The sequence below is a fragment of the Triticum urartu genome, chromosome 7A (genome assembly GCF_056163025.1).
Source record: "Triticum urartu cultivar PI428250 chromosome 7A, HENAU_Tu73, whole genome shotgun sequence".
NCBI lineage: Eukaryota > Viridiplantae > Streptophyta > Magnoliopsida > Poales > Poaceae > Triticum > Triticum urartu.
This window is the reverse complement of record NC_141879.1, coordinates 349,373,434-349,445,522: the sequence shown is the minus strand read 5'-3', so window position 1 is coordinate 349,445,522 and position 72,089 is coordinate 349,373,434. Positions and strand designations below refer to the sequence as shown.

Sequence of the window (72,089 nt, the reverse complement as noted above, 5' to 3'; positions counted from 1 at the left end):
ATTTCAATGATACCTTTTATTTTACTATCATCAGTAAAAGTGTGCGGGTGTCTGTAAAACGTGATGGAAGCGTCTCAACCCCCAACAGGGAGCCCACGTTGTGTTATATTGATCGAGCGAGAGAGAGCCTCTCAAGAGATACAGGAGGGTTCGGTTGGCAAACAACCGTACAGAGATCTTACAGAGAGAAATAGAGATAAGAAGTTAAAACAGAAAATACTATCTCTATGGTGCAAGACAATTCCTTGGCGCCTGCTACATCTCTACAATATCTCATGATTAACACCCTCCCTTAATCTGAACTTTGTAAGTTTAGATTACATTTAAACTCTTCAAAGGGTCGTGTAGCTAGTGCCTTTGTGAAGCCATCCGCAATTTGGTCCTTGAAGTGAACAAACCGAATATCCAATTCTTTATTTGCAACTCGTTCCCTCACAAAATGATAATCAATCTCAATATGCTTGGTACGAGCATGAAAGACATGATTAGCTGACAAATATGTAGCACCAAGGTTGTCACACCAAAGACATGGTGTTTGAGTGTGATATATTCCAAGTTCCTTGAGCATGGACTTTACCCAGATAATTCTGCTGTTGCATTTGCCAGTGCCTTGTATTCTGCCTCAGTACTGGATCTAGAAACTGTGGCATGTTTCTTTGCACACCAGGAGATCAAGTTAGGACCAAAGAAAACTGCAAAACCACCAGTTGACCTTCTGTCATCTAAGCAACCTGCCCAGCCAGAATCAGAAAAAGCACTAACAAGTGTAGATGATGACTTGCTGAAAGTTAACCAAACACTCAATGTGTGTCTCACATATCTCAATATGCGTTTTGCGGCAGTCCAATGAGCAGTGGTTGGTGCATGAAGGTATTGACAAACTTTATTTACTGCAAAGGAAATATCAGGCCTGGTGAGAGTCAAGTACTGAAGTGCACCTACCAAACTTCTGTACTTAGTACCATCCTCTTGATTCAAGAGTTCTCCTTCAGCAAGTGAGAGCTTCTCTGAACTGGACAAGGGTGTTGGAGAGGGTTTACAACCCTGTAAGACAACTCTGCTCAAAAGGTCAGTGGCATATTTTTCCTGAGAGAGATGAAGGCCACCTTCTCTATTTCTCTTAACCTCAATACCAAGAAAGAAATGCAAGTCACCTAGATCCTTGAGAGCAAATTCTGAGTTCAAATCTGATCAAGAGAGCTTTGACTGCTTCATTTGACGAGCTTGTGACAATGATATCATCAACATAGATAGGTACAAAAATTGAAGTATTTGACTTATTGTAAATGAACAGAGATTTATCAGATTTTGAAGGAGTGAAGCCAAGTTGTTGCAACTTCGCACTTAGGCGAGAATACCATGCTCTGGGAGCTTGTTTCAGTCCATAAAGAGATCTGTCAAGCCTGCATATGTGAGACAGTTTGTTTTTATCTACAAACCCAGGAGGTTGCTTCATATATACTTCCTCTTCCAGAACACCATGAAGGAACGCATTCTGCACATCTAGCTGTCTGAGACTCCATCCTCTGGACACAGCAATAGATAGAACAAGACGAATAGTAGCAGCCTTAACAACAGGACTGAAAGTGTCTTCATAATCTATGCCATACCTCTGTTTGAAACCTTTAGCCACAAGCCTGGCTTTATATCAATCTATCGTACCATCAGACCTTCTTTTTATCCTGAAAACCCACTTGCAATCAATCACATTTTTACCTTGCTGTGAGGGAACTAAATGCCACGTGTTATTTCTCTGAAGAGCCTGATACTCATCCTCCATAGCTTGCTTCCAATTTGGACCAGCGAGGGCCTCCTGATATGTACGGGGTTCTCCCGTGGAAGCAGCCAAACCATATTTAATTTTGTAATTTGTAGGCTGAATAACACCTGCTCGAAGACATGTGTATGGTGGTGTAGCAGCGCATGGCTGCGCAGAAGATCCGAGCCCTGCTGCGGAAGAATCAGCGGCAGCAGCTTCCTCGGACGAAGCTGCGGATCCCAAAGAAACATCGCCCACACCCGCCGGATCCTCTGTGGCCGAGGACATCACAGAGGATTCGAGAGACGGCGCAGATGGTCTGGGCGCTGCAGGCGAAGCCGACTCGGATCGGGTGCCCACACGTGACAGGGACGGGGCCCGCCGGGTGTAAACCGGTGGCTCGGGCGGGAAGCGCGTGGTCGACGGGGCCCGTAGGACCGGTTGGTGGAGCGCACCCGCAGGATCGGTGCCAGCCGAGGAGCGACACGTGGCCGGTGACGGTTGGTGCGGAGCAGACGTCGCCATGCGCCCAGTGGCTGGCGGGCGAGTGGCGTGGGTCGGAGGAGGGCGCCGGACTAGACGACACCTGTTGGGAAGTGGATCCCGAAGCAGATCCTGCCAGCTTTGACGCGGTCAGGGGCGCGGATCCCGAAGGCGATCGCGGCAGCTCTAGCGTGACAGCTACCGGTGCAACACCGTTTTTGTCCCAAATTGCACCATTATGACCACCATTTTCAGCGGTGTTTGCACCTGTATCATCAGACTCAAAAGGCGGATTAGAAGCATTAGTCAATATTTGGATCATTACAATCATCACTACCCACATGATCAACTCCAGAGAGATGAGAAGGAAGGAGAAGAATCTCCTTGCGAAGGAGAGCACCGGCATTGGGATGAAGTTTGGAAAAAGGAAACTGAGTTTCAACGAACACAACATCACGAGAGATATACACACGGCCAGAGGAAACATCAAGGCACTTAACACCCTTGTGTTGTGCACTGTAACCAAGGAAGACACATTGTTGAGATCGAAACATAAGCTTGCGAGAATTGTAAGGATGAAGTTTTGACCAACAAGCACAACCAAAAACACGAAGTGTAGTATAATCAGGTATGACCTGTAGAAGGCGTTCAGTGGGAGTTTCATTGGCTATGGTGCGACTAGGCCACATATTGATAAGATGAGCGGCCGTAAGAAACGCTTTGTCCCAAAATTTTAAAGGCATGGAAGCTGAAGCTAGAACCTAGAAGGGCAAGACCTACTTCAACAATGTGACGATGTGTTCCTCTCTGCAGAACCGTTTTGTTGATGAGCATGGAGGCAAGACACGTGATGAGAATACCTATCTTTTGAAAAAAAGAATTTAGCTTCTCATATTCACCACCCCAGTCGGATTGCGGCAATGATTTTGCTATCAAACTTACGTTCAACAAGAGCTTGAAAGTTATGAAAGACTTGGAACACTCCAGAACGTGTTTTAAGAAGGTATATCCACGTGTACTTGCTATAATCATCAACAAAACTTACATAATAAGAATGCCCACCAACAGAAGTGGGCGCTGGACCCCAAACATTAGAAAAAATAAGTTGCAATGGTTTGGTAGACACACTAGTAGAAATAGGATATGCCAATTGATGACTTTTTGCTCTTTGGCATGAATCACAAATAGTTTCTGAATTTCCCTCACCAACAACTACGAGTTTATTTTTGCTAAGAATTTGATGAACGGTAGCAAACAAGGGATGGCCTAAACAGTTGTGCCACCTTTCAGCAGAAAGCTTGATGGCACCAGACTTGTTTATTGAGTTGACAATACTGAGGAAGCAATGCATAGAGCCCTTGCACACATGTGCCCCTATGGAGAACTTTCTTCGTGACCTGATCCTTGATCAAAAGGAAAAAGGGGTGAAACTCAAGAAAGACATTATTATCAAGGGCAATACGATGAACGGAAAGAAGTGTTTTTGAAGCATTAGGAACATGCAAGATTCCGTTAAGAACTAGACTTTTATGTGGGGTTTCAATAATTGATTGACCAATATGACTAATCTCCATACCTGCACCATTGGCTGCGGTGTAGATCTGATCATGGCCACGGTATTTCTCATGCAGTCACCTTCTTGAGTTCGCCGGTGATATGATTTGTAGCGCCCATGTCTCAATACCAATTGGTATCGACACCATAAGAAGCATCAGCTGTAGCTGCGGTTTTTTTTCTTTTGGGAATTGTCATCGGCATAACGCCAATCACAGTCTTTGGCAAGGTGGTTAGTTTTTTTACAAATTTGGCACCTGCCTTCGTACCCCTGAAAGTTATTGCACCCCCTGGTGTTGTTGTAGGAGGGGTGCCTAGGGTTGTAGCTGCCGCCAGAGTTACCCTGGGGATGGCAGCCGCCGCCACCCCCATTGTGATGACCACCACCACTGTTGTGGTGATAGCCGCCACCGTGACCACCATTGGGGCCGCCGCCACCAGAGTAGCCACCATTAGGGTTGTTGTAGCTGCCACCAGATCGTGATCCGCCGCCACCGCCTCCCTTCTACTGGCCGCGAAAGCCCTTGGGAGTTCCTTGGCGGCCGCCGCGGGAAGCTGCGTTTCCTGAAGATTTGAAGCTGGAGCACCTGTCCCGTGGAACATCTCGACTCTCTGATCGAAGTTGGCCACCATGGAGAACAAGATCTCGACGGTGATCGGCTCGGTGCGGATGTCCAAGGCAGAGATGATGGGTTGATACTCCATATCAAGCCCAGCCACGATGAAGGAAACGAGCTCATCCTCCCGGATTGGCTTGCCCGCCGCCGTGAGTTTGTCGGAGGGAGCACGCATGGCGCCAAAGTATGCTGCTGCCGACTGGTTGCCCTTCTGTGCGTTGGTGAGGGAGGCACGGATGTTGTTGACGCGTGAGAGGGAGACGGCTGAGAACATGGTGCTCAACATCGTCCAGATGGCATGCGAGGTTTCCATCGATGCGACTTGAACGAGCACCTCTTTGGAGAGATTGCGAAGGAGGTACACGACGATTTGCTGATCCTGGACGAGCCATGGGGCATAGGCAGGGCTCGGGATCACCTGGTCCTTGCCCTCTTTATCTTTTGTGGTGATGGTTTTGGGAGGCTCCTCTAGGATTTGATCTATATAGCCATACAAGCCAGCGCCCATTATCTGGGATCCCGCTTGAGCTCACCAGAGAACATAGTTCGTCCGGGAGAGTGGCTCGGAGGTGTTGTAGTTGAGGCCGGAGGTGATGGGGGCGGCAGAGGTTGACATGGCGGAAGGTGGGTGGAGGGAGATCGAAGGAGGCTAGCTAGATGTGATGGAAGGGCCCGCTCTGTATACCATGTTGAATTCATGCTCCAGCCAACTCATCCAAAAGTCCGAACTGATGGAGGGAGACGGGCAATATATTTCAACAAGACGCTTCCATCACGTTTTACATGGTATCAGAGCCAAGAGGTCTTGAGTTCAAGACCGTGCCAATGCAGTATTAGAAACAAATATACTGCGGCCTACATAAAACCCATGTCTAAGGACTAAATAAGCCTAGACGTGAGGGGGGTGTTGAAATATATTGCCCGTCTCCCTCCATCAGTTCAGACTTTTGGATGAGTTGGCCGGAGCATAAATTCAATAGTGCCACGTTTTCTGTGCATGATAATGGCTTGTTTTTTCTCCCCCTAATAATAGGCAAGTTATCTTGTTATCAATTGTCATGCATCTTGCTCTTACTGTCGCCTATGCTTCCAGGTTGCAATAATAAAGTTCACAGGATATAAGTTGCTAAACAATATCTCAGACAGTGGGAAGGCTTTTCTTATCATTTTAGTGTCAGATATCCTTCTAGGGTAAGTTCTATCAATTCATTTCTGAAATGTGTCTGTATTTGTCTTTTAGTGTCATGATATATTTATCTCTAGTTCTCTGAATTTTCCATTTAGAACAATGCATTTATAGTTACAAGTGATCCTAGAAATAGAACTGAGTAAACATCATGTTGACTTTAGCTTTAGTGTTCTTGTTATTTCTCTCGGTGATGAAGTAAATTGTTCATTTAAAAAAAATAGAAGTGACCGAAGTGCGCATAAGATTTTTTTCGTTCTTTCCTGCCTTCTATGAGACGTTTATAGCTTATTTTGTGTCAGACTCTTAATAAACCAATGAGTTAGGATATTTAATCTTCTTTACAATCTGGTTAGGAAATATTGAATTTTACATACCTTTTAGTTTCATCTAACTGCAGAACTAGGTTATTTTGTGCCTTAGAAGCTGATTAACACAGAGGTATCTGAACTGCTGTGAGAAAAACGGGAACCCTACCTGTACGAGTTTGTATTTATGCTTCATGTGACATATTTCCACATTTAACAGCTAACATGTAGTTCTGTAAGTCTTCTTATGTTCTGTTATTTTTATCATGTGCATGTAAACGAGGGCTACTATTATTTTGTTTTACCATCTGTCCTTGTTTAATTACCGCCTGTGATCTTGTCGACTATATGAACAGCATCTAGCTGCAATATCACAGGTACCATTCAGAGGCAGGTTGGCATTCATTAGTGGAAATTATTCTTGACCACTATGGACTGGAAACCGATCAAGCTGCAGTCACCTTTTTCGTTTGTCTGGTTCCAGTTGCCCTGGACGTATTTATAAAGTTTTGGGTAGGTCTACTCTCTACCTTAAAGTCAAGCTACAAGGGACATGCCACTATATTTAATAACATAAAGAAAACCATATTTGCTGTTAGAACTCATAATAATTTTGATAGTTCTTTTCATAATAAAACTTGTACGAGATGTTTGAACCAATATGCTTCAGACTTTCCTTCATTCCACATTTCAGCAACTCCGACACTAACACATCAAATTGCATTAAATTTAATATTCTTGTTAAGCTCCAACATTTAGTAGCTACATCTTTTGGATGATGCAATGCAACTTCATTTTCCTGAAACTACTCTGTACAAGTGTCACTAACAATTCACATTGTAATGTACAAGTACCAATGGCTCACAAGTCATAATTAGGAGTACCTGTTCGCTGGATTAGATCGGCATACTTAGTTTAGTTTCCATATTTTGCAGGTGTACAAATACCTTCCAAGATTATCACCTAGTGTGGGAAACATCTTGGATGAAATAAGGCGTCACTAGGAATTCTTTCCATCAGGAATTTTAGTTCCTTCCTTTAGGAAATTGCTAGTAGAATTTCACAATCCAGGTATGTATTGACTTGCATGTACTGTTGGCTCCTACTTGTGTTGCTGCCAATGTTTGATAAATAGTGAAAAAATTACCTGTGACTGATATGGTTATTCATTCACCCTTCAAATATATTTTTTGGTGAAAGCCCTTAAATTATATTGAAGCTGGTTTCTGCAGTATGCCGTTACCAATTATTCTGATGAGAAAATTAATAATAGCTGGTAAATTGCAAGTGTAATTTAACGCAACTCTTTGTGATGGTGTATTCAAGCTATTTATACTATTTCTTGATTCTTGTTCAGGTGATTGAAACTTCAAATGTTCCAATCTTTTTATAAATGAAGTAAAAATGCCTAAATTCCAAACAATTGTAAACAAGTCTAATACGTGGCAAATAGTAGGGGTGGCCCGATCTTAATGAATTGGAAGTGAATTTGAGAAAGAACACGAGATGTATGCCAGCCCAAAGATCTCATCCTCTGACATACATTCACTTGAACACAAGAATACCAAACCAACTCTTTATTCCTGATGTTACAATAATAGGGAGGTGGCTGAAAAGGCGGACTTAGTACATCAGCATCTATCACCAGTCTCAACTATATGACATGCTTACGCTCAGCTACACCGTTTTGCTGATGTGTATGAGGACAAGACACACGATGCGTAATTCCAAGCTTATTAAAGAATGCATTGAGGTTGTGGTACTCACCCCCCCAATCAGATTGCACATGAATGATTTTGTGACTGAGCAGACGCTTAACATGCACTTGGAATTGCAAGGAAACATTAAACCCATCAGACTTGCGCTTGAGAAGATAAAGCCAAGTGAACCGACTGTAAGCATCAATAAAACTGACATAGTAATTATGACCACTAACAGAGGTTTGGGCATGGCTCCATACATCCGAAAACACAAGTTCAAGCGGTTTGTTGACTATACGACCCGACTTAGAAAAAGGAAGCTGATGACTCTTGCCTTGCTGACAGGCATCGCAAATTGTAGCAGCATTTTTATTGGACACAACTGGAAGCTGATGACATGGCTGACAATGGGAGTGGCAGGATGACCAAGGCACACATGCCAATGCGACGAAGACACACGAACACCGCTGAAAGCACAAGGAGACGGTGGCATGCATAAAGACCATGGTGTAGTCAACCTCTAAGAAGTACGTTCCTCGTGTCCCGGTCCTCAACAAAAACATGAAACGGGTGAAACTCAGCAAAAACATCATTATCACGAGTAAGTTTAGGAACTGACAACAAACTACGTGAAACAGAGGGAACTCGAAGGACATTAGGAGACATAATTGTTTGGATCGACGAGTAAGAAGGGATGCCTGACCAATATGTGAGATGTGCATACCTTCTCCATTAGCAGTGCAAACCTGATCATGTCCATGGTACAGCTCCTGTGTAGAGAGCTTGCCCATCTCACTCGTCAGGTGATTGGTAGCTCTTGTATCCATGTACCATGACGCATCAACTGGATAGGAAGGAGTATGTCTGCTCATGACTCGCCAGAGCAGCCTGCTTCTCATTACCCTTGCCATTGGTTCTGATTCCCCAAAAAATCCTGCTTGAAGCGAAAATGGCAATGGGAAGCAAGGTGGCCATCAAGACCACATAGCTGGCAGGGGACTTGAGCACCACATGAAGGACAACAGGCACGGACTTTGCCGTTCGCGGAAGTAGTGGAGTTCTGCGGGTTGGATGCGGTCGGCAGAGGTTTGCCACCAGTTGGTGGCTTGTAGGGCTTGCCCTTGCCACGCGCTGCAGCGTTGGCGGAAAGGAAACTCGGCGTAGTGCTGCGAGCCTGGATGCGCTGTTCTGTGGCAAGAAGATGCGCGTACAACTCATGTGGATGGATGGGATGTCATGACTATTGATATTCTCGACCAAATTATCATAATCGTCACCCAGTCTATTAAGCACATAAGAGGTGAACTCCTCCGAACCAAGAGCCTTGCGAATGGAGGCAAGTGTGTCAGCCATACCCGTCACCTTGTTGAAGTAGTCAGTGACGGTGAGGTCATTAAGCTTTACCTCCCCAAGCGCAGTGCGAATAGCATGAGCACGCGCCTGGGACTGCGAAGCAAAACTGATATGAAGGGTTGTTCACGCGTCCCGAGACGTAGCGGCGAAGATGACCAGTGACGAGACTCCCTCCGTGAGAGAGGACTGGATAGCAGAGAGGATTGCTTGATCCCGGGCCACCCAAGCATGATACGCTGGATGATACGGCGAAGGGCACAACCCATCAACATAACCCTCCAAAGAGCGACTGCGAAGAAGCGGCAGTACTTGAGCATGCCACGACAGGTAGTTATCCGTCGTGAGCTTCATCGGGATGAGGTGCGCAAAGTAAAACAGCGCAGGAGGCACAACATGATTCGAAGGCGGCGGTGGCGTGTAAAACCCCGGGGGCGAGGTAACACCCGGCAGCACGAAAGAAGCCACCAACTCCGTCAATGGACCACCATAGGGCGCATCGTATGAAGAAGGCGCGCCATGAGGAGGCGCGGGTGCCGTGGCCGTCAGGTAGGCCGCGTACGCCGACGGGGCAGAGGCGTACGGCGGGTAGGCCACGTACGCCGACGGGGCAGAGGCGCCGTGGGCTGGTGACGGTGCTGGAGGGCCGTAGGGCGCCAGTGGCGCGTCTAGAAACCCTAGCCAATGGTTGGCCGCGGGAGCCGCGTAGGCCAGCGGTGGTCCCGAGGCGTAGCCAGTAGGCGGGAACGGAGCCGCGGCGTCGTAGGAGATCGGCGACAGCGGGCCATGCAGGGGAGCGGCGGCAGCGGCCGTGGAGGCGCCAGCCACGGAGCCCAGCGGGCGAGACGACAAAAACGGAGTGGCGACGGCCTGAGCGGCGGCGACCGGGACAGAGCGGAAGACATTGATCGTAAACCTAAACTGATACCATGTAAAGCTTAGGGTTGTGGGAAACTGCTCAGACACCCTAGACAGAAAGCAGGGAGGATAACAGAAAGCAGGGAGGATAACATAGCGTCCTCATAGTTGTGTCATTTCTGCCATTTGTTGCCAAGTTGCAGGCCAATATTGACATAGAAATTAATTAGCGGAGTTAAATAGAACTGCTAGCGATCAGTGGCCCTTATTTGTGAATAGAAGGCATGTCCAAATAAATCTCATATAGATCAGAAATAACCCCATACAAATTTAGAAAACCCAACCAAACGTCAGCATATAATATATTAAAGTACAGTGGAAGTACCATGGAGAGTGGCATCATTAGCACGACACCCAAACGCTGAATACCAACACATCTATCATCATCTATATACGTTCCCTACCTACCAAGATAATACATCATTTCCTTCAAATAAGTTCTAGCTGAACTTGAATATATTTCATTTGCAGTGCACAATGATTGCCGAGCAAAAAAAAATAATCAGAGTTTCAGGTTCAGATCCTTTGAGTACCTTCAGTCAACCTTCTTAAGCTTTGTAGCCACAAATGAACAGATTTTTAAAGAAAACCGTTCTTGTATCAAACTTGATTTTCTTTCAGGTCTGTCTAGAGTTATTGCACATCTAAGTGACTCAATCAAACTAAAAAGGAAAAGAAAAGGACAACCGAAAATCTTGCATGAATCTTCGCATAAAATCAATGATATAGGACTTAGATGTGCAATACTTAGGGCACATCTAGATGTGCTTTAGCAAAACTGTTTTATTTAAGGTGTGCTAAAGAACACTTGTCGATGTCCAGCATAACCTATGCCAGGTCCGCCCAAGACCCTAGATAGGCATTAGGTCGAACATATGATCACCAGTACAGAGAAAACGTAGAAACTCCATTTAGATGACCAGTGCTCGAAACATAGATTCAACCTGAAAAAATGGATAGCAATACCTTCACCTGAGCAATAGCATCAGCAAGGAAAGTAATATGTAATTCCAGAGAGGTAAACACATATATGTCCTCTCAAAATCCATATTCCAGTGAACTGTCATTGTCTTACTCTCCTTCCTGTAGTATTTATAACTCTTTTGAAGGAAAGCTTCACTAAACAATTGACAAACTTGCGTACCATTCAAGAGAAAAAGCTAGACATGTTTTTCTTATTTATTCATTGGGTGTAATTCAGCATCACAGAATCTCACCATCTTAGGAGAAAAGATAAAATTTGTGCAATGGAGTTTTAATATCAGAATCTATCTTAGATGTTGCAAGTCAAAATTAAAAGCACTAACATGGATGATTTATCCCCCGTCACCTTAGTGAGGCCAGAAGCGGTCACTGGGTTAGAAAAGCATGGGGCTTCATCGTTGTTTTGTCTCTAAGCAACAAAATAGTGTGACAACAAAGTTGGTATAGATACATTTGTTAGAGTTATAATATAAGTGATGTACCCCTTTGTATTTATCCCGTTATATGAGGGGTTTCCTGCATATGTTCCACACCTGTACATGTATATATATATCGGCCTATGGCCTCATGGGAATACAAGTTGCATATTCCTAACATGGTATTAGAGCTAGGTCAATTTTTTGCACGCTGCAACTCGTGCATTTGATCTGTCTGTTCGATCGAAGCTATTCGCTCGATCTCCTCTCCGTCCCGATCGGGAGTTCTCCCAGCCGCCCGCAGGAGCCCTGCTCTCCTCTCCCGCCGGCCGCTCGCAGGGCTGCCCAGGAGCGCTCGCACGGGTTACTGCTGCCGGCCCGTCCCGATCCATCCCGCTCGTCTCAAGCCGCCGGGAGTCCTCCAAGCCGCCTCCAAGCCGCTCATCCCGCCGGTGCCCAGGGAGCTTGGCTGCCGGCTCGTCCAGATCGGGAGTTACCCAGTCGCCCATCCCGCTCGTCTCAGCCGCCCTTCCCGCGGGCGCCCAGGGAGCTCGTCTCAGCCGCCCGTCCCTGCTCCAGCCGCCCATCCCTGCCCCAGCCGCGGGTTCCCTCTCCAGCCGGCTTCCGAAGCTCCTGTAGCCCGCGCCTGATCCCGATCTGGTTGTTCTCGTCGGATCCTAAAAAAAAAGTCTGCTGCATCGGGTTTTGTTGCTGTTCCTCGCTGTCCGGTGATCTTTGATGGTACTAACTACACCGAGTTCACTGGCTTCATGCGCATTCACATGCGTGGCATTCGTCTTTGGGGTGTTCTTTCTGGCGAGGTCTGATGTCCGCCACATCCAGTTCCTCCGGTGGCTCCTACTCCGCCCACTCCATCGGTTCTTCCCACGGATGCTAATCAGTCCGCCAAGGATGCGGCTAAGGTTGCTGATGAGGCTGCTGATCGTGCTTATGATGAGAGGGTTTTGACTTATGAGGAGGCTCTTCAGTTGTATCATGGTGCTCTGTCTGCTTACACCCAGTGGCTTGATGATGATGCTCGTGCTGCAGCTGTTCTCACTGCTAGTGTTCTGCCTCAGTTTGCTTCTGAATTTCTGGGTCTTTCTACTGTCTTTGAGATGTGGACCCGTCTTCGTGAGCGCTATCAGCCCTCTGGTGATGCCTTATACCTCTCTGTGATCCGTCAGGAGCATGCTCTTCAGCAGGGTGACTCTACTGTTGATGACTTCTATGCCCAGAGTTCTGCTATCTGGCGTCAGCTTGATTCTCTCTGTAGTGCTGGATGTCGTACCTGCCCCTGTTGCCAGGCTGTCCAGGCCAATTTGGAGTTTCATCGCGTCTATGAGTTCTTGTCTCGGCTCCGTAAGGAGTTTGAGCCCCGGCGTGCTCAGTTGTTTGCTCGTGGCCGTATTTCTCTCATGGAGGCGCTTTCTGAGATTCGTGCGGAGGAGACTCGCTTACGTGGTGCTGGTTTGCTGGAGGTTCCTTCTGTGCTTGCTACTCGTGCTCCTACGCCACCTGCTCCATCGACCACTTCTCGCTCGAGTGCTCCACCGCTCTTGCCCACTCCTTCTGGAGGCTCAGGTCGCCCCCGTCCACACTGCGCCTATTGCAACAATGATGGTCATCTTGAGTCTCAGTGCTACACGAAGAAGAAACACCTGCGCAAGGCTCGATCATCATCTTCAGGGACTTCGTCGTCTACCTCGACAGCTTCAGCCATTGCTTTGACTGAGCAGGATATTCTGAGACTTAAGCGTCTGCTCGCGGCTTCAGGGTCTTCCTCGACGGGTGCTGCCGGTTCTGTGACTGATGCTTCCCGCACTGAGCACTCACCCTCTACACAGTCAGGTACATCCCCATGGGTTCTGGACTCTGGAGCTTCTTTTCATATGTCTTCTCATTCTTCCACTTTGTCCTCTCTTCGATCACTCGATTCTCCTATTCATGTCCTCACTGCTGATGGTACTCCCCTTTCTGTTGCTAGTAGAGGCAATCTTACTACTCCTTCTTATTCTGTTCCTGATGTTGCTCATGTTCCTTGCCTTACCATGAATTTATTTTCTGCTGGACAACTTACGGATTCTGGTTGTCGCGTCATCCTTGACGTTGACTCTTGTTCTGTCCAGGACCGTCACACGCACACTCTGGTTGGGGCTGGCCCTCGCCGCCGTGATTCTCAGGGTCTTTGGGAGTTGGACTGGCTTCATGTTCCTTCTGCTGCCACCACCATCGCCAGTTCTCCCGCTTCTGTTGCCTCCGTCACTGGTTCCTTCCAGCAGTGGCATCATCGACTTGGTCATCTGTGTGGTTCTCGGTTGTCTTCTTTAGTTCGTCGAGGCCTTCTGGGGTCTGTCTCAGGAGATGTCTCTTTAGAGTGTCAGGGTTGTCGTCTTGGCAAGCAGATTCAGTTACCATATTCACATAGTGAGTCCGTGTCTAAGCGTCCTTTCGATTTAGTCCATTCTGATGTATGGGGTCCGGCCCCTTTCGCTTCGAAAGGTGGTCATAAATACTATATTATTTTTATAGATGATTTCTCTCGTTACACATGGCTTTATTTCATGACTTCTCGTTCTGAGGTGTTGTCTATTTATAAGCGTTTTGCTGCCATGGTTCATACTCAGTTCTCTTCACCCATTCGTGTTTTGCGTGCTGACTCTGCTGGCGAGTATATCTCTAAGATGTTGCGTGGTGTTCTTGCTGAGCACGGGACTCTCTCTCAATTCTCTTGTCCTAGTGCTCATGCTCAGAATGGTGTGGCTGAGCGAAAGCATCGACATCTTCTTGAGACGGCTCGTGCATTGATGATTGCTGCCTCTCTCCCGCCTCATTTTTGGGCTGAGGCCGTCTCCACATCCACCTATCTTATCAATATAAAGCCTTCCGCTGCTCTACAGGGTGGTGTTCCTTTCGAGCGATTTTTTGATCGTTCTCCCGATTATTCGATGCTTCGCTCGTTTGGTTGTGTTTGCTATGTTCTTCTTGCCCCTCGCGAACGCACCAAACTGACCGCTCAGTCTGTTGAGTGTGTCTTCTTAGGCTACAGTGATGAGCATAAGGGGTATCGTTGTTGGGATCCTATTGGTCGTCGGATGCGTATCTCTCGAGATGTGACTTTTGAAGAGTCTCGTCCCTTCTATCCACGCCCATCTTCCTCGACTTTTTCAGTGCAGGATATCTCTTTCCTCACTTTTCCTGACTCACTTCTCACCCCTGCCGACACTGTACCTCTCCGTTCCACTTCCTCTCCTTCTCCACATCTAGTTGACTTGCAGCCACCATCCTCCCCGGTCTCCTCGCCTAGCATGTCACCGGGTTCTCCACCCTCATCTCCGGTGACTCCCTCCCCGGTCTCCTCTCCCAGTCTGTCACCGGATTCTACACCTTCATCTCCGGTGACTTCTTCGTCACCACCCCCTGATTCTACCTTGCTGATTCCTCCTTCTATTATTCCATCTCTTCCTCAGCATTACACTCGTCGTCCACGACCAGTTGATGCCTCTATGGATGGGTCGTCATCTTCCTCTCAGCCTACTTATGGCTTGCGTTCTCGTCCTCGTCTGCCTGTTGATCGCTTTGGCTTTCCCACCGCTGGTGCTGCTGTTCTTGAGCCAACTTCTTATCGTCAGGCTGTTGTTCATCCTGAATGGCAGTTTGCGATGGCAGAGGAGATTGCTGCTCTTGAACGCACTGGTACTTGGGATCTTGTTTCTCTTCCTCCCGGAGTCCGTCCGATCACTTGTAAGTGGGTCTACAAGGTTAAGACTCGCTCCGATGGTTCTCTTGAGCGTCACAAAGCTCGTCTTGTGGCTCGTTGTTTTCAGCAGGAGCATGGTCGTGATTATGACGAGACTTTTGCTCCTGTGGCTCATATGACCACTGTTCGTACCCTTCTTGCTGTTGCCTCTGCACGCCACTGGTCTATATCTCAGCTTGATGTTAAGAATGCCTTTCTTAATGGTGAGCTGCGTGAGGAGGTGTACATGTAGCCACCACCTGGGTATTCTGTTCCTGATGGCAATGGTATGTTGTCTTCGTCGCTCTCTCTATGGCCTTAAGCAAGCCCCCCGCGCCTGGTTTGAGCGCTTTGCCTCTGTGATCACTGCTGCTGGTTTTTTAGCAAGTGCTCATGATCCCGCATTGTTTATTCACCTTTCTCCTCGTGGTCGGACACTTCTTCTTCTTTATGTTGATGACATGATCATCACGGGGGATGACCCCGAGTATATTGCCTTTGTAAAGGCCCGTCTTAGTGAGCAGTTTCTTATGTCTGATCTTGGACCTCTTCGCTACTTTCTTGGGATTGAAGTCTCTTCTACCTCTGATGGCTTTTTTATATCCCAGGAAAAGTATATCCAGGATCTTCTTGCTCGTGCTGCTCTTACTGACGAGCGCGTTGTTGAGACTCCTATGGAGCTCAATGTTCACCTCTGTGCTACTGATGGTGATCCTCTCCCTGATTCGACGCGTTATCGTCATCTTGTTGGCAGTCTTGTCTATCTAGCTGTCACTCGTCCGGACATATCTTATCCGGTTCATATTCTGAGTCAGTTTGTCTCTGCCCCCACCTCGGTTCACTATAGTCATCTCCTTCGTGTTCTTCGATATCTTCGAGGCACTATCTCTCACCGTCTATTCTTTCCTCGCTCCAGTTCTTTACAGCTCCAGGCCTATTCGGATGCTACGTGGGCTAGTGATCCTTCCGATCGCCGTTCACTTTCTGCTTACTGTGTTTTTCTTGGTGGTTCTCTCATTGCCTGGAAGACGAAGAAACAGCTTGCAGTTTCCCGTTCGAGTGCCGAGGCTGAGTTGCGAGCAATGGCTCTTTTGACGGCAGAGGTGACTTGGTTACGGTGGTTACTTCAGGATTTTGGTGTTTCTGTCACTACACCGACTCTGCTTCTATCTGACAGTACAGGTGCTATCAGCATTGCACGCGATCCTGTGAAGCATGAGCTCACCAAGCATATTGGTGTTGATGCTTTCTATGTGCGTGCTGCTGTGCAGGATCAGGTTATTGCTCTTCAGTATGTGCCTTCCGAGTTACAGTTGGCGGATTTCCTGACGAAAGCTCAGCCTAGAGCACAACATGGCTTTTATCTCTCCAAACTCAGTGTTGTTCATCCACCATGAGTTTGAGGGGGGGGGGGGGGGGGTGTTAGAGTTATAATATAAGTCATGTACCCCTTTGTATTTATCCCGTTATATGAGGGGTTTCCTGCATATGTTCCACACCTGTACATGTATATATATATCGGCCTATGGCCTCATGGGAATACAAGTTGCATATTCCTAACAACATTTACCAGCTTGGCACTTAGAAACAGTGTTTACATATACTACGACAATGTGAACTGCAGATTGAAGGTGCCATGGCCTAAATTTAAAATAATAGCACCATGGTGTGATAATCTTATGGTGCTGAATAGTTTTAAATAGCGCGCTAAGCCTCTTAGCGGCGGACCTCTCCTAAGTGCTACAGCGTGCTATTTAAAATGTTTGCTCATGTGTTTGAATCAACGTCCCTTAGCACAAGACCTCCTGTAAACGCTGTAGCGGGCTATTTAAAACCATGCCCGCCTGAACACAAATGTCGAGTAAGAACGAACGCCCATTTTAGTTACATTGATACAGATGATCCATTAGCGATTCCAAATAGGCTGCCCAGCAAAATATGACCCCCACCGTAGAGCACACAAACCAATGAAGGAAGATGCTTGCATGTCATCCAATATTCTGATCTAGCAATGATCTGTACCCTCCCATTTATCATCATTTATTCACAGTACCTCCAAAAGAGCAAGAAAAAAAAAGTAGTGACCATGGTAAAGAATTTACCAGCATCAAAAGCTTGTGCTCCCGATTATAATGGATATGTTACACTTATATATCCTGCGAACTGTAAAGCCATGATATACTAATTAGCTAATTCTAATGGTCCGTAACAATATGTAAAAATTTGCCAGGAAACTGAATTATGAGGAAATGCATAAATGAATGGGCCGCACTAGGCGTCGGTCGGTGGATCTTTTAAAAAGATCCGCCACCTCAGCAGCCGTCAGATCCGGCACAATCCAACGACCTGGTCCTTCTTCACCATTGCAACAAAGGTTGTGTTTCAAATTTTTTTTTTGCAGCAGAGCTCGTGTTGCGGAAAAACATTTGCAATAGAGATTGTGTTGCAAAAAATAAATCTGCCTTCACTTTTTTTTTGCAACATAGATGATGTTGCGAAAATGACTTCTACAACATGTATGTTGTTGCAGAATTTTTTGTAATAAAAAAATGTCGCAGCTTCCGCTGGTGACATTGCATTTTTTTCGTTTTCACTTTTTTGCAACATGGAAGTTGTTGCGAAAGAAATTCTTGCAACACAGATATTGTTGCAGAAAACCTTTTGGTTTCTTCGCCAGCCACACACGCCACACGTGTCACACAGAACATCTAGAAAATAGTATTAGACGAACCCATACAAGACACGTGTCGCAAGAAGAAGACGGCGGACGCTCGCTGCGATCCGCCGGCTGAAACCTAACGTTTCCCTAAATGAATGTTATGGTTCTAGTGATGTGCAGGAACGCTGCCTCCTCCTTTCATTGAATTATGTGAGGGTAAAACACGGGTCTTCCTCCCCCGCCGGCGAACAAAACGATGAGCCATGCCATCACGCTTTCCTCTTTTCTTTTCTCTCCTCCTCCTTCATTTTCTAACCACCAGTGCAACCGTACATGAGGCATCACACGGCCATCGAAGTCATCTGCACCCGCCGCCGCCGCCCCAGATCCGGTCGCCTCCGCCTATTCCTAGCAGCGAAAGAAGCGCCGGCGTCCTCCACGAGCTCCTTCGTGTCGCCTCGCCGTCGCCACCATCGCCTTCCATTGACCCGGCCGCTTTAATATGATGATGGACAGTACAAGGGAAAAACAATCTCGCGAGAGGTGTTCTTGAGCTGGTGCGATGAACTGCTAGGGTGAGTTCATCGCCTCTCTCTCTCTGCTAGGGTTCTACCAGATCTCTCGATATTCTTGGGGTGTCCAGATGTCTCTACTCTGTGGTGGGTAGCTTTATTTATAGAGGCCCTGGGCCTCTCCCCAAATAATGAGCGGGAAGGGCGCCAACAATTGGCCATTTTGAAGGGGAACATCTAGTACAAGTTATCCTGACCAAGGTGGTCTTCGGCTGCCAAAAGCACTGGCGATGACGCCGTCTTGGGCTCCACGGTGACCTCCGTCCTGCCATCCGGCTGGTCTTGGTCTCGTTGCACCAGAATGGTAACGTTTGCCTGATGCCTTGGCCTGTGCTTGCCCCCTTTGCACCAAAGGGGAAACAAAGACACTGTGCAGGCCGGCGCCCGCCTGGCGCCCGCCTGGTCTCGATCGTCAATGCTTGCGTCATGGGTTCCTCGCGAGGTACCCCTGCCTTGATCTCTCCGCCTCCTCGCGAGCCTGCCTGATGAGGCTGCCTCTGAGGAAGCTTCCTGTCGTCCGCCTCACGAGGCTTGGCCCCTCGCAAGGGTCTTTGAGTTTGAGTTGATGAAGATGGGCCGCGCTGGGTCCCCGCTTGAGCCACGCCGCAGGCCGCAGGCAGGCAAGTCTGGGAACCTCCGTTCCCAGAACGCTGACAGACTCCGCGCTTAATGCGAAGCTAGATGGAGGAGTGCCGGGCGACGAGCCGCTCTCAAGGACGGCAGCTGGCCCCCCTGATTGTAGCGCCTGCAGTTCTTTTAGATGATTCATGTTGAGGCTTCTTGTTCATGTGTTTGAGTTTAGAAGTGGCAGGAGGCAGGATATGATGTATAGAAGGACATCATTTGCGTGATTTCAGGATCGAGATCATTGCCTTCCGTGATTGTAGGGGACGCGGGATCGCAGAGACTCCTCTCGTGGTGGAGTATGGTCAGTCATTGAAAAACGCTAAGCGCACATCATAGAGGTATTAAATAAATAATGACGGTTAGATTTAGTCTTATGGGCTAATTGTGTGGTGTTGATTGGTTTGTGAGGTGTTGTGGGACTAATTACGGGGTGCATATAAAAAAGTTCTTGTTTAATTGTTTAATAGTAGTGGAGATGGAGATTGTAGGGGACGCGGGATCGCAGAGACTCTTCTCATGGTGAAGTATGGTCAGTCATTGGAAAACGCTAAGCGCACATCATAGAGGTATTACATAAATAATGACGGTTAGATTTAGTCTTATGGGCTAATTGTGTGGTGTTGATTGGTTTGTAAGATGTTATGGGACTAATTATGGCGTGTACATAAAAAAATTCATGTTTGATTGTTTAATAGTAGTGGAAAGGAGAAGATGGAGAAAAACATAATTTAACCAGAAAGCCAGGATCAGTGTAAGTAAAGATCACCATGAATGTGTACCGATGAGGTGCCACTACTCCGGGACTGTGCATATTGATAAATGATCATCAAGAACAGCGTCTGAATCAGGTGCCGTCATTCTGGTATTGGGACAGTATTTAACTGGAAGTCCGGGATCAACATATGGTACTCCCTCCGTCCCATAATATAAGAATGTTTTTGACACTTATTTAGTGTCAAAAACGAGTGTCAAAAACATTCTTATATTATAAGACAGAGGGAGTAACTGGCAAGCCAGATTCTACGTATATAACCATTGAAACGGGAATCGTGAGGTTAACCACAGAATCAGTGGGAGCAACGTATCATAAATTCATAAGTGTAACCACCGAGACGCGTCGTGTGACCCTCAGAATTAGTGGGATCAACCGAAGAATTATAACTACACAAGATTGGACCCACACCATCACTAACTCAGATCAGTGAGATGTAATTCCATCCGGTAGGATTAACATCCGTCAAATCTCTAATTCATGTATAGCCAACTGTGTCCCTCTCTGAACAAGAAGCAAACGTAGCGGCAGACGGGCAGAGCCACTTTTCGGTATTACTTAAAGTTGAATCTTTTACTTTCAGGTCTTGTTTACAACATCCAGTTTGGCTTAGATCGAAAAGTGTGACCTTATCCCGGCTCCGTCCATTCCATGAGCACGGCTATTCGAATAGTTTTAACTTCCCAGAGGTCATACACTATACCTATGCAACGAAACATCTCAACAAAGATATCTCACCAAGCTCATACTTTCTACCAGAATGCCGATAAAGTCTTGGCACTTACCCTGAAAGACAAGACTCGGTCCTTTCCACTTTCCACTTTGCAAAAGTGGTTGTCAAATATCCCTTGGATCGTATTTTTATTAGAGTTACTGTAATAACCATTCCTAACAGAAGTTACCAACATCGTATTTTCATAGATCAAGTCTAAAGTCTCATCCATGGATCATGCTTCACTCACAAAAGTAAAGCATCAAATCCATCATATTTCAAAAGCATCCACATGCCCACAGTACTTAATATCAAGCCATCAAATGAAACACTTCTGTTTTATCATAACAAGTTCTCCAAAACTTCTATTTCAGAAGTGTAACCATGTGCTGCAAGCCTCAGCCATATTTTAGATTTTTCAAATAAACCATTTGAAGGCATTTTCCTTTAAACCAAAATTCATATCAAAATGAAATGACCATCACATGGCCTTTCAAGCATAAGTTAGAAAGTGGGTAGCCTTGCTCACCACCACCAAGCTCAAAGCCCCCTAAAAATAATTATAATGAATTTTCTTTAATAAGCATAAACCTTAAAATAGACAGACCAAAAATATACTTTCTAGAAAAAATACAACAAGCATATCAGTGCGTGAAGAATTCAAATACAAACCATCCCCAAAAACAATCAATTCATTTGGACTTAAAATGAGCATTCTAGAGCCGGTCAAAGTTTCGTCAGGTTTATTGGATTTAAATTAAACAGAAAACAGACTGGAGTGGGAGTGATGTCCATGGCGTAAATCAAGAGTATGCCACCTTTGAACCGGTAAGCGTGGGCGGTTTGTGTGTTATGTGAGACTGACAGTGGACACTACTTAAATTAAACCGAAGGGGTATCCTAAACAGAACAAACCGACAACGGAGCTCACCGGCGCGGCGATAGCCAGAGCTGGAGGAAGCGGCGGTGCTCGGGGGTGGTGCAGATTGGTCGGGGGCATCGAGCACTTCTGGTCCGTGGGCTACACGGCGGCCGGAGTTGCAGGAACGCTCGTCTTCTTCAACTCCGGCGGCGGCACAAGGACTCCTCGTCCACGAGCTCTGTGTAGGAGAGCGCGCACGGAAGCGGGCATTAAGCTCCAGGCACAGGGTACGACTTCAGCTCTCGCTTTTTCGACCGGGGAAGGAGGGAGGGAGCTACCAGAGTTGAGAGTCGCGGCGGCTCGGAGCTCGAATGGCTGGTATCGCAGAGCTTCTCCTGGTGCAGAGCCTCAATTAGGAGATAGGAGCGAAGCCGGGTGCTCTAAGGTCTAAGCTGAGGGGGAGGGGCTCTTTTTATAGCTGACCAGGTGGTCGCCGTGACTGGCCGCTCGGGTTGTGCCATTGATGGTGGCTGAGCTCGCCTGGCTGCAATGGTGGCTACGAGAGTGTTGAAAGGATCGAGATGGACCTAGGGGGGGGGGTTGAATAGATACAATTACAAACTTTAATTACTACTCATCAATTTTAGGCAATTATGCGGAATAATAAAATGAGCCTAACAATTGCAAAGGTGATTTTAGAGCTAGCAATATACTCAACAACAATTAGAAGGACAAACAACCACTATAGATATAAAAAATAAAGACAAGGAGACAAGTAAACCACAAGGAGTTAAGATTAGGGATAACCGAAACTCTGGAGACGAGGATGTATCCCGATGTTCACTTTCTTGGAGGGGTGGGTGTTACCATGAAGGCACACCTACACCAGGAAGGTTCACCCTATTCTCCTTGAGATATCACCACGAAGGTGATTCTCAACCACTATTGATAGACCTTGAGGCGGCTTCCAAACCTTCACAAACTTTCTGGGGGTAATCATAATGAACGATTCCTCTCTATAGAACTCCTACCACCTAGGGAGTATCCAACCTCCAAGAGTAACAACACCAGGGAGAAATGCTCAAGACTTGCTCAATTCACGTTTTGCTTTGGACAAAAGAGGAAGAGGAAGTGGACCTATCACTTAGTGGAATTTCTCAAGAACTCTCACAAATCTCTTCGGGATCTAAGATTGGGTGTGGAAGAGAGTGAGAGGGAGCACTAGTGTTCTTGGGGATGAATTAGAGTGTAGTGGTCAACCCTCTACCGGAGTGGTAGAGGGGTATATATAGCTCCTCAAGAAAGGAGCCGTTTGAGCTGCGGTTTTAAGTGCCCAGACGTCCGGATAGGAACCCAGATGATCTGGCTTGGTATCAGGACAGTCCGGTTAGGTCAACTGCTGGACAGTTGAGCTAATGTAGCCAACCCGTGGTGCTCTCTGTGTGATTGTCCAGGCAAATCATCCCGGGAAGCCCAGACGCCCGGGAGGAAACCCGGAACATCCGGCAGTGCAAACTGCTGATGGTAGATCACAGGCTGGCCCGACATCCAGGAAAGAGTCCGGAACATCCGGGCCAGCACAGACTAAACATGCTCTTTGGATAGGCATTTGGGCAGAGCATTCGGGGAAGGGCCGGATGATCCGGGCAATTGCCGGACGACCCGTCTCCATCAAGCACCTTATGGGGCGTCCAAAGAGTTTCAGCCCCAACTTTGCACGGGGTGTCCATAGATTAGTCATTGGCCCTATGTGCACGGCCCTTGTACCATGTGTGCACGGGGTATGCAGCCAATGGACACATCCTGAAGAAGAGTTTGGCCTTTTTGTGGTGGATGAAATTGGGAGGGCTGGCGTATGTGTTTTGCATGTTCCCACACTTTTCATCTGAGCATCTCGACCCTCTTAATAGTGCGGTGATCCTATGACTCAATAAACTAAAACAAAACTTTGAGTCGTCGGAGAACCACGTTTTGTCTTTTCTTTTTGAAGTGGGGATTCAACCATCTCCTTTAAAATAACCTCACAGGGACCAATGGCCTAAGATAAACTTAGTAGTCGTCATTAGTCCCACTAACCATATTGTCATTACACCAAAAACATCATTTAGGGACAAATGCACTTTCACCTCTGCTCTGGCTTATTTCTCTTATCATTTACACTGTGATTTCATTTTTGTGTTGGTCTAGGGACAAATACATTATGTGATAGCAAAGGCTTGTTAGAAGTAACCTTGCCTAGCTTAATCACTTCCTAGATTCAATAAATCCTAGGTCTCTGTGACGCCCCCGATTCAATCGTACACTAATCATACACGCAAATATGTATGATCAAGATCAGGGACTCACGGGAAGATATCACAACACAACTCTACAAATAAAATAAGTCATACAAGCATCATATTACAAGCCAGGGGCCTCGAGGGCTCGAATACAAGCGCTCAATCATAGACGAGTCAGCGGAAGCAACAATATCTGAGTACAGACATAAGTTAAACAAGTTTGCCTTAAGAAGGTTAGCACAAACTGGGATACAGATCGAAAGAGGCGTAGGCCTCCTGCCCGGGATCCTCCTAAACTACTCCTGGTCGCCGTCAGCGGGCTGCACGTAGTAGTAGGCACCTCCCGAGTAGTAGTAGTCGTCATCGACGGTGGCGTCTGGCTCCTGGGCTCCATCGTCTGGTCGTAGCAATCAGGTATAGAAAAGGGGAAAAGGAGGAGAAAAGCAACCGTGAGTACTCATCCAAAGTACTCGCAAGCAAGGGGCTACACTACATATGTATGCATTGGTATCAAATGGAATAAGGGTATCATATGTGGACTGAACTGTAGAATGCCGGAATAAGAGGGAGATAGCTAGTCCTTTAGAAGACTACGCTTCTGGTAACCTCCATATTGCAGCAGGAGAATATAGTAGATGGTAAGTTTACCAAGTAACATCGCATAACATAATCCTAACCGATGATCCTCCCCTCGTCACCCTGTGAGAGAGCGATCACCGGTTGTATCTGTCACTTGGAAGGGTCTGTTTTATTAAGTATCCGGTTCTAGTTGTCATAAGGTCAAGGTACAACTCCAAGTCGTCCTGTTACCGAAGATCACGGCTATTTGAATAGATTAACTTCCCTGCAGGGGTGCACCACATAACTCAACACGCTCGATCCCATTTGGCCGGACACACTTTCCTGGGTCATGCCCGGCCTCGAAAGATCAACACGTCGCAGCCCTACCTAGGCACAACAGAGAGGTCAGCACGCCGGTCTAAATCCTATGGCGCAGGGGTCTGGGCCCATCGCCCATTGCACACCTGCACATTGCGAGGGCGGCCGGAAGCAGAACTAGCCCCCTTAATACAAGAGCAGGCTTACGTTCCAATCCGGCACGCGCCGCTCAGTCGCTGACGTCACGAAGGCTTCGGCTAATACCACGACGTCGAGTGCCCATAACTGTCCCCGCGTAGATGTTTAGTGCGTATAGGCCAGTAGCCAGACTCAGATCAAATACCAAGATCTCGTTAAGCGTGTTATTCTGAAATAACCATGGACGCCGACCAGGGCCAGACCCACCTCTCTCCTAGGTGGTCTCAACCTGCGGTGTCGCTCCACCACAAAGTAACCATCGGGGGCCTTCGGGAACTCAGGCCCACCTCTACCGGGATGGAGCCACCTGCCCCTTCAGCCCCCAACATCGGAATCACTCGCGGGTACTCCTACGAGCTGACCCGACTTTAATCACTACAAGTATCATATATTATGTATAAGTATATACCCGTGACCACCTCCCAAGTGATCACGGCCCGATAGTATAGCATGGCAGACAGACAAGAATGTAGGGCCACTGATGGTAACTAGCATCCTATACTAAGCATCTAGGATTGCAGGTAAGGTATCAACAGCTGGAGCAACAATGACAGGCTATGCATCAGAATAGGATTAACGGGAAGCAGTAACATGCTACACTACTCTAATACAAGTGTAGGATCGAAAGTATGTCTAGAGGGGGGGGGTGATTAGACTACTTGACCAAATAAAAACTTAACCTTTTCTCAATTTTAGTTCTTGGCAGATTTTAGCTATTGTAGGACAAGTCAAGCAATCATCACACAATTCAAGCAAACATGCAAAGAGTATATTGGCAGTGGAAAGTAAAGCATGCAACTTGCAAGAATGTAAAGGGAAGGGTTTGGAAAATTCAAACGCAATTGGAGACACGGATGTTTTTCCTGTGGTTCGGATATGTGGTGCTATCCTACATCCACGTTGATGGAGACTTCAACCCACGAAGGGTAACGGTCGCGCGAGTCCACGGAGGGCTCCATCCACGAAGGGTCCACGAAGTAGCAACCTTGTCTATCCCACCATGGCCATCGCCCACGAAGGACTTGCCTCACTAGCGGTAGATCTTCACGAAGTAGGCGATCTCCTTACCCTTACAAACTCCTTGGTTCAACTCCACAATCTTGTCGGAAGCTCCCAAGTGACACCTAGCCAATCTAGGAGACACCACTCTCCAAGAAGTAACAAATGGTGTGTTGATGATGAACTCCTTACTCTTGTGCTTCAAATGATAGTCTCCCCAACACTCAACTCTCTCTCATAGGATTTGGATTTTGTGGAAAGAAGATTTGAGTGGAAAGCAACCTGGGGAAGGCTAGAGATCAAGATTCATATGGTAGGAATGGAATATCTTGGTCTCAACACATGAGTAGGTGGTTCTCTCTCAGAACATATGAGTTGGAATTGTGTATGTGTTCTGATGGCTCTCTCCACGAATGAAGAGGAGGTGGAGGGGTATATATAGCCTCCACACAAAATCCAACCGTTACACACAGTTTTCCAATTTCGGTGGGACCGAATCAACAAACTCGGTCAGACCGAAAAGGTAAACCTAGTGACCGTTAGAGATTTTCAGTGGGACTGACATGCAACTCGGTAGGACCGATATGGTTAGGGTTTGGGCATAACATAATCTCGGTGAGACCGATTACACAAACTCGGTAAGACCGAGTTTGGTAATAAGCTAACCAGAGAGTTGGTCAGGCAAACTCGGTGGGACCGATTTGCTCTTTCGGTGAGACCGAAAAGTTACAAAAGGGAAACAAAGAGTTTACATTGCAATCTCGGTGGGACCGATTCGCTCTTTCGGTGAGACCGAAAAGTTACGAAAGGGAAACAGAGAGTTTGCAATCCCATCTCGGTGAGACCAAGATCCCTATCGGTAGAACCGAATTGCTAGGGTTTGGCAGTGGCTTATGACAAGTGAAACTCGGTGGCGCTGGGTAGAAAGAATCGGTAGGACCGAGTTTGGCTTAGGGTTTAGGTCATATGTGGATATGGGAAAGTAGTTGAGGATTTTGGAGCATATCACTAAGCACATGAAGCAAAAGGCTCATTAAGCAACACCTCATCCCTCCTTGATAGTATTGGCTTTTCCTAAAAACTCAATGTGATCTTGGATCACTAAAATATAAAATGAAGAGTCTTGAGCTTTTGAGCTTGAGCCAATTGTCCTTAGCATTTTGAGGGTTCCACTTTCACATCCATGCCATGCCAATCATTGAGATTTCCTGAAATAGTCATCTTGGAATAGCATTAGCTCAATGAGCTATATGTTGTTATGAATTACCAAAACCACCTAGGGATAGTTGCACTTTCGATCTCCCCCTTTTTGGTAATTGATGACAACATATAGATCAAAGTTTCGACAAATGATAATAAGCATGAAATATATCGTCGCTTTGAGAAGTATGTGACAAGTAAGAGCTCCCCCTAATTTTGTGCATATTTAAAATTTGCTTTGGACTGCAAATGCACAAGAAGTTAGAGTCATGGGTTACTCTTCCATGTCACATACATCTTGGTGGAGCGCTTAAAATGATAAGAATGAAATACATGCATTCATCACCAAGAATAGTGAATGATCACATAAGATAGATAAGATGATAATATTAAGCAAACATTAAGTGTAGCTTATGATCAAACACATGATCATCAATGTCTCACGAGCAATGCCATAGTATCTCACACAAAAGCAAACAAAGTTCGAAAAAAACACCAAATAAAACAAGAGAGAATAAAAGCAACACTAAAAGCAACACTCTCTCTCGAAGCCTATGATCTATACATTTTCTCCCCCTTTGGCAACAAGTTACCAAAAAGTTCCTAGAAAATGCATAGTGCTAAGTCAACACTCAGGCTTGATCTTCAGGTGGTGGTGGAGTCCGGAGCACTCCAAGGACGAAGCCTTCTGTAGACGTGGTCGGAGTCGAGGCTGAAGTGGACGCTGGAGCTGGTGGAACTGAGGCTGTAGCTGGTGCAGACGTGGTGGCTCTGGGGTCAGCAACTGGCACTGCAGACGACCTCGGACCTCGTGGCACTCTGGCAAAGGCATCAGTTGTAGTCTTGCCTCTCCTCTCCTGCATGTCATCATCTGAGGAACTTGAGGGACTAGTGCCCTCACTCATCTGCACTTGCTGCTCTGACAAGTTCTGGCTATCACTTTTGGTCTGACATGATGCAAACTCTGACTGCTGACCCTGTGAATAGGTTATAGATGAGATAGAGTGGATAAGCATCACAAAATGCAGAGATTTTTGCAAAAGAATAATTCAAAAACATAGTTTTAGTTTCCCACTGAAAGCATCTCGGATCTACCGATTTCTAAACTCAGTGATACCGAAGCAGTTTTGGCACCTAAACTAGTGAACTCGGTCAGACCGAGTCACAGTTCGGTGGCACCGAGACTGCTAGGGTTTCACAGAGTTCCAAAATCGGTCACACCGATAAGTAATTCTCGGTCAGACCGAGTCTCACTTGTGCAATGGCATAAGCCAAATCGGTGGGACCGAGTTTTTCAACTCGGTGGGTTCGAGATGGTTTCGGCGGAAACCTAACCCTAAAATTTTCGAATTAAACCTAATCTACGAGTTCATTGACTGGATAGAAGTTTAACAAACGTGGCAAGAATCATGATGATCACAATGTGCTATGAATCGGATTGAGGAATAGCACAAAGATCGAGTCCATACCCTAGTTCGGCGGAGACTCGCTACGGCGGCAACAGCGGGGTTGAATTTCCGTTGACGGCGACGGAGACCAGCGACTGGAGGCGGCTGGCGGCGAGGAGACGATCCGGAGACCAAGTTGGCAGAGTAGGCTATCGCGCGGGCGAAGGGGTTCGGAGAAATTTCCAAATTTTTGCCCGTGACTATATATAGCCCGACCCTGTCGGTGTGACCGAGTGGAACAACTCGGTGGCACCGAGATGCAAAACTGTATACAGTTGTTGCAACTCGGTGTGACCGAATGGTTCAAATCGGTTGCACCGAGATCGAAAACCTAGATCAACTTAATGATCTCGGTAGGACTGAAAGTAGGATATCGGTCAGACCGAGAATCATAAAGAGGTTTTGGAAGTTTAAGTCTATGACGAATCGGGGGCTCCGAGTGCTCCTCACACCGAGTGGTTCGAATCTGACTTGATCAAATTTTGTGATGTAGCATGAATAGAGTTTGAGACGAGAAAAGCATAGATAGCTAGAGGAGGTTCTTAGGCATTCTTGTCCATCCACTTGGCAAAAGGAAATAAAATCAAACAATCAAAACAACAAGTGGATGTCCTCGAATGAGTAAAATATGCAACCAGCATGCTCACACAATAAGATGGCAAATGAAATATGTGACAAGGCATGCACAATCAATTCTAGCATCTATCAAGCAATTTGCGATGACAAGGTCATCTATATATGAGTATATTAACTTAGGAGTCAAGTGAGAACACTTGATCATAGGTCATACTCATCGTTTAAGCTCAAGTGGGGTTACCACTTTTACATAAAGCATTGTTGTGTTCACATCTTTAGAGTTGCTTTAGCTCAAGTCTTAGAGTAAAGCTCCCCCTAGATGTGATATCCCCCCTTAGAGGGATGAACTAACCTCGGGTTTTGTCGATGATGACTTCATGTAGATGTTGAAGATGTGGATGCTCAATGTTGATGTAGATCACTTGGAGCTATCCATTTGAGTGAATTGCACTTTCAATACCTACATGGGTTAGTCCCACAAGGAACAAAGAAGGATATCCATAGACATAGAGTGATGCACACACAAGATGATGTCCATGAAAACTTTTAGGTTATCTTGTCCCTTGTCTTACCAACAAGAGGGTTTGTGACTCCTTAAACTAGTGCAAGATGTGGAAGTTGATTGCACTTGTTCTTGCCAAAATGATAAGAGTGAAGTATGTTGGCGGAGTCACCCTCAAGAACTCTCTAGTTCTTCTTCTTTTGGATCCACACCATCTTGATGGAAATCCTTGGAGTTGTAGTCGTACTTGATGAAGTGGAACTTGAAGTAGTCTTGGGAATCCACTTGACTAAGGTCTTAGGAGCTTCTTCAAATGCATCAATTTCCTCTTGAAGCTTGTCCTTGCCTTTTTGCTTGTAGTCTTGTGGTGGAAGATCATCTTGAGCTTGTGTCCCCTTGAAAGAAGTATCATACTTCTCTTGTTGAGGAACAAACTTTGTTTTGGGGTATTGATCTTCTTCCCACTCAACTCCATTGGCATTGAACTTTCGTTCAAAACCAACACCTTGATTCTTCCGGTGCATTCCTTGCTTGCGCACAATTTTCTCGAATTGCTTACTCCCGGCAAGGCTTTTGTACACTCCTTTCTCTATAATTCCCTTCAATAAGCTATTTTCTTGCTCAAGTGTAACTTGGCTAAGAGAATCATTAGTGAAATCAAGAGAACTACTAGAAGCAACAATATTGGATTTAGCATGATCATTGTTACTGCTAGAGGAAGAATCTTTCTTGTTCTTGTTACTAGACTTGACTTGAGGCATGTAAGTGGATAAGAGTAAACGCTTGGCAATGTAAGAAGAACTTTTCTTGCGGAGATCATCATTGATTGCTTTTAAGAACTCAAGCTCTTGCTCAAGATTGAGCTTTTCAAAGCGTAATTTCTCATGAGCTCTTAAAAGTTCTCGATGATCTTCGAAGATAGTTTCATGAGCTAACTTAAGAGTGTTTAGTTCTTTAGTTAGAGCCTCAATCTTCTCCTTATCATTGTCATTCATTTTATCTTGATTAGCATGATTAATTGACGTTTCATCATAGTATTCATCACTAGAGTTGTCAACAAGCAAATCATCACCTAACAAGTCATCTTCATCACTATTGAAATCAACATACTCATGGTGTGTTACCTTAGGACCTTTGGCCATGAAGCATCTTCCAATTCCTTCATTTGGTGAGTCAAATATGTCGTAGGAGTTGGTTGACACAAGTGCCAGACCGGCAACACCTTCATCTTGAGTATCTTCGGAGTCGGAGTGATAACTTCTCTCGGAGTGGCTGTCGGAGTCGGAGCCGGATACCCATTCACCAACATGAGCTTGATATCTTCGTTTTGTGTAGCTCCTTGATGATTTTTCCTTCCTTTCCGAATCCTTGCTTCTCCGTGAGTATCTTCGTTCATAACGATCATCTCTATTCCTTCTCTCTCTTGGTGGTGATTCTTTGCTTCTTCTTTTTGGAGAATCTTCTCTTCTCTTGTAGGGAGCCATACACTCATTGGAATAGTGTCCGGGTCTTCCACAACTGTAGCAGTTTCGCTCTCGACTAGAAGATCTTTTGTCATTATAGGACCTTGACTTGAAGCTTCTATCTTTGCTTCTACTCTTGTAGAACTTGTTGAAGTTCTTCACCATTAAGCTCAATTCTTCATTTAAGTTTTGTTTCTCACTTGATGATGTAGGGGCTTCACATGAGGCTTTGTAGGCACCACTTGATTTGTTGTGAAGTTCCTCTTTATCCTTAAGTGACATCTCATGAGCAACAATTCTTCCAATCACCTCCGTTGGCTTGAGATCTTTATAATTGGGCATCATTTGGATCAATGTGCACACGGTATCATATTTTCCATCCAAGGCTCTTAGAATCTTCTTGATGATGAATCTATCGGTCATCTCTTCACTTCCTAAGCCGGCAATCTCATTTGTGATGAGAGCAAGCCTAGAGTACATTTCAGCGACACCTTCACCATCCTTCATTTTGAACTTGTCAAGTTGACTTTGAAGCACATCCAACTTGGATTCCTTGACGGAGTCGGTACCTTCGTGCATATCAATCAAAGTGTCCCAAATTTCCTTTGCATTCTCAAGACGGCTGATTTTGTTGAATTCTTCGGGGCACAATCCGTTGAAGAGAATATCACAATCTTGAGCATTGTATTGCAACATCTTCAACTCATCCGTGGTAGCTTCATGGTTTGGTTCTTTCCCATCAAATAAGTCACCTTGCAAACCAACACACACAATAGCCCAAACGGCGGGGTTATGTCCAAGAATATGGATTTTTATTTTATGCTTCCAACTAGCAAAATTAGTACCATCAAAGTAAGGACCTCTACGGTGATAATTTCCCTCGCTAGACGCCATACTCTCCTAGGTTGTGAAACCAAGGCTATGACCACCAAAAGCTATGGAGATCAAAGCAAATGGAGACCAAAGCTCTGATACCACCTGTAGGATTGAAAGTATGTCTAGAGGGGGGGTGATTAGACTACTTGACCAAATAAAAACTTAACATTTTCTCAATTTTAGTTCTTGGCAGATTTTAGCTATTGTAGGACAAGTCAAGCAATCATCACACAATTCAAGCAAGCATGCAAAGAGTATATTGGCAGCGGAAAGTAAAGTATGCAACTTGTAAGAATGTAAAGGGAAGGGTTTGGAGAATTCAAACGCAATTGGAGACACGGATGTTTTTCCCGTGGTTCGGATAGGTGGTGCTATCCTACATCCACGTTGATGGAGACTTCAACCCACGAAGGGTAACGGTCGCGCGAGTCCACGGAGGGCTCCACCCACGAAGGGTCCACGAAGTAGCAACCTTGTCTATCCCACCATGGCCATCGCCCACGAAGGACTTGCCTCACTAGCGGTAGATCTTCACGAAGTAGGCGATCTCCTTGCCCTTACAAACTCCTTGGTTCAACTCCACAATCTTGTCGGAGGCTCCCAAGTGACACCTAGCCAATCTAGGAGACACCACTCTCCAAGAAGTAACAAATGGTGTGTTGATGATGAACTCCTTGCTCTTGTGCTTCAAATGATAGTCTCCCCAACACTCAACTCTCTCTCATAGGATTTGGATTTTGTGGAAAGAAGATTTGAGTGGAAAGCAACTTGGGGAAGGCTAGAGATCAAGATTCATATGGTAGGAATGGAATATCTTGGTCTCAACACATGAGTAGGTGGTTCTCTCTCAGAACATATGAGTTGGAATTGTGTATGTGTTCTGATGGCTCTCTCCACGAATGAAGAGGAGGTGGAGGGGTATATATAGCTTCCACACAAAATCCAACCGTTACACACAGTTTTCCAATTTCGGTGGGACCGAATCAACAAACTCACTCGGACCGAAAAGGTAAACCTAGTGACCGTTAGAGATTTTCGGTGGGGTTGACATGGAACTCGGTAGGACCGATATGGTTAGGGTTTGGGCATAATGTAATCTCGGTGAGACCGATTACACAAACTCGGTAAGATCGAGTTTGGTAATAAGCTAACCAGAGAGTTGGTCAGGCAAACTTGGTGGGACCGATTTGCTCTTTCAGTGAGACCGAAAAGTTACAAAAGGGAAACAAAGAGTTTACATTGCAATCTCGGTGGGACCGATTCGCTCTTTCGGTGAGACCGAAAAGTTACGAAAGGGAAACAGAGAGTTTGCAATCCCATCTCGGTGAGACCGAGATCCCTATCGGTAGCACCGAATTGCTAGGGTTTGGCAGTGGCTTATGACAAGTGAAACTCGGTGGCGCTGGATAGAAAGAATCGGTAGGACCGAGTTTGGCTTAGGGTTTAGGTCATATGTGGATATGGGAAAGTAGTTGAGGGTTTTGGAGCATATCACTAAGCACATGAAGCAAAAGGCTCATTAAGCAACACCTCATCCCTCCTTGATAGTATTGGCTTTTCCTAAAGACTCAATGTGATCTTGGATCACTAAAATATAAAATGAAGAGTCTTGAGCTTTTGAGCTTGAGCCAATCCTTTGTCCTTAGCATTTTGAGGGTTCCACTTTCACATCCATGCCATGCCAATCATTGAGCTTTCCTGAAATAGTCATCTTGGAATAGCATTAGCTCAATGAGCTATATATTGTTATGAATTACCAAAACCACCTAGGGATAGTTGCACTTTCAACAAGCAGTAGAGAAAAAAGTAGGCGATATCTGGTGATCAAAGGGGGGACTTGACTGGTTGCTCTGGCAAGAGAGAGGGGTCGTCAACACCGTAGTCGTACTGGGTAGCAGCGGCGTCGGTCTCGATGTCTAGCGAGAGAAAAGGGGAAGAAACAATAAATATAATGCAAACAAATACATAACGATGCATGACATGACAAAGCGCGATGCTATGTGTGCCCTAACACGGTATGAGGTGGTACCGGTGAAGGGGGAAAACATCCGGGAAATTATCCCCGGTGTTTCACGTTTTCGAACTGATGAACCGGAGGGGAAAAGTTGCGTGTTCGCTATGTTAGGGATGCGTGGTGGATGAACGGGTGGTTTATGGGTGCAGGGTGGGCCGCAGCTGGGCCGGCCTATGGCCTGTTAGGCCGAAGCCCAGGGGGATGGGGGTCTTCGTTTTTTTTATTTTCTCTTTTCTTTTACTTATTCTTTTCTGTTCTATTTTAGTTTACACATTATTTTTAGTTTATTAAAATATGACATTAGCTCCCAAAACAACGTTTCAACATAACCCACTGCCATAAAAGTTTAATACTTATAACAATTTAGTTTTGAAAATGTTTATTATTTTTAAATCATTTAAACAATTGTATTTGCTACTGTTTTATTCATTTTAGAGTATTTAAACATTTTATAAAAGTGTGGTTTCTTCACCATAATTACCTATGCATTATTTGGCTCACTCCGAACATTTTAGTTTTAAAGTTTGAAAACTTTTGTTGTTTGTCTGATTTTGAATTTTGAATTTGAATCAGTTTCGAACTAACGCAAGATTAACAACAGTAATCATGGTGACTCAGCATCGTTAACGTGGGACTACTGTAGCGTAACTATCCGGGCGTCACAATTCTCCTCCACTACAAGAAATCTTGTCCCGAGATTTAAGAGGTGGAATAAGGGGGAAACGTCTGGTTACGAAATCCTAACAAATCTTTTTGGTCTTGGTTGCTCTTCTCAAAGTGGTCGATCCATAGCGCTGATGTCTTCCTTTCTCTGCTTCAGGTCATCATGATGAAGTTGTCGTCCTTCTTTCAGGATCTTCACCGTAATTACAAAAGGGTAAGAAGGGAAAACTCGATATGGATGGATCCTAACAAGATCGAGCATCAGACGGTTAACTCAGGGAAGAAGCATAAGTATCTCTCGATTTGAAACTTAAGAAGATATCGAGAGCAAAGTAAGAAGGTACCATGAGAAGCTTCAACGGATAGGCAATCGTTCGATGCCTAATCAGAAGGTGAAAGGGTTTCAGGGCAACGAGAATAGGTATTGCGCCTCATACCAGAATAGATCACTAGACAGGTGGTCCATGAATTACATACGAAGTCAAGCGCGAGGAACAACCTTGGGAACAGGTGGTGTACAGGAGAGTCAGGTTTCGATCCTGTGGAACTGTGGGTTATGGGCCCACCATGTGGGATAAAAGTAGGAGTGGTGACATCTTGCATGGTCATGATAGCAAGGCATGTCAGAGGCTAGCCTGTCAGTTATGTCGGCAACAACATCGATACCAAGGACGAGGGACGAAGAGAACCATTTTCCTGCTCATTGAATGAGGCGGACCAATAGGCAAAGTTCTCGTCCATCGGTGGTTACCGGGATGCTATCGACAATGGTAACAGGGTCTTACTGACAGAGTTGTACAACGAGGTGCTTACTAAGCAGGGAATTATCACTGCTCAGTTAAGTCAGATTACAAGGAAGCTTAACAAGACAATGGAAAGGAAAATGTGATTATCAGGTTTAAACGGAAGAATGGAAAGGAAAATGTGGTTTAAACACATATTTCAGGGGTATATCCTTCCCAAGTGCAAGCAGAGCATGATATCCATGACAGGATATAACGTAGAAAACCCTTTAGGTAAAGGGAGATAAATTTCATGACTTTACCATACAACGGTGTTTGGATAATTGAGCAAGAAACATATAGCATTGGGCTTCAAATGTTCTTTGTTGAAAATTGGAGTACCACAGACAAGCTTCGAGATAGCATTGACATGGTCATTGGGTAAAGATCGGACTTTGGAAACACAAAGGATCCACCAGGAATAACTTGTAGAATAAGTCTTACAATTTCCTCATGGAAGAATGGTTAACCTTGCTGAAAAGGAATCTATAACAATAGGGCCCCCGGGTAGGTGTGCTAAGCACGACATCCTGGATATAATAGATGGTAATACTCCAAGGTAAAGAAGAACAAATGTTGGATAGCAAGGAACTCAAGGTATAACACAGAACACGAACAAGTTTGTGTTGGAGGGAAGGTAGTAAAGTTGTCGATGATAACACAATTCATCGAGGGCAAGGATGGTATTTCCCATGAAGAATTCAATAGATATCTTGGAAGAGCTCGAAATGTTTATGATGATCACGACACTTTTGTTGAGAGATTTTAAGATGTAATCGATCGGCGATGACATCAAGTCAAAGGAATGGTGAAGCGAAAGGTTATTGGAACCAAGGGTACGACACAAACTCAAAACCAAGCTCGCTATTCAAGGTGAAAAGATATGATGAGGGAGATCGACGTAAGCTTAGCTCATCGTCGAAAATTATGCTCCGGGAATAAGGACCAGGTAGCACAGTTAAAATCAGCACGATAGTGATATAGCCGATCAGGATAGAAATGACGTGATCGAGTGCAAACTCGTAAGTAAAGAAGATTACTAACAGTTGTTTAATCGCGATGCGGACTCGATTCAGTTATCGGTGTCCTTGAGTGTTTAATGACTCAGAGCCCGTGAAAAAATTGGAATCAGTGAGAATGCAGTACCTGATGGAGAACCCATAAGAAATTAAGCAGTTCCGTGTTAATCTCGAGATACCAGGGGGTAATACTCGACGACAAATCAAAGTAGAGGTTGGACTGGGTATTACTTCGCAGAAGACAAGTGCTTAAACTTGCACGAGAAATGGTATTTAAAGGAGAACATGATCGGAACCACGATTGCAAAAGGCCAGATCCCAGATATAAGATGAACTTATACCAAAGGAATAATTAATTTAAGAGAAGCTTTAATGATAAGACCTACATCGTGTCCATGGGCATGAACGCAAGGTTCAAGGTCGACTCCCACTTATCCAATGCATACCCTTTCATTCACTTCTCATTTTGGACGAAGTCGTAGTGTTGAAATTTTATCTGGTAAATCACCAGAAGAATATGACTCGTGAAAACTCTCGGGTTTGCACAGATTAGGGAAGGCATTGGTCCAACTCATCGGGTATCTTAGGAACATATACTACAAAGTTCAGAAGTAAATAACTCAAGCTCGCAAGCAGAGCAAGGTTAACAAAGTAGAGGATACAATTTACCAAAGGCATTATGTATCCGAGGGAAGGCTCACAAAGTTATTGAATATGAAGGACGTTGACGGATAAAATCCATTAAAGGATCTGCCGGTCCATAACAAAGCTGATGTGAGTATCGGCACACAACCAGTGGAAGAAACAATGCGAAGGCATTGTATTATAGAAGCAACTGACTAATTCAAAGCTCACATGTAAAACAATTATGGTTTCCAAATCGAACGATCAGAAGCAAACGCTTCGATTAAGGACGGATAGGTTGAGTAAGCTTAGGGGTAAAATTGACAACAATTTGATTGGTCGAGATCCAGCTCATGTTTAAAATGACGTCTGAGCCGAAAGGATGAATTCTAGGATCTGATTGACGATTGCGAGCATTCGCAATATTTTGAATCAATGGACTCAAAATGATAGTGTCAAAGGCTGCCAATAAGATTACTATACTTATGGGATTAACCATAATGCAAGTAAGCAAGAATTTCAAGAGCAATACGCTGCTAAGGATTTACGGAAGATCGAATACTATTTCGAAGACCTTAGTGAAACACATAAACAACCGGGGATGGGCGGATACTCGGTATGTGCGAGGAATTATCCGTAGGGGTGTTCATGTGGGTAATGACCTGCAAGGCAGTAGGCACAAAGTATTCTCGGAACAATAGAGAGAATTTTCAGGGTATCTTGTAATAACAAGATCCATGGGATTGAAAAGGCAAGTGTATGTAGTTATCGGTAATGATATAACAGTGGTAGGGAATTGCAAAAGCAATGGGCACAAAGTCTCAAAAGAGTATCGGAGAGTAACTTCGAAATCTTCTGGTGCAGTAGGTGATCATCTGTGATAAGGGGCTCTCCGGGGGAAGTAGTTACGAGAACCTAGAGTCAGATTTAGTAAAATCATTTTAACCCGAATAGAAGAGAGATCAGAGTCCCAGAGTAAAGACGAGGAATAAAAGATCCTAATACCACCCAATGGCGACGTGGGCCCGTAAGCCACACAGCCATGTTAGTAAAAGACTAGCAATGACTAGACTCAACTTCGGCCAAGGAGTTGGAAAGGGGGATTCCTACAGGCAGTCGGCTCTGATACCAACTTGTGACGCCCCCGATTCAATCGTACACTAATCATACACGCAAATGTGTACGATCAAGATCAGGGACTCACGGGAAGATATCACAACACAACTCTACAAATAAAATAAGTCATACAAGCATCATATTACAAGTCAGGGGCCTCGAGGGCTCGAATACAAGCGCTCGATCATAGACGAGTCAGCGGAAGCAACAATATCTGAGTACAGACATAAGTTAAACAAGTTTGCCTTAAGAAGGCTAGCACAAACTGGGATACAGATCGAAAGAGGCGCAGGCCTCCTGCCCGGGATCCTCCTAAACTACCCCTGGTCGCCGTCAGCGGGCTGCACGTAGTAGTAGGCACCTCCCTAGTAGTAGTAGTCGTCATCGACGGTGGCGTCTGGCTCCTGGGCTCCATCGTTTGGTCGCAGCAATCGGGTATAGGAAAGGGGAAAAGGGGGAGAAAAGCAACCGTGAGTACTCATCCAAAGTACTCGCAAGCAAGGGGCTACACTACATATGTATGCATTGGTATCAAATGGAATAAGGGTATCATATGTGGACTGAACTGTAGAATGCCGGAATAAGAGGGGGATAGCTAGTCCTTTAGAAGACTACGCTTCTGGTAACCTCCATCTTGCAGCAGGAGAAGAGAGTAGATGGTAAGTTTACCAAGTAACATCGCATAGCATAATCCTAACCGATGATCCTCCCTTCGTCGCCCTGTGAGAGAGCGATCACCGGCTGTATCTGGCACTTGGAAGGGTGTGTTTTGTTAAGTATCCGGTTCTAGTTGTCATAAGGTCAAGGTACAACTCCAAGTCATCCTGTTACCGAAGATCACGGCTATTCGAATGGATTAACTTCCCTGTAGGGGTGCACCACATAACCCAACACGCTCGATCCCATTTGGCCGGACACACTTTCCTGGGTCATGCCCGGCCTCGGAAGATCAACACGTCGCAGCCCTACCTAGGCACAATAGAGAGATCAGCACGCCGGTCTAAATCCTATGGCGCAGGGGTCTGGGCCCATCGCCCATTGCACACCTGCACGTTGCGAGGGCGGCCGGAAGCAGAACTAGCCCCCTTAATACAAGAGCAGGCTTACGTTCCAATCCGGCATGCGCCGCTCAGTCGCTGACGTCACGAAGGCTTCGACTGATACCACGACGTCGAGTGCCCATAACTGTCCCCGCGTAGATGGTTAGTGCGTATAGGCCAGTAGCCAGACTCAGATCAAATACCAAGATCTCGTTAAGCGTGTTATTCTGAAATAACCACGGACGCCGACCAGGGCCAGGCCCACCTCTCTCCTAGGTGGTCTCAACCTGCCCTGTCGCTCCGCCACAAAGTAACCATCGGGGGCCTTCGGGAACTCGGGCCCACCTCTACCGGGATGGAGCCACCTGTCCCTTCAGCCCCAACATCGGAATCACTCGCGGGTACTCCTACGAGCCGACCCGACTTTAATCACCACAAGTATCATATATTATGTATAAGTATATACCCGTGACCACCTCCCAAGTGATCATGGCCCGATAGTATAGCATGGCAGACAGATAAGAATGTAGGGCCACTGATGGTAACTAGCATCCTATACTAAGCATTTAGGATTGAAGGTAAGGTATCAACAGCTGGAGCAACAATGACAGGCTATGCATCAGAATAGGATTAACGGAAAGCAGTAACATGCTACACTACTCTAATACAAGCAGTAGAGAGAAGAGTAGGCGATATCTGGTGATCAAAGGGGGGGCTTGCCTGGTTGCTCTGGCAAGAGAGAGGGGTCGTCAACACCGTAGTCGTACTGGGTAGCAGCGACGTCGGTCTCGATGTCTAGCGAGAGAAGAGGGGGAAGAAACAATAAATATAATGCAAACAAATGCATGACAATGCATGACATGACAAAGCGCGATGCTAGGTGTGCCCTAACGCGGTACGAGGTGGTACCGGTGAAGGGGGAAAACATCCGGGAAATTATCCCCGGTGTTTCGTGTTTTCGGACTGATGAACCGGAGGGGAAAATTTGCGTGTTCGCTATGTTAGGGATGCGTGGCGGATGAACGGGCTGCGTATCCGGATTCGTCTCGTCGTTCTGAGCAACTTTCATGTACAAAGTTTTTCCATCCGAGCTATGGTTTATTTTTTATTAATTTTAAAAGATTTAAATCATTTTTAGGATTTATTTAATTAATTAAATCAACATTATCCAGAATAGTGTTTGCTGACGTCAGCATGACGTCAACAGTTGACCTGGTCAACCTGACAGGTGGGTCCCGCATGTCATACACTGCTTAGTCTAATTAGGGTTTAATTAACTTAACTAATTGATTAGATTAATTAAACATGATTAATTAGTTTAATTAATTCTTTAATTACTTAATTAAGTTAATTAATTAATTAATTAATTAAGTTAATTAATTGTTAATTTTATTTATTATTATTATTATTTATTTATTTATTTTTAATTTCTTTTTTTGTAAAAATGTTCTGGGGCTGGGGCCCCCATGTCATTGGCCCTAGCGGCCATAGAGGGTTCGGGCTAACGGGCGAGGCCGTGGGCGCGCGATGGGCATGCGCGCCGGGTGCGGCGTCACCCGAGCGAGTGCGCTAGCGAGCAAAGCGGCAGCGGCCGGGCCGGTGCAGGCACGACGATGCGGGCCGCAGCGAGTGGCCAGCGTGGGGAGGCGGAGCGCGGCGAGGGAAACCAGAGCGGGGCGGCGCTGGGTGCGCACAGGGAGGGGGCCGTGGATGAGGTGACCGCGGCCGCGAGCGGGGCACGTGCGCGGTGAAGGCGAACGGCGCCGGTGGGGGCGCGCGCGATCCATGGCGGGGGCGCGGGGAAAGCAAAGCAGCGGCAGCAGCAGAGAAGCAGCTGCAGCAGCGGGGCGGGGCCAGCGACGCAGCGGTTCCGCCGGCAAGGACGTGCGGGCGGGCGCATGCAACGGCCATGGGCACAGCCGTCGACCGGAGAGCGGAGCGAAGCGAGGCGCGCGCAAGCGCGAGCAGGACGGCGTACGAGCAGCGGGAGCGTGGCTGTGGGCGAGGCTGGGGAGCGGTGCGGCGCGGGTGCGCAGAGGCGGCCACGGCGTGCGCGGCGGCAGCGTGCGGGCGCGCGTGGGGAGGTGCCGCGGTGTGGGCGGCGGATACATGGAAGGAGAGGAGGGCGAGGCGCGTGCTCACAGGGCCGGTTGGGAAAGGGCAGCGGGGGTCGAGGGGGGCGTCGGGGACGACGCGATGGAGAGGGGCAGGCCGGCGAGGGAGGTCCGGGCGGCGTCAGGTGAGGGCGAGGCGGCGGCGAGCAGTCTCCTCCTCGATCCCGATCCAATCGGGAAAGAGGGGGAGGAGATATTTTGCGGGAAGGGAGTGGGGGTGTCGGTGGGTACTGGGGGAGTGGGGGGGGGTGTTTATGGGTGCGGGGTGGGCCGCAGCTGGGCCGGCCTGTGGCCTGCTAGGCCGAAGCCCAGGGGGATGGGGGTCTTCGTTTTTTTATTTTCTCTTTTCTTTTACTTATTCTTTTCGGTTCTATTTTAGTTTACACATTATTTTTAGTTTATTAAAATATGACATTAGCTCCCAAAACAACGTTTCAACATAACCCACTGCCACAAAAGTTTAATACTTATAACAATTTAGTTTTAAAAATGTTTATTATTTTTAAATCATTTAAACAATTGTATTTGCTACTGTTTTATTCATTTTAGAGTATTTAAACATTTTATAAAAGTGTGGTTTCTCCACCATAATTACCTATGCATTATTTGGCTCACTCCGAACATTTTAGTTTTAAAGTTTGAAAACTTTTGTTGTTTGCCTGATTTTGAATTTTGAATTTGAATCAGTTTCGAACTAACGCGAGATTAACAACATTAATCATGGTCACTCATCATCGTTAACATGGGACTACTGTAGCGTAACTATCCGGGCATCACAGTCTCTAGGGAAGAAGGCTATTACTACAATCCAAAACGGATCGAAGGTAGTTAGCAAAAGTGTCCACTAAGAACTTGTGATTACTTTGCTCAATATATCCACTTGCGGAATCAAGGCATCCCAAGGGATAAGACTTCATTGGAGTGATCATGACCTCCAACTGGAGAAGATTCCAAGGAAATTCAAGACCTCCTCTTCCTTTAGATTTTGGGATGAACTATCATTTTGTTTTCCCTTTCCTTTGTTTTTTCTTGGATATAAGAGGTACCTCTTATATTGACTTGTGATATGAGTGGATATTGGTGGTGAACCTTAGATTTATGTTTGTTTCCTATTGTGTTCCTCTTATTTTTCCAGATGGAAATGACAGAGGCAACCAATAAAGGAACCAATAATAAGCGGCGGGGCCAACCAAAGGAGCAAGGCATTTTCGATCGAAACCATAAGCACCCGCAATCTTAGCATCCGTTCGACACGATTTATACACCCACCTAGTATCCTTGAAAAAAAGACACAAATCTAGATCGTCGACCCCCAACTCGACGAATACCTTGTGCGCTCCATCATTATAAATCCTTCGTGAAATGATTCCAGACAAGCATGATTAGAGTTGCTACTCACCACGCGATGGCCTGGATCTGAGTAAAATATGTGCCCCATGTCCATCTGGTAACATGAGGTTACGTCCCATCAGACTAATAAACTGCATCCCCCACATCGTTGTTAGCTACTTGATGAAAAATACCTCGACGACGAGACTATTTGGTATTGCCAGTTTTGATGATGTATCTTGATGGTGGGTCAGCAACACCTTGCAAATGCTGCACATGAGTCTACCCTCTAGGTCCTACGGGAAATTTGTACTAATATCGGCTTTAATCGTTGTTAGTGGACTGGAATGCGGGTATCTGGAGAAAGATTGCTTATTTCTATTCGTAGTGGGTGTTATGTGCCTATAAGGGGAGAGAGAAGAGTTGGACGGGTTGGTGGCATCATCTGTTTCTGTGTTGTGCCCTTCTTATTTTTTGATGCGGAGCATCTCAAGGTCATTCCTATGGACCTACCATCGTCTCATCAAGTGCCTAGCGGACCCATGACACGAGCACGTGCAAGAGCTCTCGAAATCGAGGTGACATCTCTCCTCTCACAAGTTCACTTCGATGCACATGAGACATGGCTACTACCTCAAATAGAGACATTATGTATACTCAGGTATCAAGGAGTTAGCCATGAAGAAGCTAAGGAGCAAGGAGAATCAGAAGCGGAAGATGGACGTGAAGAAGAAGAGCTGCGGAAGAAGCTACAGGCTCCGGACAACCGCCCCTGAAGGTCACACCAGCCAAAGGAAACCGGGCCAGCGCATGCTACATCGGCCGGACGTCCGACACCTCCTAGGCTTCGGATGACCGAGCACTCTTGGTGTTGTAATCATGATGCGGATGACATATACAAGTTTTAAGCAATTTTATGAAAATGTTCACATGAAGATGATATGGGGCATTTGGTCGCCACGGCAGAAAGAAAGGGGTGTCATGGCGGTGAAAACGAAATCGGTGCCACGGCAATGTTCCGATGATCCGACAACTAGTCGAGATGCCGGTGCAAGAAACAAATGTGAGATGTGCAGAATGTACAAGAGGTACGTGGAGTGATCCCGGATACTGGGTGTCCCATGAATCGGTGGCAAGGAAACGAGTGACAAAACGGACACGGTGCGGAGACGGCCAAACAGGAGCATCTCATACAACACATCAGAAGCATTTGTCCATGGGCGTCGTTCCGGTGGTTATACCTTCCAAGGGAGCATTCTCAGAGCGGTTCGAGTTCGTAGAGGAAGTAGATGCTCTCACGACGGTAGTGAAAGTAGCGGTAATATCGGTCCTCGGCGGTGATAGTGGTACTAGCGATCTTGGTCATGGTAGTCGTTCATGGGTCGTCGTGGTACTTGGGGTCTTCGGACTTGCCGGTCTCGATGAAACTAAGGGGTACTTGGTACAATCCGCGTAGTCGTGCACTTGTCGTCGAGGGACTTGACGGTCTTGACGTTAACAGCCACAAGCGAAGGTGCACGGAGGATGCGTCTTGCGTTCCTCGCGGTCGAGGAGGCGATCTGGAGGTGGTCTTGACCATGGCGTCCCTGCGGTAGCCGGAGAGCTCATGGCTCGCGGCAGCAACAAGGCATGGAATGGAGTGGTTGGGCACTGATGGTGGAGGAGTAGGGGCTTCACACGAATAGGTCTGCGGTGGAGGTCGTCATAGGGCGCGCAAGCACGCCGGGCAGGGCATCCTCGGGTCGAGGTGGTGCAGCATGGGTACATGAGACCGGGACTGTGTCCTGGGGTCTTCGCGACGCGGTCCACGCAGAAGCTGAGGAGGAGCGACGGGGATGTAGGCTAGGCAGGAGGCTGCGGAGAGATGGCCGAGGCAAGGTCGGGGACGGCCGGGACGGAGGGTAGCGTGTGGCGGACGGAGCAACTCTTGAAGTGACGCTCGGGCTGCAAGAGGCGGGCGCTCACTACTAGGAAAAGGCTTATACATAGAAGTTTACCAGTAGCGTGTGTTTTGGTGCCCACGCTACTGATAATTAGCAGTAGCGTGTGTTACAAACCGCGCTACTGGTACAACTTAGCAACAGCGTTGGTTTCTAGAGGGCACGCTACTAGTAAGTTAGGCACACCACACCTCCCGACCAAAAAATAGTAGCAGCGTTGGTACCCTAACAAGCGCTACTGTTAAGAAAATATCAGTAGCGCAGGGCCACTGAGAAGCGCTACTGCTACTTCTATGTGTAATCTTTTACTAGTAGCGTGTTTTCTGGGCAAGCGCTATAGCTAGTTTTATGTACCAATAGATATTTTGGCTGGCACACATAGCAGTAGCACGCTTTGGTGCCTAGTGCTACTGCTATGGTCGCCAGCCAAAATATTTGCCACCTCCCCCCTTCTTCTTCCTCCCCCTTTCTTTCTCCCCCTCCCTCTTGCACTTGCTTGTCCTTCAATGCTTCCCCCTCTTCTTTGCCCCTCCCCCCTCCATTAATGACCTCCCTCCTTTCTCTTCCTTGTTTTTGCCCCTCCTCCCCTTCTCTTCTTTGCCCCTCCACCACCCCCTCCATTAATGCCCTCCCTCCTTCCTCTTCCTTTCTTTTGCCCCTTCTCCCATTCTCTTCTTTGCCCCTCCACCACCCCCTCCATTAATGCCCTCCCTCCTCCCTCTCATAGCTCTATCTATAGCTACTAGCTAGTTATAAGAAGGTGCTCGATATTCCTCTCGACAAATAGGTGAGCAAAAAAAGAGTTGTGCAAGAATGGAAATATGTGTGTTTGCGATTAGGACCGAAACTATGTGCGATATGAATATACCAAATTGTGTGTGCCATGTGAGTGACATGAGTTGCCTATGTTTTGCCGAAATGTTGGTTCATTTCCGTTTCGGCGAATTTCGGGCAAACTCAATATGTCCTATGTTTAGGGAAGGTCATGCCGAATTTTTGTATGAATTTGATCCATGCATGCATATATACGTGGTTATAATATTTGCTCCGCGCGCAGGTGATCATGAAGGTCAATGGAAGGATGGTGGAAAGATACTGGCAATCCGCTGTGGATTACATGTATGAAAAAATACTGAGGGATGTTTTATGTCCGCGTCGAAAATGCAAAAGAAGAGTCAGGCTCGACCCCTTTCAGGGTGGTAAATTCAAGGCGCACCTGCTCATGCATGGTTTCATGCATGGCCATACTCGGTGGATAAGTGAAGATGATGATGATGATGATGATGATGATGATGAGGACGTCGACGGGGCAAGAAATAACGACATGGGGCCACCAGACGAAGAGATGACCGATTATGTGCCCGAAGAGGAAGATGGCCTCGGAAATGTCGATGGCGAAGAGGCAGTTCAAGGCGTAGAAGACGCGGACACGCCACCGTCTTCGTCGCTACTAAGTTCAGCCATGCGGGACCCGCATGTTCGAGACCTGCTTCGCAAGAAGACGACTAGCGACAGAGCTGCTTCTAGAGAGGAGGCAAAACTGGCGCAACTGGAGGTAGACTCGATGACTCCTTTGTATGATGGTTGCAATCCCAAGGTGACCCGCTTGAGTTTCACACTAGAACTTCTAAAGATGAAGGCAAAAAACAAATGGACAGATATAAGCCTGGATGAGCTTCTGAAGTACCTAAAGAAGGTTCTTCCCGCGGGAAGCCTGTGTCCTACTAGTGTCGAGGAGGCAAAGAAAATCGTGTGCCCTCTTGATCTGCCACATATTAGATCCTAAGGAAGCAAAGCTTATGCGCTGGCACGCGGAGAGGGTGAAGGCAGATGACGGAGATGAGCCAAAGCTGAGACACCTCGCAGATGCTAGCCAGTGGAGAGCATTAAATGCTGAATTTGAATTTTTCGCAAATGATCCAAGGAACATCGTGCTTGGCGCTAGTAGTGATGGCATGAATCCATTTGGCAACCAGAACACCAATCATAGCACATGGCCCGTGTTTGTATGGATGTACAACCTCCCCCCTGGTTGTGCATGAAGGAAAAATACATACACATGGCTATGCTTATTCAAGGGCCAAAACAACCGGGAAATGATATAAATCTGTATCTCGGGTTACTGAAAGAGGAGTTACAGACCTTATGGACACCCTCGGCCAAGACATGGGATGCAAGCAAAGGAGAGTATTTCTACATGAGAGCCGCGCTGATCACGACGGTGCAGGACTATCTCAGTTACGGCTATCTCTCCGGCCAGGTGTGCCATGGATATAACGGATGCACGAGGTGCATGGACGATACAACTTCTCTGCAGCTATCGAAAGATGGCGGGTCTTCGAAAATCGTGTACATGGGGCATCGAAGATGGGACCCATGGAGAAAGCATGGAGATCTATTCAATGGCAAGGCTGAGCATCGAGGTCCTCCACGTAAGCATAGCGGTGTAGAAATATATGAGTTATTGAAGAACTGGGAAGAGTGCCCCTTGCCGGGAAAGACGAAGAAAAAGGCGCCGGAGCCCCTGCTGAAGATATGGAAGACGAGATCTGTTTTCTGGGACTTGGAATACTGGCCCATACTCGACATGCCTCATAGCCTTGATCAAATGCATATCACAAAAAATATCCTTGAGAGTTTTCTTGGAACATTGATGAACATGCCAGAGAGGACCAAGGATGGGCCGAAGGCAAGAAAAGACTTGGAATTTTTGAAAATCAGGAAAGATCTCCAAATGCCTGGTAAAAGGTCGTCAGAGGAGACCGAGACTGAGACGGAGACAGAACATAGGGGGAAAAAAGTAAACAAGAAGGAAGAACAATATTGCCCCCCCTCTTGCTTCGCCTTAGATCCAAAGGAGGTCGATCAATTGTTCAAGTGCCTTGCCGGAATCAAAGTTAGTTCCGGATACTGTGGGAAGATAAGCAGACATCTGGACACTAAGAAAAAAAGGTTCAGTGGGATGAAGTCTCATGACTGTCATGTGATGATGACACAGTTACTCCCGGTTGCACTTAGAGGGATTATGGACACACATGTGCGTGGGACGCTTACTGGCCTATGCCACTTTTTAATGCTATCTCTCGAAAGTCGATCAGTGTGAAGCAACTCCATAGGCTACAGGAAGAGATCATTGTCATATTGAATGAGCTAGAGATGTACTTCCCGCCCGCATTCTTTGATGTCATGGTGCATCTATGTGTCCACATCGTGGACGACATCATCGACCTAGGGCCGACATTCCTGCATAGCATGATGCCGTTCGAGAGGATGAATGGGGTCATTAAAGGATTCGTTCGTAACATGCCCCGTCCAAATGGAAGCATAGCCCAGGGATATCTGACCAAAGAGTGCATCTCTTTCTGTGAGAGTTATCTGACCAAAGACCCTGTTGTTGGTTTGCCCGTCAACAAGCACTGTGGAAGGCTCGAAGGCGAAGGTCACACCAACGGTCATAGGGATGTGAATGTGTTACGCTCGGGCCGACAAAACGGCCTTGACAGGGCAAACTTAGTAGTGCTACAACACCTAGATGTGCTAGAAGATTTCGTGACACTGCACAAAGAGACCATCGCAAAGAAGTACCGTGACCGTGGGGTGCACAGGACGGACGCTGAAGTTATTAGAGAGCACAACTCCACTTTCGTGTGTTGGTTCAAAGAGCAAGTTCTGGCTAATCCCCCGGAAGAGGGTTGTCCGAATGGAACACTCATATACGCCTTAGCACATGGCCCCTCGACCAACCTCGCGACTTATCAAGCATACGATATCAACGGATACACGTTCTACACGGAGGAGAAAGATATAAATAGTGATGACCAAAACTCAGGGGTGATGATGGAAGCCATGACCGGGAATGTAATTGAAAGATATTACGGAAGGGTCGAAGAGATATGGGAGCTTAACTACTCTGGATTGCATGGCGCGACGATGTTCCGTGTCAGATGGGCTAAGAATGTACACAGAGAAAACCGACATTTCACTACCATGTGTATACCCGACTCCGATAGCGGTACCGTCAATGCCATCGCCAAAAATGAGCCATGGGTACACGCTAAACACGTGACACAATGTTTCTTCATAACTGATCCGATCAATCCCAGCCGTGTTGTCGTGAGGAGAAGCAAAAGGAGCATCGCCGGAATGGATGGAGTTGCCAACGAGGAAGACTATGACCAGTACGGTGATCCGATGAGGGAAGATGATGCTGATGACGACGAAACATATGTCAAAAGAAGAATGAGGACTACATTACCTACGAAAGATCGTAATCCCTAGAGAAGGAAAAGTCACGACCATGGGCTCAATTATTCGACAACGAACAAAATAGGGAAGAAGATCAGTCTGAAGCGTCGTCGTCGCCCAAGCTGACAAACTAATCCCCAAAGTGCAAAAGGAAGAAAAAGAAAAGTGCAAAAGAAAGATAAGAAAAAGAAAAGTGCAAATGAAAGTTAAAGTAAAAGAAAAAGAAATGAAGTTTTGCGAAATGAAATGAAAAGAAAAAGAAAAAGGAACTAATAAGTTATGGAAAATGAAATGCAATAAAAATAAAAAAATAAAAAAAATAGCAGTAGCGCGTTTTGGCCTGGGCAGCGCTATAGCTAAGAAAAAGAAAAAGAAAAAGAAAAAGAAAAAAAAGAAAAAAAAGAAAAAAAAGTTAGCAGTAGCGCGTTTTATCCCGGGCAGCGCTATAGCTAAGAAAAAGAAAAATAAAAATATAAAGACAAAAAGTTAGCAATAGCGTTGTTTTGCTAGACCAGCGCTATAGCTAACTTAGCTATAGCACGTTTTGCCCACACGCGCTATAGCTAAGTTACCTACAGCACCGGTCCGCTAGCTCCCCTCCTTCCTATCTCTCACTCGCGCCGCTTGTCGATCCCCTTTTCTCTGACGCCACCGCCGACGCCGCACCACCCACGCTGCCGCCGACGCCGCCCCGCCCACGCCACCCCGCCCGCGCTGCCGCCGACGCCACCCTGCCCACGTCGCCGCCGACGCCGCACCACCCACGCCGCCGCCGACGTCGGACTCGACCTCAGCACCGACCTTGACGCCGGCCACCGACCCCCTCCCGCTCCGGTATGGCCGCCGCCCCCTCTTCCTTCCTCTCCGACCCCTCAGCCCTGGCTCTCTCTCTGCCCCCCTCCCGCTCCGGTATGTCTCTGCAGATCAACAAGGCTCAGCGACCCCGGAGGCCGGCCACGGACCCCGACCCCTCAGGGCCTCCCTCCGTGAAGCAGTCGGCGACGCCCAGCAACGCCAGTGAGCACTTCGTGGACAGGTGCCTTTCCCTCCCCTCCCCCCTCGCCCCGTGCATACGAGCTTAATTTAATTGTTGTTAGTGTTAGTTAGTGTTAGTGTTAGCCCAGTGATGGTGCTTAGCTAGTGTTAGCCCAGTGATAGTGTTAGTGTTAGTTAGTTGTTAGTGATAGTTAGTGTTAGTGTTATCCCAGAGAATTAAAATGAACTTTGACAGAATATTGAAATGAAAATTAGCTTATGTTGCTTTGTTTTTAAATGAAAATGAAAATTATAGTTTTTGCAAATTAGCTCATGTTGTTGTCCATTTTGAAAATGAGGATTTGATATGGAAGTGTATGAAAATTTGCCCACTCTCTCTCTCTCTCTGGCCAAATTAGGTCTTTCTGCAGATCGAAGCTAGGCGCAGATCGACGAGGAGGAGAAGGACGCCCTCAACCCCGGCGACCCCGACCCCGATCCCAACCCCGAGGTGCGCCACCCCCTCTTTCCTCCCTCTTCATATGTCAGCACATAATGATGCAAGGGGGAGTGTTCATAATGTGGCTGTTAAAGTGTTCATAATGATGCAATGGGGAGTGGAGCTGTTAGATTGGTAGTTGATCTTTTTTGCATCGGTTGGGCAGCAATATTCATGATTGTGTATATGTCAGCAGCAATAAAGTCTGTGATGTTTGTTTCAGCTTCTTAGAGTGCTCATAATGTGGCTGTTAAAATGGTTGTTAGAGTGCTGAAATGCTTGCTGTTAAAAAAGTGACCTATGTTTTGTCGGAAATGTTGATTCATTTCCATTCCGGCAAATTTCAGGTGCTCTATATGTGCATTTTCTAGCAAAGGTCATGCCCAAATTTCCCATGAATTTCGGCATGACTTGTGCTAGAAAGTTGGACATATCGAGTGCTTGAGATTTGTCGCGACGGGAATGAAACAACATTTCTGGCAAAACTAAGGTCACTTTTTTTGTCATTATTGACTTTATTATACAAAGCTCGATAATTTGCGGTGAACCCTAGGAAACATGACCGACACCGATGAGGCCGGAGGTTCTCAGTCCCAATTAGGTCGAGCACACGCCTACCTCGACTTTCTGGCAGACCAGGAGAGACAACAAGCTGGGTGTCCGGACCGCCTTGTCATGACGGATGACGACGGCGGTGCCACCGGCACCGACACTGATGCCACCAACGATGCCGGCACTGAGACTGGCGCTGATGATGTTCCTAACTATAGCACGGAAGGTGGGACCTCCCAAGCCAGTGAGGAAAGAAGGAAAAGAGGACACAACGCCCAAATGAGCTTGGCACCGGAAGACTGGTGGTCACGACGGTGCACCCTAGCGAGTTCGAGCCAATAGAGCCGCGAGAAGTGGCAGCGTGTTACGTCAACCAACTAGCATGCATCCTATGGGATACCGCTAACATCAACACCACAAAAATACGGAAGAATGAACATTTGAAGAAGCTACTTCTAACTAGGTTGCACGCAAGATTCCTGTTCCCCGGTCGGAATGACGAAGTCGACCCATGGGATGATGATGGCATGAAAAAAATTTACAAAGCCCTAGGGAAGTTCAGCAATGCATTGAGCGCTTGGAAAACTAGGGTGAAAAGGGCGATTCAAGTAGACCATGAAACCTACGCCAAGATTGTTGCAGACAATCCAAAAATTACGATAGATGACTTTGAAAGGTTCAAGGAGACTTGCAATGAAGAAGCTGCCAAGGCCAGGTCGGAGAGAGGCAAGCAGCTGCAGGCAAAGAACATGGGGAACCACCGCCTTGGAAGTCGTGGTTACACAGGAAAGAGGCCCGTGTGGGCTAAGGAGGATGCAGAACGTGAACGTCATGGGATCCCAGACCCATTGGCTGAGTTCACCGACTAGCAGAAGCACGACTTCATCAGGGCCCGATTCTCGTGGGACCCTAAGAAAAAGTTTTTTTTCACCGACCGGCCGACTAGGAAATTCATGAGAATACTAATAATTATCCTTTTACCACCTTACATATTAGGTCCTGATCAACAAAGTCTACTACATTCTAGTCGCATTCGTAAATGATTCACGGTCCATTTTGCAGAGAGACCAACACAAGCTTGCGGTCGAGAGCGACTCGTCGACTCAGTCGACTTAGTCGTCGGCGAAGTACAAGTGAGACACTCCTTTCAACCGGGCCATGAACATAATGATGGGACACCCGCCTGGCCAGCGGCCGCAGTATGGACGTGTGCACGGCTCCGGGGGCGCCACATGGAAGTACCATTATAACGAGGACCCCGAGGCCAAAAGACAGAGATAGAAGTTCAGTCAAGTGACTATCGACGAGAAGGTGGCACGGGCGATGGAGAAAGCCAAAGCTGAGATAATCGCTGCCTGTACAGATGATATGGTGGCTGCCTTTACAAGCTTGATTCCAACAGTGGTCACATGGGTGCAACAAAATCCAAACGCGCCACCAAGTGATTTTCCCATGCCCAGCTTCACCGGGAGCAACTCAATGAACACCGCACCCATACCCACACCTAGTATGGCAACCGCACCCGCACCTCCTCCAGCACCTGCTCCTGCACCCAGCTCTCACAGCAGCCCTAGCTCTGTCTCTGGCTTGAATGTCAGGCCATCGACATTGGTTGAGCTCGACGCCCTCACGGTAAATACACGTCGCACCTTCATCAACTCAACTAAATAATTAATCTTCAGTTGTCGTTCTTTTTGGATCTCTGACGCCGCACGTATATGTCTTTGTAGGTCGACTCCACTCCGTGCACCCTCCTTTACAACATGAAGGGCGGGTTGGTGGATGTGGGGAAGGGTACTATAGTGAAGCCTAAGGATCGATTGTTTCACCGCCGGCAGATGCCTGATAACGCCTTAAGGGTCTCCGTGGCGAGTGTGAAAGCGGGCTACGAGGGTCTCCCTTGTCCGATACAAACCGATGGAGAGGATGACGAGACCCCTACGCAGCTTGGCCAATGCAAAAATTGGCCGATCCTATGGCCGAAAAATCTTCTTCGTATCGAGGTGGTCGGGAGCACACCAACGGGACCTCAGGAAGGTATGACCACAACCCCTCCTACACAAGTACAACCATCGTCTGTGCTGCTTGCTGATATCGAGAGACACGAGGAAGGAGGGCCAACCGTTCCGGCAAATGATGCCATCTGCCCCATGGAAGAGGATAGGGATCATGACATGGAGGAGGCCGATGACCCTGACCAGTATTTCAATACTGCCTTTGACAACGAAGTAACAATGAGTCAACCATATGAATATGAGATGCATGTACCAGAGTCCGAACGTCCTCGGGAGTGCAAGAAATCTTTGTTCATGCAATCCTCACAGGACACGCCTCCAGATGCTGGTTCCACCCAAGCTCAACTACTGAGCCAGAGTCGTCCAATGCTGAGCCTGACAACACTAGGGGTGGTGCTCAGGGAGGGTCTGACAGACCCACCAGCACCTCAGCCCACCAAGAAGAAGCAGAGGAAGAGATCGATGGCGAGAAAATCCAATAAAGCTGGCAATGTTGGTTGTAGCAGCCAGCTTCCTTCAACCAAGGTTGACAGTGTACCGATGAAACATGCGCCATTAATCCATGTCGCAGGAGAGCCAATGGTACCAGTGAATGCACTAGCTGCCATAACAGGGGATCTCAGGAGACTCCATGACCATGTGCTTTTGACAGAGAGAAGCCTCCTCACCTCGGATGATCCAGGATACCCACTTTATATGGTTCATGTGCCGAGCAGTTGGAAGATGTACATCCACACATGCCCCGCGGACCTCTTCTTCCTGAGGTTTGATTACATCTTCCAGATGTTTCAAATGAGGACACTCGATTTTACCTTCGTCCGCCTGTATGAGCTGCACAGGAGAGAGCAAGTCACCGGTCTTGCAGTCGTGGACCCATACTACATGCATGAGGGCTTCTTGTCAATCAACGACGCCAACCGTCAATATGCGAGTCAGTACATCAAAGAATTCTTGGTCAGCAATAAGGACAAAGAAACGATTCTCCTACCTTATCATCCCGGGTAAGTCATCCGCGGATAGAGCTATAACACATACATGCATTTCAATAGTTACTTTGCACGCATGGAGGCTAACTTGATCATGTATTTTGCGTAGCGGGGTGTGTCGTGCCGTTCTCATCGTTCTTTACCCGCGTTACTCCCGCGCTCTATATTTGTACCCATCGAAGAACATATAGAAGAAAGATTACACACACATAAAGAATATTCTGGACAGAGCTATGCTGGGCTTCGGCATGCGGGGTGGCTACATCCAATGCAAAAAAACAAATAAGGCCGGTCTTTGTTTCGGCCACAAGACTGACTTCTGTTGCATCCAGCAACCGGCAAGAAGTGCGAATGATTGATTCTACATCATCCATCTAATGATGGAGTACAGAAGGGATGTGCAATCACTTTGCATGAAATCTTCATCCGATACCCATATCCAGAGATGGGCCGAAGCCTTTGGAGCCGTGCCGGATAATCAACTTTGAAATGATTTCTACCGGATCCACCAGGAAATTGCGTCCATCATCATGAAAGATGTCCTCGAAGAGAATGGGATGTTCTATGGCGGCCCAATATCACGAGTTGACGTCCGAACCCGCATTGCCCTACAGCGTCAGGACATGACGCCTTTCACTAAGCTTGGTGACACCCTTCCGAATATGGACAGATGGGGAGAGTGCACTGCTTAAAAACAATGTGTCTTTTTAGTTACTTGTTACTTTCTGTATGACGAAACTTCGAATGTCTCAGTGTATGATGAAACTATTAGATGTATGGTGACGCGCTCTAGTTAATTACTTTCGGTACGATGAAATTTGTTAACTATGTTTACTATATATGTTGCTTCTACTTCATAAATATTTCGTTCAATTCGCTTCATGATATATATATATATATGTGTGTGTGTGTGTGTGTGTGCATCTCTGACAGGTATATAGATCAACGATGGCGAGGAAGTGGTATGCCGTGTATGTAGGGCATGTTCCGGGTGTGTACGATGAGTGGCCACTATGTCAGGCCCAAGTCTCTAGCTTCTCCGGCGGAAGCCAGAAAGGGTTTGATAGTAGAGCAGAAGCCGAAGCTAGTTACTTGAGATTCATAGCACAGCAGGGCATTCAGAATCAGCGCTGCTGCAAGAACTACTACATAATACCGCTTTTGATCATCGTGATCGCTCTTATCTTCTATGCGGTCATATCATAGTCTACATAGATGATGAAACATGAGTATGTGACCATGTAGTTGCATGTATTGAGAACTTGTAATGACTTGTAACACTATTTCGAGACATGTGTTCGACCATGATTGATGATGATGAGATACTTGAGACATGTCGAGACTTCTAATAACTTTGGCTCATCGATGACTCACTTGCTTTTCAATGAATATGCATGTTATTGTATAAACGATGGATCTGTTTAATTGTGTACAGAGCCAAAACGCAATTTTTTTTACAAAAGTTAGCAGTGGCGTGGGGGTAAACATTACCAGTAGCACTCAAGTAACATTACCGCTGGCTAGTGCCACGCGCTGTAGATAATTACCAGTAGCGCTGGTTGGAAGCGCGCTACAGCTAGCTTTATATACCAGTAATGCTGGGCCAAACAAGCACTACTACTAAAAAATAGATGTAGCGCCGTAGCAGTAGCGCACCTGCCTTCGCTACTAATAGCAAAAAAACCAGCGCTACTGGTAAGGGTTTTCCTAGTAGTGGCTGGTCGTGGCGTAGACGAAAACAGAGGGCGACGCGGGGCAGGGGGCGCCAGAGTTGGCCTCCAGTGGTGGTGCGGCATCCTGGCGAGGCAACGACACGGAGGAGGGCCGACGAGGGGCGCGACAAAGTTCAGCGGGCGTGCTCCGGCGGAGATGCTTGACGGGGGCGGACGCAAAGGATAGGGAGGAGTGGTCGTCGACCTGCTGGGCTCCGGTGGCGCGGGATGAGGGAGCGGGGCAGCGACCTGCAGGGTCGCCAGTGCGGGCGTCATGCGAAGAGAAGGGAGCAGCTGGCAGGTTCGAGAGAAGGGGATCGAGGCCACGCCTTCGTGGGTGGCGGCGCAAGGGAACAAGGGAGAGGACGAGGGTTCGGTCGGGCCTAGGGTTAGAATAGGAGGGGGTTGGCTGGGCCTTGGGAGGCCGGCCTAGTAGAGAGGGGGGGCTGCGCCTAGGCGCAGACGGGCCTGCCTGAGATCTTGGCTGGGCTCTCTCTCTCTCTCTCTCTTAAGCCTTAACAAAAAAACCTTTTTAGAAAACAGAAAATCGCAAAGAAAGAAAGGAGAGAAAAGAAAGGGTTAGAGGAAGGATTTGGGCACGTGGATTATTTCGCCGGAGTCGCAAAAATGTGTATGATTCCAGAAAAATGGAGTGGCAAGATTGCAAGAATTGAATTCAAATTCGTTTGAATTTAATTCAAAGGATTTGAACAAATAGTTGGATTTAGAAGTGTCTAAAAATGTTGAGAATTTTGGTGGAGCTCTGGAAAGTGAAGAAATAATTTACATGAAAAGTTTGGGGATCAAACTTGAAGCGGAAAAAAGACATGTGATTACTTGCAAGTGTGTTTATGGGTGATTCCGAAAAAATAATGGGATATTTATTATAGCTCCCTAAATATTGGGAGGATATGTTTTAAAGAGAAGTCCCCATGTTAATTCCCTCGGTTTAAATGGATCGAAGATCCATACGATTTGATTGTTGAGAAAAAGATGGCATGATGACATGACGCAATGCAAAAGATGCAAAGATGAAAGCAACGAACCAAACAAATCACATGACGAAACCCGGAAACAGGAAAGGCATCTGGAGCGTCGGTCTTGGGGCGTCACATTTCCCCCCTTGTCTCCACCTTTTCCTTCCACAAAATCCCCCGGATTTGACCATTTTCACCTCATCCACCACCTCCACGAGTTGTTCATGCCATGACCGAAAATTGCCCAGGCATCGGATGTCCAACAGACTCCGGACGTCCGATGACCGGACGACCGTAAAAGCCCGGACGTCCGTAAAACCCTGACGAAACTAACCCCCCCCCCCCGAAAATTGCAGCCACCGCCCCACTTCCGCATACACACTCCCACCACCTCTACACCATCACCACTTCTGCATAGCACCACCATTGCTTATCCATTTCGCACCCCGACACGTTTTTTTGGCGACATTGTGCTTTGAGAAGTTGAGTTGCGGTTCCGTGTCCTATTGTGTTCGGCTATTTAGATACGGTTCGACATCAACATCACCGCCGCTCATCTTCGCCACGGACGCGTCATCAACAACGACCACCTCGACTACATCTTGGTATTAGTGCCACCCATTTGATCACCGTCATCCGTTCTCGCTTACGAACGAGGAATCAAAGAACGGTAACATCATCTTGGTATTGGATACATCATTCTTGCCATTTCATTGATAGCCATCATAGCCTTACTCCTTTGCGTCGCTTACCCATCAAGACTAGCCTTTGAGTATTGCCGGCACCGTGACTTGTTCACATTAGTGATCGTACTTCCCATAGCATACATACATCATTGGTGCATATCTTGTTATCATCTCTTGTGTCACAAGGTTGTCATCGCATACACAATTGCTATCTTGGTTCGTGAAGCCTTGCATGAGAAAAGAACTCTAAAAACAAAGAGCCAAACAAGCTTTTAAGAAAAAGGGAAAGATAAGCAAAGAGCTTTTAAGCAAGAACCATAGCATCATACAACATTAAGATTGTCATACTAGATCATCTTGGATCATATCATCGAAACACCATACATAGAGCATACTTGGGATAGAAGTCGTTGCATTTTTGCTTAGTAGGTTGTGCACAAGTCTTTGTATCCGCCTATTGTGCAATCGTGCTAGCGTCTCTCTAGTGTTAGGCAACAAGAGCATTTTTGTGGATTCCACATTTTGGCTCATCCTTGGTTGCACAACCTCACTTATCTCTTTGCGTGTGTGTTTCCGTGTACCTTACATTGCTTGGTCTACTTGTTGCATCGCAAATTTGGGAATATTTTCCAACATTATTGAAGCTCACTAACAATTGCATCAAATTTTTTTCCACCATCCTAACCAAGCTCCACCATAAGCTTTTACCGACAAGAATTGGTACCAATTGTGCTATTTCCTTGTTCCACGTTGGAGTGATCATTGATCCACCTCCAACTTCGATCAAGGTACATTTGGTATACGTTCTTCTCTTTCTCCCCCTCACATATTTCTCTTGGAATGATGGATAGGCCAAGTACTTCTACCAACCCACTCTTCATCGGGCAAGACGACAACCTAAACTCCTACGTCACCAAGAGCCACTTCTTTGGTGCACAACGTGCTTTGCATCAAGAGCAACAAGCAATGAGTGAACACATCGACAACCTCGCCACCGACTTGCGACTCTCCGAGCACTGTACAAGAGACTATGTTGACCACAAGCTCGACAATCACAAGCAAGAGAACGAAGCAAGAATGGACGAGATTCGTGCTTTGTTGCTCAACCACTCTTCTTCCACTTCGCCCTCATCAAGACGGAGCCGCTCAAGTCGACACTCGGACTTCACCCTCTCCGGCTCAAGTACATCGACATCGAACACTCTTCGACGTGTCGCACACAATGATCGTCAAGCAAGCCTCAATCCTCTACGCGACACAGAATCTCAAGAGCACTAACACCGTCAAAACCAAGCCACATTTGCGCAAGCACGAGAATGGCAACGACAACGCCAACACGAAGAGGAAGAGCGAGCACATGTACACCAAGATGCACAGGATGCCGAGGCACAACACCAAGAACAACAACTTCGTGAAGCTCAAGCACTTGAGGCGCAACGTGCCCTTCGAGATTCAAGTCACTCCATCGCCACACGCAATCGCCATCGGCGTGAACAAGAAGAAGCACTTCACGAAGAAGTTCAATAGAGGATTTACCAATCACGTGCGCAACGTCAAGTTCCTCAAGTTCGTCCTCGAGCTCGACAAGCCCCTCCACAAGCTCCACAAGAACCTCAAGTTCACCAAGAGCATGAAGACAATGGAAATCCTCCACGACAAGAAAAACACGAAATCGACAACCGTCCTCGCCAAGTGTAGGATCGAAAGTATGTCTAGAGGGGGGTGATTAGACTACTTGACCAAATAAAAACTTAACCTTTTCCCAATTTTAGTTCTTGACAGATTTTAGCTATTGTAGGACAAGTCAAGCAATCATCACACAATTCAAGCAAGCATGCAAAGAGTATATTGGCAGCGGAAAGTAAAGCATGCAACTTGCAAGAATGTAAAGGGAAGGGTTTGGAGAATTCAAACGCAATTGGAGACACGGATGTTTTTCCCGTGGTTCGGATAGGTGGTGCTATCCTACATCCACGTTGATGGAGACTTCAACCCACGAAGGGTAACGGTTGCACGAGTCCATGGAGGGCTCCACCCACAAAGGGTAACGGTTGCGCGAGTCCACGAAGGGCTCCACCCACGAAGGGTCCACGAAGAAGCAACCACCCACAAAGGGTCCACGAAGAAGCAACCTTGTCTATCCCACCATGGCCATCGCCCACAAAGGACTTGCCTCACTAGCGGTAGATCTTCACGAAGTAGGCGATCTCCTTGCCCTTACAAACTCCTTGGTTCAACTCCACAATCTTGTCGGAGGCTCCCAAGTGACACCTAGCCAATCTAGGAGACACCACTCTCCAAGAAGTAACAAATGGTGTGTAGGTAATGAACTCCTTGCTCTTGTGCTTCAAATGATAGTCTCCCCAACACTCAACTCTCTCTCATAGGATTTGGATTTTGTGGAAAGAAGATTTGAGTGGAAAGCAACTTGGGAAGGCTAGAGATCAAGATTCATATGGTAGGAATGGAATGTCTTGATCTCAACACATGAGTAGGTGGTTCTCTTCTCAGAACATATGAGTTGGAATTGTGTATGTGTTCTGATGGCTCTCTCCACGAATGAAGAGGAGGTGGAGGGGTATATATAGCCTCCACACAAAATCCAACCGTTACACACAGTTTTCCAATCTCGGTGGGACCGAATCAACAAACTCGGTCGGACCGAAAAGGTAAACCTAGTGACCGTTAGAGATTTTCGGTGGGACTGACATGCAACTCGGTAGGACCGATATGGTTAGGGTTTGGGCATAACATAATCTTGGTGAGACCGATTACACAAACTCGGTAAGACCGAGTTTGGTAATAAGCTAACCAGAGAGTTGGTCAGGCAAACTCGGTGGGACCGATTTGCTCTTTCGGTGAGACCGAGAAGTTACAAAAGGGAAACAAAGAGTTTACATTGCAATCTCGGTGGGACCGATTCGCTCTTTCGGTGAGACCGAAAAGTTATTAAAGGGAAACAGAGAGTTTGCAATCCCATCTCGGTGAGACCGAGATCCCTATCGGTAGAACCGAATTGCTAGGGTTTGGCAGTGGCTTATGACAAGTGAAACTCGGTGGCGCTGGATAGAAAGAATCGGTAGGACCGAGTTTGGCTTAGGGTTTAGGTCATATGTGGATATGGGAAAGTAGTTGAGGGTTTTGGAGCATATCACTAAGCACATGAAGCAAAAGGCTCATTAAGCAACACCTCATCCCTCCTTGATAGTATTGGCTTTTCCTAAAAACTCAATGTGATCTTGGATCACTAAAATATAAAATGAAGAGTCTTGAGCTTTTGAGCTTGAGCCAATCCTTTGTCCTTAGCATTTTGAGGGTTCCACTTGCACATCCATGCCATGCCAATCATTGAGCTTTCCTGAAATAGTCATCTTGGAATAGCATTAGATCAATGAGCTATATGTTGTTATGAATTACCAAAACCACCTAGGGATAGTTGCACTTTCAATCTCCCCCTTTTTGGTAATTGATGACAACATATAGATCAAAGCTTCGACAAATGATAATAAGCATGAAATATATCGTCGCTTTGAGAAGTATGTGACAAGTAAGAGCTCCCCCTAATTTTGTGCATATTTAAAATTTGCTTTGGACTGCAAATGCACAAGGAGTTAGAGTCATGGGTTACTCTTCCATGTCACATACATCTTGGTGGAGCGCTTAAAATGATAAGAATGAAATACATGCACTCATCACCAAGAATAGTGAATGATCACATAAGATAGATAAGATGATAATATTAAGCAAACATTAAGTGTAGCTTATGATCAAACACATGATCATCAATGTCTCACGAGCAATGACATAGTATCTCACACAAAAGCAAACAAAGTTCGAAAAAAACACCAAATAAAACAAGAGAGAATAAAAGCAACACTAAAAGCAACACTCTCTCTCGAAGCCTATGATCTATACATTTTCTCCCCCTTTGGCAACAAGTTACCAAAAAGTTCCTAGAAAATGCATAGTGCTAAGTCGACACTCAGGCTTGATCTTCAGGTGGTGGTGGATTCCGGTGCACTCCAAGGACGAAGCCTTCTGTAGACGTGGTCGGAGTCGAGGCTGAAGTGGATGCTGGAGCTGGTGGAACTGAGGCTGTAGCTGGTGCAGACGTGGTGGCTCTGGGGTCAGCAACTGGCACTGCAGACGACCTCGGACCTCGTGGCACTTTGGCAAAGGCATCAGTTGTAGTCTTGCCTCTCCTCTCCTGCATGTCATCATCTGAGGAACTTGAGGGACTAGTGCCCTCACTCATCTGCACTTGCTGCTCTGACAAGTTCTGGCTATCACTTTTGGTCTGACATGATGCAAACTCTGACTGCTGACCCTGTGAATAGGTTATAGATGAGATAGAGTGGATAAGCATCACAAAATGCAGAGATTTTTGCAAAACAATAATTCAAAAACTTAGTTTTAGTTTCCCACTGAAAGCATCTCGGATCTACCGATTTCTAAACTCGGTGATATCGAAGCAGTTTTGGCACCTAAACTAGTGAACTCGGTCAGACCGAGTCACAGTTCGGTGGCACCGAGACTGCTAGGGTTTCACAGAGTTCCAAAATCGGTCACACCGATAAGTAATTCTCGGTCAGACCGAGTCTCACTTGTGCAATGGCATAAGCCAAATCGGTGGGACCGAGTTTTTCAACTCGGTGGGTCCGAGATGGTTTCGGCGGAAACCTAACCCTAAAATTTTCGAATTAAACCTAATCTACGAGTTCATTGACTGGATAGAAGTTTAACAAACGTGGCAAGAATCATGATGATCACAATGTGCTATGAATCGGATTGAGGAATAGCACAAAGATCAAGTCCATACCCTAGTTCGGCGGAGACTCGCTACGGCGGCAACGGCGGGGTTGAATTTCCATTGACGGCGACGGAGACCAGCGACTGGAGGCGGCTGGCGGCGAGGAAATGATCCGGAGACCAAGTTGGCAGAGCAGGCTATCGCGCGGGCGAAGGGGTTCGGAGAAATTTCCAAATTTTTGCCCGTGACTATATATAGCCCGACCCTGTCGGTGTGACCGAGTGGAACAACTCGGTGGCACCGAGATGCAAAACTGTATACAGTTGTTGCAACTCGGTGTGACCGAATGGTTCAAATCGGTTGCATCGAGATCGAAAACCTAGATCGACTTAATGATCTCGGTAGGACCGAAAGTAGGATATCGGTCAGACCGAGAATCATAAAGAGGTTTTGGAAGTTTAAGTCTATGACGAATCGGGGACTCCGAGTGCTCCTCACACAGAGTGGTTCGAATCTAACTTGATCAAATTTTGTGATGTAGCATGAATAGAGTTTGAGACGAGAAAAGCATAGATAGCTAGAGGAGGTTCTTAGGCATTCTTGTCCATCCACTTGGCAAAAGGAAATAAAATCAAACAATCAAAACAACAAGTGGATGTCCTCGAATGAGTAAAATATGCAACCAACATGCTCACACAATAAGATGGCAAATGAAATATGTGACAAGGCATGCACAATCAATTCTATCATCTATCAAGCAATTTGCGATGACAAGGTCATCTATATATGAGTATATTGACTTAGGAGTCAAGTGAGAACACTTGATCATAGGTCATACTCATCGTTTAAGCTCAAGTGGGGTTACCACTTTTACATAAAGCATTGTTGTGTTCACATCTTTAGAGTTGCTTTAGCTCAAGTCTTAGAGTAAAGCTCCCCCTAGATGTGATATCCCCCCTTAGAGGGATGAACTAACCTCGGGTTTTGTCGATGATGACTTCATGTAGATGTTGAAGATGTGGATGCTCAATGTTGATGTAGATCACTTGGAGCTATCCATTTGAGTGAATTGCACTTTCAATACCTACATGGGTTAGTCCCACAAGGAACAAACAAGGATATCCATAGACATAGAGTGATGCACACGCAAGATGATGTCCATGAAAACTTTTAGGTTACCTTGTCCCTTGTCTTAACAACAAGAGGGTTTGTGACTCCTTGAACTAGTGCAAGATGTGGAAGTTGATTGCACTTGTTCTTGCCAAAATGATAAGAGTGAAGTATGTTGGCGGAGTCACCCTCAAGAACTCTCTAGTTCTTATTCTTTTGGATCCACACCATCTTGATGGGAATCCTTGGAGTTGTAGTCGTACTTGATGAAGTGGAACTTGAAGTAGTCTTGGGAATCCACTTGACTAAGGTCTTAGGAGCTTCTTCAAATGCATCAATTTCCTCTTGAAGCTTGTCCTTGCGTTTTTGCTTGTAGTCTTGTGGTGGAAGATCATCTTGAGCTTGTGTCCCCTTGAAAGAAGTATCATACTTCTATTGTTGAGGAACAAACTTTGTCTTGGGGTATTGATCTTCTTCCCACTCAACTCCATTGGCATTGAACTTTCGTTCAAAACCAACACCTTGATTCTTCCGGTGCATTCCTTGCTTGCGCACAATTTCCTCGAATTTCTTACTCCCGGCAAGGCTTTTGTACACTCCTTTCTCTATAATTCCCTTCAATAAGCTATTTTCTTGCTCAAGTGTAACTTGGCTAAGAGAATCATTAGTGGAATCAAGAGAACTACTAGAAGCAACAATATTGGATTTAGCATGATCATTGTTACTGCTAGAGGAAGAATCTTTCTTGTTCTTATTACTAGACTTGACTTGAGGCATGTAAGTGGATAAGAGTAAATGCTTGGCAATGTAAGAAGAACTTTTCTTGCGAAGATCATCATTGATTGCTTTTAAGAACTCATGCTCTTGCTCAAGATTGAGCTTTTCAAAGCGTAATTTCTCATGAGCTCTTAAAAGTTCTCGATGATCTTCGAAGATAGTTTCATGAGCTAACTTTAGAGTGTTTAGTTCTTTAGTTAGAGCCTCAATCTTCTCCTTATCATTGTCATTTGTTTTATCTTGATTAGCATGATTAATTGACGTTTCATCATAGTATTCATCACTAGAGTTGTCAACAAGCAAATCATCACCTAACAAGTCATCTTCATCACTATTGAAATCAACATACTCGGGGTGTGTTACCTTAGGACCTTTGGCCATGAAGCATCTTCCAATTCCTTCATTTGGTGAGTCAAATATGTCGTAGGAGTTGGTTGACACAAGTGCTAGACCGGCAACACCTTCATCTTGAGTATCTTTGGAGTCGGAGTGATAACTTCTCTCGGAGTGGCTGTCGGAGTCGGAGCCGGATACCCATTCACCAACATAAGCTTGATGTCTTCGTTTTGTGTATCTCCTTGATGATTTTTCCTTCCTTTCCGAATCCTTGCTTCTCCGTGAGTATCTTCGTTCATAACGATCATCTCTACTCCTTCTCTCTCTTGGTGGTGATTCTTTGCTTCTTCTTTTTGGAGAATCTTCTCTTCTCTTGTAGGGAGCCATACACTCATTGGAATAGTGTCCGGGTCTTCCACAACTGTAGCAGTTTCGCTCTCGACTAGAAGATCTTTTGTCATTATAGGACCTTGACTTGAAGCTTCTATCTTTGCTTCTACTCTTGTAGAACTTGTTGAAGTTCTTCACCATTAAGCTCAATTCTTCATTGAAGTTTTGTTTCTCACTTGATGATGTAGGGGCTTCACATGAGGCTTTGTAGGCACCACTTGATTTGTTGTGAAGTTCCTCTTTATCCTTAAGTGACATCTCATGAGCAACAATTCTTCCAATCACCTCCGTTGGCTTGAGATCTTTGTAATTGGGCATCATTTGGATCAATGTGCACACGGTATCATATTTTCCATCCAAGGCTCTTAGAATCTTCTTGATGATGAATCTATCGGTCATCTCTTCACTTCCTAAGCCGGCAATCTCATTTGTGATGAGAGCAAGCCTAGAGTACATTTCAGCGACACCTTCACCATCCTTCATTTTGAACTTGTCAAGTTGACTTTGAAGCACATCCAACTTGGATTCCTTGACGGAGTCGGTACCTTCGTGCATATCAATCAAAGTGTCCCAAATTTCCTTTGCATTCTCAAGACGGCTGATTTTGTTGAATTCTTTGGGGCACAATCCGTTGAAGAGAATATCACAAGCTTGAGCATTGTATTGCAACATCTTCAACTCATCCGCGGTAGCTTCACGGTTTGGTTCTTTCTCATCAAAGCAGTCACCTTGCAAACCAACACACACAATAGCCCAAACGGCTGGGTTATGTCCAAGAATATGCATTTTCATTTTATGCTTCCAACTAGCAAAATTAGTACCATCAAAGTAAGGACCTCTACGGTGATAATTTCCCTCGCTAGACGCCATACTCTCCTAGGTTGTGAAACCAAGGCTATGACCACCAAAAGCTATGGAGATCAAAGAAAATGGAGACCAAAGCTCTGATACCACTTGTAGGATCGAAAATATGTCTAGAGGGGGGGTGATTAGACTACTTGACCAAATAAAAACTTAACCTTTTCCCAATTTTAGTTCTTGGCAGATTTTAGCTATTGTAGGACAAGTCAAGCAATCATCACACAATTCAAGCAAGCATGCAAAGAGTATATTGGCAGCGGAAAGTAAAGCATGCAACTTGCAAGAATGTAAAGGGAAGGGTTTGGAGAATTCAAACGCAATTGGAGACACGGATGTTTTTCCCGTGGTTCGGATAGGTGGTGCTATCCTACATCCACGTTGATGGAGACTTCAACCCACGAAGGGTAACGGTTGCGCGAGTCCACGGAGGGCTCCACCCACAAAGGGTAACGGTTGCGCGAGTCCACGAAGGGCTCCACCCACGAAGGGTCCACGAAGAAGCAACCACCCACAAAGGGTCCACGAAGAAGCAACCTTGTCTATCCCACCATGGCCATCGCCCACAAAGGACTTGCCTCACTAGCGGTAGATCTTCACGAAGTAGGCGATCTCCTTGCCCTTACAAACTCCTTGGTTCAACTCCACAATCTTGTCGGAGGCTCCCAAGTGACACCTAGCCAATCTAGGAGACACCACTCTCCAAGAAGTAACAAATGGTGTGTAGGTAATGAACTCCTTGCTCTTGTGCTTCAAATGATAGTGTCCCCAACACTCAACTCTCTCTCATAGGATTTGGATTTTGTGGAAAGAAGATTTGAGTGGAAAGCAACTTGGGAAGGCTAGAGATCAAGATTCATATGGTAGGAATGGAATTTCTTGATCTCAACACATGAGTAGGTGGTTCTCTCTCAGAACATATGAGTTGGAATTGTGTATGTGTTCTGATGGCTCTCTCCATGAATGAAGAGGAGGTGGAGGGGTATGTATAGCCTCCACACAAAATCCAACCGTTACACACAGTTTTCCAATCTCGATGGGACCGAATCAACAAACTCGGTCGGACCGAAAAGGTAAACCTAGTGACCGTTAGAGATTTTCGGTGGGACTGACATGCAACTCGGTAGGACCGATATGGTTAGGGTTTGGGCATAACGTAATCTCGGTGAGACCGATTACACAAATTCGGTGAGACCGATTTTGGTAATTAGCTAACCAGAGAGTTGGTCAGGCAAACTCGGTGGGACCGATTTGCTCTTTCGGTGAGACCGGAAAGTTACAAAAAGGAAACACTGAATTTACATTGCAATCTCGGTGGGACCGATTCGCTCTTTCGGTGAGACCGAAAAGTTACGAAAGGGAAACAGAGAGTTTGCAATCCCATCTCGATGAGACCGAGATCCCTATCGGTAGAACCAATTTGCTAGGGTTTGGCAGTGGCTTATGACAAGTGAAACTCGGTGGCGCCGGATAGAAAGAATCGGTAGGACCGAGTTTGGCTTAGGGTTTAGGTCATAAGTGGATATGGGAAAGTAGTTGAGGGTTTTGGAGCATATCACTAAGCACATGAAGCAAGAGGCTCATTAAGAAACACCTCATCCCTCCTTGATAGTATTGGCTTTTCCTGAAGACTCAATGTGATCTTGGATCACTAAAATATAAATGAAGAGTCTTGAGCTTTTGAGCTTGAGCCAATCCTTTGTCCTTAGCATTTTGAGGGTTCCACTTTCACATCCATGCCATGCCAATCATTGAGCTTTCCTGAAATAATCATCTTGGAATAGCATTAGCTCAATGAGCTATATGTTGTTATGAATTACCAAAACCACCTAGGGATAGTTGCACTTTCACCAAGAGCAACACGAGTTTGACAATCCTCAACAACATGGGCGTCATCATCCCTGACCCCAACACAATGAAGAGCAACGTTATGGCAAGCTAAAGTTCACCATGCCCAAGTTCAATGGAAGCAACGATCTCAAAGAGTACCTTTCCTGGGCATTGAAGGTCGACAAAATCTTCCGCTTGCACAACTATGAAGAAGAGAAGAAGGTCGCGATGGCATCCCTTGAGTTCCAAGACTATGTCCTCATTTGGTGGGAGCAAGTCATTGAGCGCCGTGAGGCAAGAGGTGAATCACCCGTCACTACTTGGGCACAAATGAAGGATGTCATGAGAGCACACTTCGTGCCTACCTACTACAACCGCGACCTCTTCAAGAAACTCCAACTCCTCAAGCAAGGAACCAAGACCGTTGAAGAGTACTACAAGGAAATGGAGATTGCCATGATACGAGCCAATGCCACGGAAGATGATGAGCAAACTATGGCACATTTCTTGAATGGACTCAACCATCCTATCAAAAAGATCGCCGACTTCCAACCATACTCGAACCTCTCCGAGCTAGTGCATCAAGCTACCAAAGCGGAACGCCGAGTGCAAGATGATTACAAGTATGCCAAGTTCTCATCCAAGTCATATGGTTTCTCCAACACCCAAGCTTCAACGACTACAACACCGCCTTCGTCAACAAAGCCTTCTACAAGCAACGTCGACAAGTCAAGTTACAAGAAAGCTTCGTCAACCCTAAGTCATCCTTCTACAACGAACAACTTCAAGCCAAGAGCTTCATCATCATCCACCCCAACCGATGAGACCGTCAAGACAAGTTCCTTCAAATTCTTCACATGCGGATGCCGAGGCCACAAGTCCTTTGAGTGTACCAACAAGCGGACCATGATCCTCAACGACGATGGTACTTATGACTCAATGAGTGAAGGAGAAATGGAAGCCCTTGAGCAAGTGGCCATACACCGGCAAGTGAACGAAGAAGACACGGAACAAGTCTTCTGTGATGAAGATTCAAGTCCCGCCCTTGTTGTCTCCAAGGTCTTGACTCTCCAACATCACCAAGAAGAAGACCAAAGATGCAACATATTCCATACCAAGGTCAACATCAATGGAAGGTTTGTCAAGGTCATCATCGATGGAGGGAGATGTCATAACCTCGCAAGTGAAGAACTTTGCTCCAAGCTCCAATTGCCCAAGATGAAGCACCCACATCCCTACAAAGTTCAATGGCTTAGTGACTTCGGCACTATCCAAGTCAAGCATCGAGTACAAGTCTCCTTCAATATTGGCACCTATGAATACACTTTGGAGTGTGACATCGTTCCAATGACCGTTTCCCACCTTCTTCTTGGACGCCCATGGCAATTTGATAGAGGTGTCATCCACAATGGCCGAACGAACCACTACATCTTCAAGATGAAAGGAAAGGAGTACGTACTTCGCCCTATGTCTCCAAGCCAAGTGATCGCCGAAAAGCAAGCCACCCACCGTGGAGAGAATAGTGAGAGAGCGAACCACCAAAAAGAGAGTGAGCGCCACAAGCACAACTCGAGTGCCTCCACGATGAGCGACAAGAAGAACTTAGTTCTCTTTTCCACCAAAAGTGAGATAAGAGGAGTGTGTGTGAACCCATCTAGTGTCCTACACTATGTCCTTTTGTGCAAGGACGACGCACCAAAAGCTAACACCTCTCACATTCTACCTTTAGTGTTATCTTCTCTTTTGCAGGAATTTCAAGATGTTTTCCCCGACGAGCTACCTCCCGGACTACCTCCACTACGAGGCATCGAGCACCGCATCGACCTCATCCCCGGAGCACCTCTTCCGAACAAAGCTCCCTACCGCGTCAACCCCGAAGAAACCAAATAAATACAAAGGCAAGTAAAGCATCTCATAGACCATGGACATGGAGGAGCAAGCCGGAGGAGGAGCCTCTCTTCCCCTATCTCTCGGTGGCGCCGGAGTGCCACAGGGGGAACATCGCCGCGGTGATTGTCTTCATCAACATCGCCGTCTTCATCACCTCCCTCATATCTTTTCAGCGGTCCACTCTCCTGCACCCCGCTGTAATCCCCTACTTGAACATGGAGATTTATTCCACATATTGTTATCCAATGATGTGTTCCGATCCTGTGATGTTTGAGTAGGTTTGTTTTGTTACTTGGGTTGATTGATGATCTTGATTAGTTTGAGTTGTACCTTAATGATTTCTAGTAGTTGTGGATGCTTGCTAGAGGTCCAATCATAAGTTCATATGATCCTAGTATGGAAAGTTTGTTCGCTCATGCCTCTCCCTCATATAAAATTGCAATAATGATTACCGATCTTGTTATCAGTTGCCAAGGACAGTTCTGCACACCGAGCCATCATTATTACACACTCACTATTTGTAATTTATTGTAATATATTCTAACTTTATTTAGGCGACACCTATTTTTATATTTTAGGTCCGGATATCATGCAAAGCTATCCTCTTTATACCCACAACAGTTTTATTTCCCGTTTCTGGATGAAAGTAATTATTTCTCGTTTCTAGATGAACGTAAGTGCTCGGTGTATGTAGAGCCGTATTAGTGGTAGATAGGACTTGAGAGAATATTGATCTTACCTTCGGCTCCTTATGGTTTCGACACTCCATACTTCCATCTTTGGAAATTGCTACGATGATTCCTTGCACTTGGGGTTATCAAGCTCTTTTCTGGTGCCGTTGTCAGGAAGCAATAGCGTGGGATTAATATTTTCGTGTATGATTGTTTGCTTCCTTCACTAAGTAGATTTTATTTTTATTTTCTTGCTTGCTTTATTTAGTTGTGGGTGAAACAAACAATAAAAAATGCAAAATACAAAAAAAAATCACTTGCCTCGTATGTCTAGCTTAATGGCTTTAAGGAAAGCGCTGCCAGGGAGACAACCCGGAAGTTTTAGGGAGTATTTTTCTGCTTTCGTGTAATATAAACTTTATTATATGTGACATGTAAATATCTAAAAATAAAAATATAGAGGGGAACCTAAAACTTTTTCAAAAAGAGAAGCGGTTGGAAGATTATGCATTGGAGAAGTGAGGGTCGACCTTGAACACTTGTGTTCATGCTCATGGAAACAATATAGAAATTTTCATGGAAGTTTTTCATAAAAATAATTATTTCCTTGTATATACTACATTACTATAAGAATAATGTGCCAAGATTTACCTTTAGGTTTCTTAAATTGCTTGTTTGGTGTGTGCAGTGCAAAAACAAAAACTTTTGCTGTAGTATTTGAATTTACATTTTTTTGCTGGAACGTGCAAAATTTCAGAAATTTTTACACAACACAGCTATCCAAATTGTTTATTTTGTCCAACTTTTTTAGATTTTTTGAGTTACATAAATATATGTACCATCTGTATCTTTACAGACTGTCCTGTTTTCACATATTACTGTTATAGTTTCTTTATTTACTTATGTTTGAAATCTTGTTGAGCCCCATTGACATGGGGACAATAGAATTGTGATAGCATAAAGTGGGTAATGTTTTATTATAAATATACAATAATGTTATAGAAGGACATGATGGGATTTGATATTATATGTACTAACCCCTCTAATAAAAGGTTTGGTTAAGTTTTTTGTGGATGAAGTGTTCGAAGATCGAGAAGGTATCGATATGAGAAGAATAAAGAGAGGCAAGAGTTCAAGCTTGGGGATGCCCAAGGCACCCCAAGTAAAATATTAAAGGATACTCAAGCATCTAAGCCTGGGATGCCCCGAAAGGCATCCCATCTTTCTTCTTCAACAATTATCAGTATGCCCCGGTTTTTGTTTTGTTCACATGATATGCGTGAATTCTTGGAGCATCATGTGCTTTTTCTTTTTTCTTTTAGTAATACACCATGATGCTACGCAATATGCCTTGGTTGATTTGTAGAATGCTTCATGTGCTTCACTTAAATATTTTGAGTATGGCTTTATTTAATGCTCTATGTGCTTCACTTAAATCTTTTGACTATGGCTTTATATAATGGTGTTTGTGCTTGACTTAGATCTTTTGAGTATGGATTTATAGAATGCTTTATGTGCTTCACTTATATATTTTGAGCTTGGATATTGGTGTCTCTATATTCATTGTAGAATGCTCTATGAACTTCACTTATATCTTTTAGAGTATGAATAAAATTATTATCGAAAGTGTGTGAGGAAGAGTGTCAACTTTATGTAGCAATAATCCCACTATTTGAAGGGTGTTGAAACTTATTGCAATAATTATGAAGGTGGATTTGGAGAGGTCGTGAATTTATTTAGTGACGAGTCCACTACTTTGGAAGAGGTTTCAATTGATTAATATGAGAACAAGGTTGCTATCTATGATGATTATGGTGATGACATGTATGATATAAAGAATAATAAAAACCATGATCCTTGTCATCATGATTTTAATTCTCAAATTGATTATGCCAATTAAGTATCACATGATAGTTATTTATTTTTGAGTTTTCTCCCACTATTATTGATGATAAGGAATTTGCTTATGTGGAGAGTAATAAAAATTGTATGCTTGTGGATCATGGAAAGAATGCTTTTTGTGATAGTTACATTGATTAATTCATTCATGCTGCCACTGAAAATTATTATGAGAGAGCAACATATACTTTTAGGCTTCACAATAATATCAAGTTTCCTCTCTATGTGTTGAATGTTTTGAAGTTATACTTGTTTTCCCTTCCTATGCTAGTTGATTCTTGCTTCAATAAATTGTTTGCTCACAAATCCCTATGCATAGGAAGTGTGTTAGGCTTAAAAGTGCTAGTCATATGTGATGCGGAGTATCCTATGGACATCACCATGTCAAGAGTCCTTTTGGCAAGTGACACGTGCGACATCTACTTCATGCATACAAAGGTGAATCATCTCCTTTACACGTGTCCACTTGTACCCTTCGAGGATGGTATACAACTTGACCCCTCTCTCGTGTGCATACATAGGTGTGAGCGGAGCTACACATTCATCGTGGAGGATTCCAAGTGCAAGAGAACAACTACGCCATCCAAGACAAAAGCCTGGAAGCGGAGAAGGAACCGGCCAAGAAGAAGGCAGCAGCTCCCAGGCGACCCCG

General features: G+C 45.9%; 2 protein-coding genes across 6 annotated transcripts in view; both read left to right on the top strand.

The window, feature by feature from the left end:
* The window catches only part of LOC125528975 (CemA-like proton extrusion protein-like protein), a 19,915-nt gene extending 2,320 nt beyond the window's left edge, over positions 1–17,595 (top strand). Inside the window, exons 5-8 of one of the 5 annotated variants that reach the window (XR_015612167.1) lie at positions 5,507–5,604; positions 6,285–6,420; positions 6,843–6,978; positions 17,245–17,595. Coding sequence is in view for 3 of the 5 variants with exons in the window: in XM_087537585.1 (XP_087393711.1) it covers positions 5,507–5,604; positions 6,285–6,420; positions 6,843–6,911 (303 nt within the window). In the remaining 2 variants the exon portion in view is untranslated. Of the gene's footprint in view, positions 1–5,506; positions 5,605–5,999; positions 6,234–6,263; positions 6,421–6,842; positions 7,119–7,952; positions 15,919–17,244 lie in introns of those variants that run through there. The other 4 variants (XR_015612166.1, XM_087537585.1, XM_087537588.1 and 1 more) reach the window with 4 other exon arrangements.
* A 23,725-nt stretch (positions 17,596–41,320) lies between these two features.
* LOC147959567 (uncharacterized) lies at positions 41,321–54,886 on the top strand. The gene is made up of 3 exons (XM_087537589.1): positions 41,321–49,560; positions 49,919–50,010; positions 54,485–54,886. Exon 1 carries the CDS (start codon positions 47,340–47,342, stop codon positions 48,555–48,557), a length of 1,218 nt encoding a protein of 405 aa, XP_087393715.1. The 5' UTR covers positions 41,321–47,339; the 3' UTR covers positions 48,558–49,560; positions 49,919–50,010; positions 54,485–54,886.
* Positions 54,887–72,089: the final 17,203 nt, after the last annotated feature.

Coding starts and splice junctions, on each gene's coding strand:
- LOC147959567 (XM_087537589.1), top strand. CDS start 47,340: ATGCCACTTTTTAATGCTATCTCTCGAAAGTCGATCAGTGTGAAGCAA.